Source organism: Salarias fasciatus, chromosome 10 (genome assembly GCF_902148845.1).
Source record: "Salarias fasciatus chromosome 10, fSalaFa1.1, whole genome shotgun sequence".
NCBI lineage: Eukaryota > Metazoa > Chordata > Actinopteri > Blenniiformes > Blenniidae > Salarias > Salarias fasciatus.
The window spans coordinates 27,246,994-27,316,714 of NC_043754.1; the positions used below are offsets into that span (position 1 = coordinate 27,246,994).

Sequence of the window (69,721 nt, forward strand, 5' to 3'; positions counted from 1 at the left end):
GATACGCTGTCCTTCGGTTCCCAGGCTATGAATTAGCAGCGCCTGTAGCCGCGCTTCGCTGGCGTCGACTAGCCCGGCTGCGGCAATAAAAGTCTGAAAGGACTCGTACCATCGGGCCCAGGGGATCGGCGGCTCGCCCGGCAGAGCGAGAAACTGAGGAAGAGGTGTAAGTGGAAGCTCCATCCTCGTCGCCAATATTATATCCCAACAGATGGATCAGACAACGGCGTGACTTCAGTGAATGAGGCTTTATTCTCGCATACATTTCCCATAATTCCAGGGCGCGAACAGCGCCTACAAATACCCGACGCGTGCTGACGTCACCACCATGTGACCAAGACCACATGGAGCACGCCTCCGATCTGCCCACCTGGCATTTTCCTCCGAAGGGCGGCCCTGGTGAGGTGCCAGACCCGTTGGCATCGGCGGATGTGCCGTCCCACCGAGGAGACAGCAACCTCCCTCTCCAGCAGGGGCAGCAGCTGGGGGTTGTACCCCAGAGCCACCTCGAACGGGGACCGACCTGTGGCCGCTGACACTGACGTATTGAGGGAGTACTCCACCCAAGGCAGCAGGCCACTCCACAGCGCAGGATTGGAAACCGTCACACAGCGCAGGACGGTCTCCATGGCCTGATTGGCACGCTCAGTCTGGCCATTAGACTGCGGGTGATACCCAGAGGAAAGACTGACGGAAGCCCCCACCCCCTCACAGAAAGCCCGCCACACCTGCGAGGTGAACTGAGGTCCTCGATCCGAGACGATGTCAACGGGGATACCATGGAGCCTGATGACATGGAGTGTGAGGAGGTCAGCCGTCCTGCGCGCCAAAGGCAGTTTCGGCAATGGGACCAGATGGACCGACTTGGAGAACCGGTCCACGATAGTCAGGATGCAGGTATGACCCCTGGAGGGGGGAAGCCCCGTGACGATGTCCAGAGCGATGTGAGACCAGGGGCGTCCGGGAACAGGCAGAGGCTGTAACAGACCAGAGGGAGGGGCAGACGAAGACTTCCCCACAGAACACTCAGGACAGGCACGGACGTAATCCTTGACGTCCCTCCACATACCAGGCCACCAAAATCCGCGGTGCAGGTGGAACAACATTCTCCTGACCCCGGGATGACAGGTGAGTTTGGATGAGTGAAGCCAGTGTAACACCTCACCGCGGACCTTGGATGGAACGTACGTCCTGTTGGCTGGACCTCCCCCAGGATCCAGCTCACCCACCAATGCCTCCTGCACCCGTTCCATAACGGGCCAGGTGAATGCCCCCACCACACAATCCACCGGGATAATGGTAGTCTCCTTACTCCTCTCTCCCTCACCAGCGAATTGACGAGAGAGGGCATCGGGCTTGACGTTCCGGGAGCCTGGGCGATAAGTGATGGAGAACGAGAAGCGGTCAAAAAACAACGCCCACCTGGCCTGCCGAGAGTTCAACCGCCTAGCAGATCGAAGGTATTCCAGGTTCTTGTGGTCAGTCCAAACCACAAACGGCTGCCTCGCCCCTTCCAGCCAGTGCTGCCATTCCTCCAGGGCCAACTTGACTGCCAGCAGCTCCCGGTCCCCCACGCTGTAGTTCCTCTCCGCGGGAGACAGGCGCTTCGAAAAAAAAAGCACAGGGGTGGACCTTACCATCGTCCAATGACCTTTGCGAAAGGACAGCGCCAACTCCCGCGTCAGAAGCATCCACCTCCTCAATGAGTTGCTGGGCTGGGTCCACCTGTCTCAGGATGGGGGCACTGCCGAAGCACTCCTCGAGTCTGGCGAAGGCCTTCCCAGCCTCCTCAGACCAGGCGAAGTGGGACTTAGTGGATGTGAGCTGGGTGAGGGGACGTGCTACCTGGCTGTAGCCTCTGATGAAGCGCCTATAAAAGTTCGCAAAGCCCAGGAAGCGTTGCAGTTGCTTGCGGTTCAGGGGGACAGGCCAGTCCACCACCGCCTTGACCTTAGCTGGATCCGCCTGGATCCAGCCCTCCGCAATGGTGAACCCCAGGAATGAAGTGGAGACAGAGAAGAATTCACATTTCTCTGCCTTGACATACAGCTGGTTCTCCAGGAGCCTCTGCAGCACCTGCCGGACGTGGTTGACATGCTCCTCCTTAGATCTGGAGAACACCAGGATGTCGTCAATGTACACAAAAACAAAAGTGTTCAGGAAGTCTCTCAACACATCATTAATCAGACGTTGGAACACTGCTGGGGCATTGGTGAGGCCAAAGGGCATGACCAGGTATTCGAAGTGCCCCACCGGAGTCTTGAACCCCGTCAGCCACTCGTCCACCTCACGAATGCGGACCAGGTGGTACGCATTGCGCAAGTCCAGCTTGGTAAAGATGGTGGCTCCCTGTAACAGCTCGAAAGCTGAGTCCATGAGGGGCAGCGAGTATTTGTCCTTGACTGTGATGTTGTTGAGCTGCCTGAAATCGATGCACGGGCGAAGAGAGCCATCCTTCTTACTGACGAAGAAGAAGCCTGCCCCGAGAGGTGACGAGGAGGGTCGGATGATCCAGGCCTTCAGGGCATCCTTGATGTAGGCCTCCATGGCCTCCCTCTCGGGATCCGACAGGCTGTAAAGTCTCCCCGACGGCAAGGTCGCCCCCTTCACCAGTTCGATGGCACAGTCGTAGGGCCTGTGAGGGGGTAAAGACAAGGCCTTGGTTTTACTGAACACAGGAGTCAGGTCATGGAAAACCGGAGGCACCAAGGAGAGATCAGCAGCCTCCATGGTGGGCTGACGGGTGGGCAGAGATGAAGAACAGGCCGCCGACCGGAGGCAGTTGGCCAGGCAGTGAGTACTCCACGAGATCACCCTTCCCCCGGTCCAGGAGATGAGAGGGTCGTGGAGCTGCAGCCAGGGGTACCCGAGGATCACCTCATCCATTGACTGGGGTAGAATAAAGAAACTGATCTCCTCCCTGTGGTTACCGGAGGAAAGCAGAGTAACAGGAACTGTGCAGGACTCAACGATGGCAACCTGGGTTCCAGAAGCACTGAGGACCCGTTTGGTTGGAGCATACCCGTCGACGTCGACCCCCCAGCCTCCGCGCCAGCCCCTCCGAGATAAAATTCCCTTTAGCTCCTGAGTCCACCAGAGCCTTGGATTGCACCTCCACTGACCCCCATGACAAAGTGACAGGCAACAGAAGCTTCTTAAGGGGACTTTGATCCTCCTGACCCACCAGGCCCCCTACTTTCACTGGCGAGCCATGTCTTTTGGCCGATTGGGACACCTGTTCTGGACATGGCCGGACTCCCCACAGTAGAAACACAGTCCCAGACTCACCCTCTGCTGGCGTTCCGGCCCGGTTAGCTGGATACGACCGACCTCCATGGCATCTGGATCCTGCTCAACCGTGAGCGCCGGAGCTCTGGGGCGGGCTGAGACCGTCTTACCAGGGCAGACCTCCCGGGTGCAGTTGTCCAGCCGAACCGCTTGGGATATCAGGTCATCCAGCGTCCTTATATCCTCTCGGCGCGCCAGTTCAGCCTGGAGCTCCGGACGTAGCCCAAACAGGAACACCCCACGCAGGGCTATGTCATTCCAACCGCTTGCGGCTGCCACCACCGAGTAATCCACCGAGTAATCCGCGATGGAACGACCTCCTGGTCTCATCGTCAGCAGCTGCCGGGAGAAATCCCCCTCCTCCTCAGTGTGGTCAAAGACCTTCTTAAACTCAGATGAAAAACGAGAGAAGGAGTAGTTAGCAAATGCAGCACTCTCGATGATGGCTCGGGCCCAAGCTAGCGCCCGCGAGTCAAGAAGGTTTGTCAAGTAATAGATCTTGGAAGCATCAGTGGGGAACTCCTCCGGAGCCCGTTCAAAAACTAATTTACATTGAAGCAGAAAACCACTGGCTCCTCCAACCTCTCCCCCATACCTTGATGGAGAGGAAATAGAGATGATGCGACGCTGGCCGTAGGCCGCTCCACTGGTCACCGAGGGTGGGGGGCCCAATGGCGGAGCAGATGCACCCGGGGCTGATTTCGCTTTCGCCAACTGATTCACCATGGACATACACTCACTCATCTGTTGTCCCAGATGATGCAGGTAGCCCTCGACAGCATCCAAGCGTTCCTTGGGTGTGGCGGGGCGACTCTCTGCTGGGTCGGGGGTCTGGCCGGATCGTTCTGTCATGGTGGGAGTGCCGTTCGACCCAAGCGCAGAGACAGAGACAAGATGAGGTGTGCAAAGGTTTATTCGGAGTAGAGAGTCACTAGGACTACAGCCTGGCTGCAGTGCTGCAGGTTGGCTTAAGGTGAGGTTGTGGCAAGGTCGTGGGGTGGCGTGGCGTGGCGAGGCCGAGACGTGGCGTGGCGAGGTCGAGGCGTGGCGTGGCGAGGTCGAGGCGTGGCGTGGCGAGGTCGAGGCGTGGCGTGGCGAGGTCGAGGCGTGGCGTGGCGAGGTCGAGGCGTGGTGTGGCGAGGTCGAGGCATGGCGAGGCAAGGTGACGTCGAGGCAAAATCCCTCACTGAGATGTGCTGGGCAGGAGAGCGCTTCTGCAGCAGCACGGCAGACCAGAGAAGATAACGATCCGGCACGGACCAGGTGGCTGGGAGAGGCTTAAATAGGCAGGCAGGGTGGCAGTCCCCAGCTGACTGTAATGAGTAATCAGCAGGACCCAGGGAGACTGGGACTGCCCCCTAGCCTGCCAGAGCAGAATCCTGACAGAGTCAGGTGGCATTGGTTAGGATGGCCCCTGCATTAACCAGCCGGGTCTGGACCACCATAGCCCCAAGCATCTTAGTGACCAAGGCGTTTTTGCACCACAGCCCCTGCAGGGAGGTCCTTCCTGGCTTGCCATCCTGTCAGCAGGCACACCTGGCCTGCTGGCTATACGCACAACCTATGTACAAAGTCACAATACCAAACAGTGTTGTCGACGCACCACACGCAACCAAGAACAATCCCAAATCCCCAATCTAGACAACACCAAAACAGAGCCGACAACCAACACAGAAAATTACAGAACCATACATACTTTTTTTTTTTTTTTGAACCACATTAGTGAACAGACCAGGCCACAAAAATAAAAGGAGGTGTAGGGGAGGAAGGAAATGCAAGGACACCACAAACCCTTTTTTTTTTTTTTTTTTTTTTTGAATATAGCTAGTAGTAACTAGTAGTAAACTCGGGGCGTGCATCAAGAGAGGTCTGCTACAGATCACCATTAGTCTAACCACCACAAGAAGACAAGGTAACCCAGTATGTGAAGAGTGATTAAAGATCAACGTGATCATGTGAATATGATGGTGACAGTGATGGTGATAGTGATCATGCATATATGACCTCTGACCTCTGAGAAGGCCAGAAGCAGGCCAGAGAGGCCCTCGGAGCCCAGACAGCTGGCGGTCATCACAGAGCCCGGATCCAAGCCGCCCCCCCAGGCAGACGCCCCCGCTCCGGTCCAGAAATGGGTAGAGAGACTCCTGCCACACCTGCCAAGCGAGCCACTTCAGTACCGGATATACCTGGACGAGAAAGCAGAGCGGATCATCAATATGCCATACGGTACCCCCTCTCACACCACCTTCTCTTCACTCACAGAAAAAGGAATGTGCAATGGGTAGAAAGGCAGACTGGCCATCCAGAGAGGGGCCCAGCCTGTGAGACTGGGGTTTTTATCCACCTGGCAGTGTGTCTTGAAGAATATCCAGGTCAACTGCCCCGGTGGCCCAGTACCTGTACATGTGGAATATGTCACTGTTTGGAGAGATTGTCTCAATATGATACGATAGAAACTCCACATTCTCGTTTTTCAATCTTCATTTGTAAAATATCTCCACATTCCAGCTTTTTGATGCTCATTCAAATCTTTTAATGTTAATTAAAAAACATTATACATTAGAAATTAACATATATTAGGCCATCTTTTAGGTTTTAAATAAAAGAAGAGCAAATTCTGTTATTATTAGTAGCTACAAACTATCCCTTTTCCTTGTTTGGCTCCTGTCACCCGATGGTGTCCTCCTGCTCCTCCGTCGCTAGCATCACCTTGCTGCTCTCTGCTGAATCACCATGACGACCCCCACCAAGTGTTCAGCCCTCCTCCTCATCCAAAATGACATGTGACCCAAACAAATCCCCCACCCCCACCCTCTCCTATCCAAAAATAAATAACATCAAAAGCCATCATAAAGCTTCAAAACACCATTAATTCCAGTTTTAAAACATCAAAAAGACCAGTGACGGGGGGTTATACATTCATAACACGAAGGTGTCTTATTGGACCAGAAAACCATAAAAATTCCACTGTGAAAGAGGTCATATATTCCTCACGGGTCATACGTCTTAAAAAGTGACATATGATCTAATATCAGGTTGCTTTGATGATGATGAGGATGAGGATGATGATGATGATATAATGATGATGAAGATGAGGATGAATCTGATGAGGATGATGATGAGGATGAATCTGATGATGGTGATGATGACAGTGAAGATAAAGATCAGGATGAATCTGATGATGATGATGGTGATCTTAGTGAAGATGAAGATGATCATAGTGAAGATGAAAATGAGGATGAGGATGCTGGTGATGATGATAGTGAAGATGAAGATGAGGATGAATCTGATGACGATGATGATGATAGTGAAGATGAAGATGAGGATGAATCTGATGATGATGATGTTGATGATGATGATGATGATAGTGAAGATGGAAATGAGGATGATCATGGTGAAGATGAAGATGAGGATGAGGATGATCATAGTGAAGATGAAGATGAGAATGAGGATGATCATAGTGAAGATGAGGATGAGGATTAGGATGAGGGTGATGATAGTGAGGATGAGGATGAGGATGCTAATGGTGATGATAGTGAAGATGAGGATGAGGATGCCAGCGGACCCGGCTGGCCCGGCTGGAGGTGAAGGGTGTGCAGCGGAGCTGAAGCGGTGAGGCTGAGACGTGAGAATCTTCCCGGTGGGCTGAGATCCACCGGGACCGGGTGCCACGGCCCTGAGTGCTGCGCAGCTTTGAGAGCCACACTAAGAACTGTGAATGTGACCAAATGAAAGGCCAAGTCTTGTTCTATTGTCGGCTGAAATGTCATCACTTGGCAGCCAAGTCTTTGCATCAATTCCTGGGTCCCTTTGAGAGTATAAGCTGTCCGTCGGTAGAAGAGCCTCCTCCCTGCTCACATCGCCATTAGATACATGAAAAATACATCCTCCAGAGGACCCGCTGTTCTAGCAGGAACAACACGGCTTCTGGAGACCGAAGTCATGTGAGGCATTTCATCCTGCCGTGAACAGCGACCTGACCTGGCTGAGGATTGAGCTCCATATCCTCACTTCAGGTGGAACACTGTAGTTTGAGCTTCATTGATAAACACTGGGGGGCGCCGTCTCGGAGGACGTGAAGCCCAGAAGGAGAGTTATGGCCCTTCTGGGCCTTACTCCGCTTGGTCGACCGGACCCGATTGTTTTCCTCCATCCAGAGCTACAGCTGAAGGCCAGGCAGCTCTGGAGGAGGCGGAGCCGGACGCCGCTGGGGAGAGACAAGAGGACCAGCAGCCATGATGCTAAGCTAACGGAAGCTAATGCTAGTTCACCACAGTGTTAGTGATACTGGAATGTTTCAAGTCATGACTGTTTCATATTAAAATATGAATGGTGTGTGTGTGTGTGTGTGTGTGTGTGTGTGTGTGTGTGTGTGTGTGTGTGTGTGTGTGTGTGTGTGTGTGTGTGTGTGTGTGTGTGAGAGAGAGAGAGAGCCTAAGTTATTTTCTGTTCTGTGAACGGCCTTCCTCAGTGTCTGCCACGGTTTACTGTACATCACCACCGGTTTGTGGCGCTACAGGACCATCTCCATCTCCAACATGGATTTCTAGAACTCAGTTTCTCGTTACAACTAAAGCTGCCATGACAATACTTTTTTCTCAATGTTGAGATCAGATGAAATTAGATCCTGCTGTGGTGTGTCAGTGGATCGTACGGCAGCGTCAGAAGATCCTGCTCTGTGTTTCAGTAGATCCTGCTGCAGTGTCAGTACATCCTGCTGTGGTGTGTCAGTCGATCCAGGTGGAGTGTGTTAGTAGATCCTGCTGCAATGTGTCAGTAGATCCTACTGATGTGTGTCAGTAGATCCTGTTTCAGTGTTAGTAGATCCTTGTGGAGTTTCCAAATATATTTAAAGTGTGGTTTTCAAATCAATGATAACATTGTAAGCTGTTTAAAAACATTGGTTTCAAAGCAGTGTGACTTTGAAAAGCCAAACTACAACCAGAAAAATACAAACTCTGTGATAAAGTGAGCCTGACTTTCCTTCTGAAGAGGTTGAAGAACAGGACTGTTTGGAGGGACATGTTGAGCACGTCAGCGTGCACAGTGTGTTCTGGTGAGACAGAAAGAGACGCTGAGCTCGGATCTGTCTCGGTAGTGCACTGATAAAGACTTGGGTTATAGTCGGAACTTTTCGGACTTTTCTCGGCTCTTTTCGGGCTGCTTTCGGGCATTTTCGGTCTTCACTCGGGTATTTTCGGTCTTCTCTTGGCTTTTTCGGATTGCTTTCGGGTATTTTCGGTCTTCACTCGGCTATTTTCGGTCTTCTCTCGGCTGTTTTCGGATTGCTTTCGGGTATTTTCGGGCTTCTCTCGGTTGTTTTCGGTCTTCTCTCGACTATTTTCGGGTTGCTTTCGGGTTTTTTCGGTCCCTCTCGGCTATTTTCGGGTTGTTCTCGGTTATTTTCGGGTTGCTCTCGGTTACTTTCGGTCTTCTCGGCTATTTTCGGGTTTCTGTCGGTACCGTACTCGTCAGACTTCTCTCGGTTATTTCCGGGTTGCTCTCGGGTGTTTCCGTGCTGCTCTCGGCTCGTTTGCTCCGCCTCTCGGAAGCCAGCAGGTTAGCCTGTTAGCATGCTATCCTAGCCGGAGCGCAGCCCAGCGGAGCCTTGTCTCAGTCTCCCCTCCGTCGGCGTCCTGTCTGCGGTGCTGTCAGGCGGCGCAGAGCCTCTTCGGGACCCGCACTCGTCTCCACCCGGGCTGGTCTGCGGATCCAGACTCCTTTCAGTCAGTGTGGCCGTCACTTGGAGCCGATTCGAGATGTCTGGACAGAGCATTACGGACCGGATCACCGCGGCTCAGCACAGTGTCACCGGCTCGGCCATCTCCAAGACGGTGTGCAAGGCGACCACGCACGAGATCATGGGGCCCAAGAAGAAGCACCTGGACTGTAAGTCTCAGTTTGGACCCGGGGGGGCTCGGTGTGGCTGCAGCGACCCGGCTGCTGGGGAGCGGCGGTGTGTGGACGCTGTCTGTGGCCGAAGGGCCTGCTGGGACTGAGGGGACCCGGACCTGTCTGTGGTGGTCTGGACCAGTCTGAGGGGAACTGGACGAGTTTAGGGGACCTGGACCAGTGTGTGGTGGTCTGTGGTGGTCTGGAGCAGTCTGTGGTGGTCTGGACTTCAGCCGGACCTGGGTCTCTTTACCTCTAGCTGGAGACTTGTTTCCTCCTCAGGATTATTCAAACCTCTTCCAGGACTCCTGGACTCCTGCTCCTATCCGTCATGGTTCCTCATCCAGCTGGACCGGAGCTTCGGGTGGTGGTCCCTTCAGTCCTGATGGTGGTCCCTTCAGTCCTGTTGGTGGTCCTCAGTCCTGATGATGTCCCTTCAGTCCTGTTGGTGGTCCTCAGTCCTGATGATGTCCCTTCAGTCCTGATGGTGGTCCTCAGTCCTGATGGGGTCCCCTCAGTCCTCGTTGTGGTGGAGCAGACCAGCTGACCGTGGGATGTTCTGTCCTCCTGGACAGCAGAGCGGCCCATCTGCTGACACTGACCACAGCTTGGACCACGTTCTGCCTCGCTGTCCTCGGGGTCAGAGGTTTGAAAGGTGGAGTAGGACTGGGACTCGTCTCGGCCTCTAATGTGTGATGATGTCCAACGCCTCGCAGCAAACGGGGAGTCTTCCAGAGCACAGCCACTCTGGACCGGGACGTCTTTACAAGGACCAGGTCTCTGTCTCCGTCCACTGAACAGGCTCAAGCTGGGGGCTCTGGAGGCTAGCATTTAGCATTTAGCTCTGTCCCTGCAGGAGTCTGGAGGTGGGCCCAGCACCACATTCTCCATCTGTGTGTGGGACCTGGTCCTGTGGGGGTCTGGGTGGTGTGTGTGGGTCCTGTGGGGGTCTGGGTGGTGTGTGTGGGACCCGGTCCTCTGGGGGTTTTGGTGGTGTGTGTGGGACCCGGTCCTGTGGGGGTCTGGGTGGTGTGTGTGGGACCCGGTCCTCTGGGGGTCTGGGTGGTGTGTGTGAGACCCAGTCCTCTGGGGGTCTGGGTGGTGTGGTATTTCCTCCTGTGGGACTGGAGCGGGCCTGGAGGTGATTGCTGTTATGTAATGGTGACGGCTCCATTGAGGCTCAAAGGTCAGCGGCGAGGGAGCGTCAGCAGGACCTTTGAGACGGACTCAAATAGCTGCAGTCCAGATAAAGTCCGGCAGCACCATGATGTGGCGTTTCCAGAGCTGCAGACGAGGGTCCTGACCCGGTCTCTGGTCTCTGGACCAGCTGGAGACAGCAGCCTCCAGGGCGGCCATCCGCTGTGTGATGGTTCTAGAAGCAGTGGGCCGGTGGTCTGGCTCCTGCTGAGTGAAGGATGATGGGAGATCTCAGGAATTCATCCGTGGTGATCCGGTTCCCACACCTCCACTCCGTACCCTGTGGGTTCTGGAGGACCACACACACACTGATCGCCGACTGTTTGCCATCAGGCACTCCAGTCCGCCACCACGGCCAGCCGCTGAGCTCGGTCGACCCAGTAGGGGCGGGCCGGGTCCCGGGCCGGGTCTCGGGACAGAAGACCCGACCAGTCTCAGTAAAACGGATCCTCTCTGCACCCCCTGGTGGAGGACGGTCCCTGTTCCTGCAGCTCCCTGCAGGTGTCTTCATGTTGTGAGGCTGCAGTAGGCTTCAGACCGGAGTGCGTCCCAGGTGTGAAGTGGTTGGTCGTGCTGGACCGGCTCAGCACTCTGTTGGACCTCCGGCCCAGAAGCCTCAGCAGGGGCCTCGGTGCTGTGGGGGGGCCGAGGCAAGAAGTGCTCTGCCTCCTAAAGGAAAAAAGCTGTGGAAACGGCAGTGAGCAGGAAGTGCTTCATCAGTCAGACGGCAGATCGGCCTGCAGACGGCAGATCGGCCTGCAGACGGCAGATCGGCCTGCAGATCAGCACTTCCTTAGTTATGGTGCTGATTACAAGCTTTGATAGAGCTCCGCCCCCCAGTGGCCCCACGGTGCTCGCTGGATCACATGGACTCATTTTGATCTGGTCTCAGGTACACAGCCAGCGGTCTTTCAGTGGGGGTCTTACCTCACCGCTCAGTCCGGCTGCTCCACCCTGGAACCCTGGTTCCTGCTGTCTCACACATCTGAGCCCGGTCCTTCTCCATCCAACCCTCACAGGCTCTCAGTTCCTCCTGCAAGGCCAGGCCTGGACCTGCAAGACCGGGTCTATAACTGGTCCCTCCTGGAAGACCAGGTGTTTACCTGGAGGACCAGGCTGGTCCCTGAGGAGAGCAGCAGAATCGGTCCAGTGATGGGGAACTGGGGCCACCGCGGGTTCCTGGTGTTCTGCTGGTCTGTGTGGTCTTCAGTCGACCCGGGGGGGTCCAGCGGGCCTCTTTGGGTCCCGCTGGCTGAGGAGCGGCTTCGGGCTCCGGTTGCTGGTGATGGGGTGTGTTCCGTGGCGGCTCGGTGGAACCAGCAGAGGGATCCTTCAGGATGGTCTCTCCAGATTCAGGCCTCATCAAGTATTGATGCTCGCTGCTCGCCAGGTCTCTGAATACTGACTCAGCGGCTGCTTCGTCCAACACCACAGAAGAAGACGCCCTCGGTGTGTTTGATTCCTCATGAAGACGTGTTCAGAGGCGGCGCTGTGGCCTGCTGTTCAGCCTCCCTCCACTAGTGGGAGCAGCAGAGCTTCAGGACACACTCCCCATTGGTCACATCGTTTCATTTCACGGCTCTTTGAGAGTTTTTTGTTGTCCCAGTGAAGGTGTGTGTAGGATGAACATGTCTGGTAACGTCCATCTAACGACTGGACCGGCGAGCCGGGTCCGTCCTGATGGTCCAGTAGGACCCTGCTCACCGCCGCACTGACTTCACAGCCCGCCCTCTCTCTCTCTCTCTCTCTCGTCCGCAGACCTGATCCAGTGCACCAACGAGATGAATGTCAACATCCCCCAGCTGGCCGACACGCTGTTCGAGCGCACCGCCAACACCAGCTGGGTGGTGGTCTTCAAGTCGCTGGCCGCCACACACCACCTCATGGTCTACGGCAACGAGGTCAGTGCTGCAGCCCCCCCCACCCCCCCCACCCCGGCTCTCTTCCTCCCGGACTTACGGTCCGCTGAGTCAGCAGCTTCACTTCCTGCTTCTTCTTCTTCTTCTGCTCCTGCAGAGGTTCATCCAGTATCTGGCCTCCAGGAACACTCTCTTCAACCTCAGCAGCTTCCTGGACAAGAGCGGCCTTCAGGGTGGGTGATCGGTGAAGGGGGGGTGATGGGGTGACGGAGTGATGGGCATGTGTCGGGGTGATGGGAGTGTGACCGTGTGCCCCCCCCCCAGGCTACGACATGTCGACGTTCATCCGGAGGTACAGCCGCTACCTGAATGAGAAGGCGGTGTCCTACAGACAGGTGGCCTTCGACTTCACCAAAGTGAAGAGAGGGTGAGGACGGCTCTCTCTCTCTGTCTGTCTCTGTCTCTCTGTCTCTCTGTCGTCCTCCTCCCTCTAATGTATCGATACAGCAGTGAAGGTTTGATTTCCTGCAGGACTCATGGTGACAGAGGTTAGGGTTGCATAAGAAGCTGGACTTCCTGTTTCTGTCATTGCTTCATGTTCTCTCTCTCTCTCTCTCTCTCTCTCTCTCTCTCATTCTCCCTCCCCCTCAATCGCTCTCTCCCTCTCCCTCTCTCTCTCCCTCTCCTTCCCTCCCTCCCTCTCTCCCTCTCCCTCCCTCTCTCTCCCTCCCTCCCTCCCTCTCCCTCTCTCTCTCCCTCTCCCTCTCTCTCTCTCTCCTTCTCTCTCCCTCTCTCTCCCTCTCCCTCTCTCTCTCTCCCTCTCCCTCTCTTTCCCTATCTCTCTCTCCCTCCCTCTCTTTCCCTCCCCCTCTCTCTCTCTCCCTCCCTCTCTCTCCCTCTCTCTCTCCCTCCCTCTTTCTCTCTCTCTCCCTCTCCCTCCCTTTCTCTCTCTCTCTCCCCCTCCCTCTCTCTCTCTCCCTCCCTCTCTCTCGCTCCCTCTCTCTCCCTCTCTCTCTCTCCCTCCCTCTCTCTCTCTCTCCCTCTCTCTCTCTCCCTCCCTCCCTCCCTCTCTCTCCCTCCCTCTTTCTCTCTCTCTCCCTCCCTCCCTCCCTTTCTCCCTCTCTCTCTCTCTCTCTCTCTCCCCCTCCCTCTCTCTCCCTCCCTCCCTCTCTCAGGTCTGATGGAGTGATGAGGACGATGAACACAGAGAAGCTGCTGAAGACCGTCCCGATCATCCAGAACCAGATGGACGTCCTGCTGGATTTCAACGTCAGTGTTCCTTCATGTGATCTTTCCTCCATGTTTGATGTGGATCCAGGTGGATCCACTGATCCGCGTCTCTTCAGGACCCTCAGATGCTACTTTCAGGCTGGAGCACGCCTCTTCTGCCTGTTGTTCTGACCCGCGGGTTCCCCTGTTCCACCCAGAACCACCTGGTTCCTCCAGTTCGGTGCTGGTTCCTCCCTGGTTCTGCCCTGTTAGGTGCTGGTTCCTCTGGTTCGGTGCTGGTTCCTCCCTGGTTCTGCCCTGTTAGGTGCTGGTTCCTCTGGTTCGGTGCTGGTTCCGCCCGGTTCGGTGCTCGTTCCTCCCTGGTTCTGCCCTGTTAGGTGCTGGTTCCTCCGGTTCGGTTCTGGTTCTAGTCCTCTTCCAGTTGGTTCCAGTCTTGCCGGTCCTTAGAACCGCTTGTGTTTCCGCTGGCTGACAGCCTCGTCAGTTCGGTACACATGAGACCTGCCGGAGTCCCTCTGCAGCAGCGGCCCGCTGGACCAGTGCCCCCCTCTCGAGGGACCCGGGTTGGACTCCGGGTCAGAACCGCAGGTTCTCAGAACAGTGGAGCTCCAAGTGTAGTTTTCTTCAGTCTTGCACCGAGCCGCTCAGTGAGGAACCCTCTCTGGTCTGTAGCTAGTCACTGTAGCTGAGCAGCTGGTCTCCTGCTGCCCCCCCAGACGACGGCCCGGTCCAGAGCCTGGTCCTGGCTCCGGACCCAGGAGTCCCGGGGGGAAGGGGGCAGTGTGATGGTGTGTTCTCCAGGAGTCCGGCGGTGTTTCAGTTCCTTGTTGCTCGGGGTCGCCGTGGTGATGGAGCCAGTGGTCCTTCTTCAGGACGGTCTGGGGTCCGGACCGTAACGACCCGTGTCCCATCTGTCCTCCAGGTCAACGCCAACGAGCTCACCAACGGCGTGATCAACGCCGCCTTCATGCTGCTGTTCAAAGACGCCATCCGGCTGTTTGCGGCCTACAATGAAGGGATCATCAACCTGCTGGGTGAGAGCCGCCCTGACGCCTGAGGCAGCAGAGCAGCCGCTGGACGGCGGACAGTGTCTCCACCTGTCCACTCGCCTGCTCTGATGAGTCTGGCTCTGGGTGGACACTCAGGTTCTGGACTGATCCTTGAAACAGTCAATGAAGGAGGCTGTTGTTGTTGTTCTTTTTCAAATACCAGAGAAATACTTTGACATGAAGAAGACGCAGTGCAAGGAAGGCCTGGACATCTACAAGAAGTTTCTGACGCGCATGACCCGGATCTCGGAGTTCCTGAAAGTTGCAGAGGTACGTCTGGGTTCCAGTCCGTCCCTCTTCTGTCCCTCTTCTGTCCCTCGGCCGACTCATTCACTCTGTGCTCTGCTTCTGCAGCAAGTGGGAATCGACCGCGGGGACATTCCAGACCTGTCCCAGGTGAGCCTCCCAGTCGTCCCCAGCCTGCCGCTCTGACCCGGGGACAGGAAGTCCCTGTCATTAGAGCTCTGTGGTGGAACGGTTCTGGATCCGGACTCCAACCCATTTCACTTGCTAATTTAAATTTTCATGAGTACAACCCACCAGCCGTCCGCTGCTCCGGTCCGGCTGTCCGGCTGTGAGGCGGCTGTCCGGCTGTGCGCCGGCTGTCCAGCTGTCCGGCTGTGCAGCTGTCCAGCTGTCCGGCTGTGCGCCGGCTGTGCGCCGGCTGTGCGGCTGTCCAGCTGTCCGGCTGTGCAGCTGTCCAGCTGTCCGGCTGTGCACCGGCTGTGCGCCGGCTGTGCGCCGGCTGTGCGGCTGTCCGGCTGTGCGCCGGCTGTCCAGCTGTCCGGCTGTCCAGCTGTCCAGCTGTCCGGCTGTGCAGCTGTCCAGCTGTCCAGCTGTGCGCCGGCTGTGCGGCTGTCTGGCTGTGAGGCGGCTGTCCGGCTGTGAGGCGGCTGTCCGGCTGTGCGCCGGCTGTCCAGCTGTCCGGCTGTGCACCGGCTGTGCGCCGGCTGTGCGGCTGTCCGGCTGTGCGCCGGCTGTGAGGCGGCTGTCCAGCTGTCCGGCTGTGCGCCGGCTGTCCAGCTGTTCGGCTGTGCGCCGGCTGTGCGGCGGCTGTCCAGCTGTCCGGTTGTGCGCCGGCTGTCCAGCTGTCCGGCTGTGCGCCGGCTGTGAGGCGGCTGTCCGGCTGTGCGCAGCTGTCCGGCTGTGCGCCGGCTGTCCAGCTGTCCGGCTGTGTGCCGGCTGTCCGGCTGTGCGCCGGCTGTCCGGCTGTGCGCCGGCTGTCCGGCTGTGCGCCGGCTGTGCGCCGGCTGCCGGGGCTGTCGGGCTGGCTGTGGGATGTCCGTCCCTCCTGCCAGTGCTGTGGTTCTCCTGCCTCCTGCAGCAGTAGATCCACCCATGCTGACCGGTGTTTGACCCCCCCACCCCCGGCGGCCCTCCACAGCCGGGCCGGTGTCCAGCCACGTGCGGTTCAGACAGCAGGTTGAAGGTTTGAGCGCCGTGCAGGTCCTGCAGCAGGAGGGTTGGCCTCGGGGTCTGCTGCTGGACCTGCTGCTCCTCGCTCTCCCTCAGAATCAGTCCTCACATCCTGACTCCTCCCTCCTGTACTCTCTCTATTTCCCTTCCTCTGCCTCCATTCTCAGTTCACAGTCTGCGTAAGTAACTGAACCTTTTCTGGCTCTTGCTGTGTGGCGGTCGCTCTGTCTGTGAACTCTGGCAGTGTGGTGGCATGCGTCGGCGCGGCCCGGTTCTGCCCGGTCCTCACGGTTCTGCTGTGGTTCCCTGCAGGCCCCCAGCAGCCTGCTGGACGCCCTGGAGCAGCACCTGGCCTCTCTGGAGGGGAAGAAGGTCAAAGATTCCACGGCGGCCAGCCGGTACGTCTGCCTCCCCCTTCACCTCCTGAATACCGGTCCCGGACAGAGGAATCGAACCAGAGTCCGGCTGTGAAGGGCCTGTTCCTCTGTTTTCCTGCAGGGCCAGCACCCTCTCCAACGCCGTCTCGTCTCTGGCCAACACCGGCATGTCTTTTTCTAAAGTGGACGAGAGAGAGAAGCAGGCGGCTCTGGAAGAAGAACAGGCCCGTCTAAGAGCCCTGAAGGTACCGCTCTCCTTCATCATCAGGCCCGCAGACCAGGCCACTGGGGTTAAAGGTCAGCTCGTACTCCAGGAGATGGACCGGAACACTTCTGACTCCCAGTGTGACAGAGCTCTCTGCTCCGTCAGTCAGAACAAGCTTCTCCACCGGTGGCCTCGTCCGGGCTGGACTTTCTTCTGCTGCGTCTCCATGAGCTCTGCAGAACGGTCAGATTGTCCTTGTTCCGGATTCAGCTGGGTGGCAGACCGAGCTGGATCGAACCGTACTCCTCAGTTTGAAACGTCCCCAATGAAACGCGGCTTTTCTGCTGTCGGCCAAAGTCTGGAAGAGAACTTTGTTTTTCCACCTGTTGTAGTATAAGCGGGCCTTCAGGAGGTCTGCAGTGTCCGGTCGGCCATGTCCAGTACTCGGTGTCCGGTCAGCGGTATCTAGTAATTGGTGTCCGGTCGGTGGAGTCCAGTAATCAGTGTCCAGTCAGCGGTATTTAGTAATCGGTGTCCGGTCGGCGGAGTCCAGTAATCAGTGTCCAGTCAGCGGTATTTAGTAATCGGTGTCCGGTCGGCGGTATCTACTAATCGGTGTCCGGTCGGCGGTGTCTACTAATCGGTGTCCGGTCGGCGGTGTCTACTAATCGGTGTCCGGTCGGCGGTGTCTAGTAATCAATGTCCGGTCGGCGGTATTTAGTAATCTGTGTCCGGTCGGCAGTATCTACTAATCGGTGTCCGGTCGGCGGTATCTGGTAATCGGTGTCCGGTCGGTGGTGTCCAGTGATCGGTGTGAGGTGGCAGTGCAGAATGGCGTTTCCACAGACGGGCTGTGATGTTTAGTCTATAGGAGTCGACGAACCCTGTGGTGTTCTGTCCTGTGGAGAGTTTGGCTGGTTCCACTCTGACCTCTGACCTCCGACCTGTTGTAGGAACAGCGTCTGAAGGAGCTGCAGAGGAACACTGCTGCCACCACCGACTCCTCCCCGGTGTCCACGACGGGGGGAACCGTCACCTCTGCGCCAGTCATCGACCTCTTCTCCACCCCGGGCTCCACCAACAGGTGAGACCACCAGCAGGACCCGAGGAGCCGGCTGAGGCGGGACGTCTCGGTTCTCCTGTAGATCAGAACTGTTGGGTACATACTTCAAATTATCACTACTGCCATAATGAAGTAAAGGGAGCAGCTGTATTGACGGCACATCAGGCCGCTGTGACACTTGTTCCTGACAACAACTGCACCAAGGTTATAAGATGCTCTGCTAAAGTGTAAACACACCCACCTGTTCCGGAGACACCAACACACACACACTAGTGTTCCAAACATCCCCGATAAGGATGTCAGCTCTTGGTTGGCAGCTGACATCAACACCAAACTGTACAACTGCAAACAAAGTCCAGCCTCTCTGTCGGGCCCCGCCCAGAAGAAGATGGAATCAAGCTCTGTCTCTGTCTCTTTCGGGGGAAAATCCTGCGTATCTTTCCCAGTAAGATCCAGCTGAGCATTACATCTGGCTGTACTTAAATAAATGGTAATAATCTGAAGTCAGTCGTTTTGACATTCTTTATGCCAAGCATAGGATCACAGAACCAGGTGGAGTCGGCTGGATGGAAGTCCTGGGCTCCAACAGAATAAATCCCTGTCTGGTGTTCAGTTGGGCTTGTTTTGTCTGATGTGCCACGCATGGTTTTTAATGTGCTGCTGTGGTTTACTCTGATTTACAGAATGGTAGCAGTCGCTGCATTTTTGTTCAAACATTTTCGTTTTTCCTTTGAAACATTTGGTCAGAAAAAACAGTCTAAACACCTGAAATCTTTATTGGGTATTACATTTAATTCTGGATAAACCATCCAATGTCTTCTCCTTCGACAGCAGAATTGTATGTAAATTATGTAAATTAGCCCCTAGCTTCTAGCTCGTGATGACGCAATATTCCAAGATGGCGGCCTGCAGCCCGCTGGGTTTGTTCGGAGACGGTGTCTTTAACGGCAGCGTTGGAAGAAGTGGACATGATGCAGGGAAGCATTTTCAAAGCTGCAGCATCAAAGTTAAAGGAGAAAGACGGAGAGGAAAACCCCGGCGCCCCCGTCCAATCAGAACGCCTCACAGCCCCCAGTGTTAGAGCATTTAACTCTTCCTGTTCCCTTGGAAACACCAAGCTGATCAATTCCCCCCCCTCCCTCCAGCTCCTCGAAGGCAGCCGCTGACCTGCTGGACCTGCAACCGTCCTTCCAGCCTCTGTCCAGCTCCACCACCTGGGGAGGTGAGCCTGCTCCACCCACAGGCAGCCGCTCTGCTGTCCTCCATGTCCTCTCACTGTCTCCATCCTCCATGTCCTCTCGCTGTCTCCACCCTCCATGTCCTCTGGTTCTCCTGTCCTCCATGTCCTCTGGTTCTCCTGTCCTCCATGTCCTCTGGTTCTTCTGTCCTCCATGTCCTCTGGTTGTCTCCATCCTCCTCCCTGGACCTGGTCCCGAGGTCACCTGGCCTGCTGTCATATTCCCTTCATCCTCTGCTCCTCCTTCCTGTCTGCACTTTGTCCTTCTGTGGGACAAACTCTGTGTCCAGCCCGGCCCTGCGCTGGTCTCTGTGTCCAGCCCGGCCCTGCGCTGGTCTCTGTGTGTGTGGACGTGACAGCAGTGTCTCTTGTGTCCTCCTCAGGGTTCTCGGCCTCCCCGACGCTGCAGCAGCAGAACGCTTCAGGCCTCAATGTGGACTTTGACTCTGTATTTGGGAACAACAGCAACGCCAACAGCCTGGACGCCGCCGGTAAGTGTTGACATTTCCCAGAGAACTGTGCTGCAGGCCCTGATCCCTGGCCCCTAGCCCCTAGCCCCTAGCCCCTAGCCCCTAGCCCCTAGCCCCTAGCCCCTAGCTCCTAGCTCCTAGCCCCTAGCTCCTAGCCCCTAGCCCCTAGCTCCTAGCCCCTAGCCCCTAGCCCCTAGCCCCTAGCTCCTAGCTCCTAGCCCCTAGCTCCTAGCCCCTAGCTCCTAGCTCCTAGCCCCTAGCTCCTAGCCCATAGCCCCTAGCTCCTAGCCCCTAGCCCCTAGCCCCTAGCTCCTAGCTCCTAGCTCCTAGCCCCTAGCCCCTAGCTCCTAGCCCCTAGCCCCTAGCCCCTAGCTCCTAGCCCATAGCCCCTAGCTCCTAGCCCCTAGCCCCTAGCTCCTAGCCCCTAGCCCCTAGCTCCTAGCCCATAGCCCCTAGCCCCTAGCCCCTAGCTCCTAGCCCCTAGCCCCTAGCCCCTAGCCCCTAGCTCCTAGCTCCTAGCCCCTAGCTCCTAGCTCCTAGCTCCTAGCTCCTAGCCCCTAGCCCCTAGCCCCTAGCCCCTAGCTCCTAGCCCCTAGCCCCTAGCTCCTAGCTCCTAGCCCCTAGCTCCTAGCCCCTAGCTCCTAGCTCCTAGCTCCTAGCCCCTAGCTCATAGCCCCTAGCTCCTAGCCCATAGCCCCTAGCTCCTAGCTCCTAGCCCCTAGCCCCTAGCTCCTAGCTCTGTTACCTTCTCTTCAGAGACATGTCCACCACAGCTGTCTGGAAGCAGAGTCTGCTGTTGTTAGATACTTGGACTGCTTGAAGACGTCTCAGAAGAACTCTTCACGACAGTGACGTTTATTCACATTTTAAATTCTTTTAGCTGCTTTTATTCCCGACACTTTGAGCTGCCATTAGCAGCTGTGACTTGTCTATTGAGTGTTGGAGTCCAGAGCCCAGTCAAATAGTTGGTGAAATGACTTGAAGAGGTTCATTCACAGCAGAGATTCTGAGAAAGTGTTAAGCTGAAACAGTTCTGAGGAGCTGGACCGTGGAGGACCGTGGAGGACTGTTATAGCTACTCTGTGTATTTAAACTTTAGAAAGAGAATTGTGAAGTGTAGTGAGGAGTTGGAGGTCAGATGGAGATCAGTGTTTCCTTGCTGGTTGCTGATGGTCTGCCGGTTTTAGCTTCTGTCCTGCTGCTCTGGTGTCTCCACTGTGAGACGTCCAGACACGAGTCGGCCACAGAGCAGGATCCCAGGTCCAGACGGTGTGGCGGGCCTGCAGGGGTCCTACAGTCACTCGGACTCCTCACTGAAGCACTCACTGCTGTGTCTCATTCGCTCATCCATCTGCTGCTCTGTGCATTTGGAGCATGCGGACGGTCGTGGTGCTGTGGTGTGTCTGTGGTGTCAGGAGCAGCTGTCATTACATCACTTTCATGTATTCATTGTGTGTTGATGTGTTGCTGCTTCAAAACACTGGAGTCTCCTGGTGAACCTGCCTGGTGGTTCCTGACCCCACCTCTGCTCATTTGAGCCTGAGGTCCAGATTGACCTGTGACCTGTTGAAGCATGTGGAGCCTTGTAGAGCCACTATAGAGGAGCTGTAGAGTCGCTATAGAGGAGCTGTAGAGCCACTATAGAGGAGCTGTAAAGTCACTATAGAGGAGCTGTGGCTGTAGAGCCACTATAGAGGAGCTGTAGAGCCGCTATAGAGCAGCTGTAGAGTCACTATAGAGGAGCTGTAGAGCCGCTTTAGAGCAGCTGTAGAGCCACTATAGAGGAGCTGTGGCTGTAGAGCCACTATAGAGGAGCTGTAGAGCCGCTTTAGAGCAGCTGTAGAGCCACGATAGAGGAGCTGTAGAGCCACTATAGAGGAGCTGTAGAGCCACTATAGAGGAGCTGTGGCTGTAGAGCCACTATAGAGGAGCTGTAGAGCCGCTATAGAGCAGCTGTAGAGTCACTATAGAGGAGCTGTAGAGCCGCTTTAGAGCAGCTGTAGAGCCACTATAGAGGAGCTGTGGCTGTAGAGCCACTATAGAGGAGCTGTAGAGCCGCTTTAGAGCAGCTGTAGAGCCACGATAGAGGAGCTGTAGAGCCACTATAGAGGAGCTGTAGAGCCACTATAGAGGAGCTGTAGAGCCGCTATAGAGCAGCTGTAGAGTCACTATAGAGGAGCTGTAGAGCCGCTTTAGAGCAGCTGTAGAGCCACTATAGAGGAGCTGTGGCTGTAGAGCCACTATAGAGGAGCTGTAGAGCCGCTATAGAGCAGCTGTAGAGTCACTATAGAGGAGCTGTAGAGCCGCTTTAGAGCAGCTGTAGAGCCACTATAGAGGAGCTGTGGCTGTAGAGCCACTATAGAGGAGCTGTAGAGCCGCTTTAGAGCAGCTGTAGAGCCACTATAGAGCAGCTGTAGAGTCGCTATAGAGGAGCTGTAGAGCCGCTATAGAGGAGCTGTAGAGCCACTATAGAGCAGCTGTAGAGTCTCTATAGAGGAGCTGTAGAGTCACTATAGAGGAGCTGTAGAGCCACTATAGAGGAGCTGTAGAGTCTCTATAGAGGAGCTGTAGAGTCTCTATAGAGGAGCTGTAGAGCCACTATAGAGCAGCTGTAGAGCCACTATAGAGGAGCTGTAGAGCCACTATAGAGGAGATGTAGAGCCGCTATAGAGCAGCTGTAGAGCCACTATAGAGCAGCTGTAGAGCCACTATAGAGCAGCTGTAGAGCCACTATAGAGGAGCTGTAGAGCCACTATAGAGGAGATGTAGAGCCGCTATAGAGCAGCTGTAGAGCCGCTATAGAGCAGCTGTAGAGCCACTATAGAGCAGCTGTAGAGCCACTATAGAGCAGCTGTAGAGTCACTATAGAGGAGCTGTAGAGTCACTATAGAGGAGCTGTAGAGTCACAGTAAAGTGGGGTGTTTGAGTCCTCTCTGTCCCACTGTCTGTCCTTCACTGTCTGTCCACCCTGGTTTTCTGTTCACTGCTCTTGATCTCACGGCTTTGTTGTTTTTTTTTTTTTTTTTTTTTTTCTCCTCTCTCTGGCTCTGGGTCACACTCTTGGCTTTTTGCATGGCATTTGCATGACTGGGTGAGTTGACAACACACACACACACACACACACACACACACACACACACACACACACACAGACTGTGTCAGTTTGGAGTGCTGCTTCATCCACGCTCACCTCGTCTCTGTATGCCTGCCCTCCTCTCTGTCTTTGTGGTGCTTCACTCCTGTCTCGTCCTCTGTGTCCCTCTGTCCCGTGTCCTTCTGGTCCCCTGTCTCCCTGTCCCATGTCCTTGTGGTTAAGACGTTCTAGGTGGGGTCCTCACACCGAAAGTGGCGTCTTCTCCCAGCCTGGGCCTGACCCCCAGCAGCCAGCAGCCCAGCAAGCTGGTGTCCCACGACCTGGACTCGTCCCTGGCCAACCTCGTGGGCAGTAAGTCTCCCTTCAGCTGCTGGGCTGATGTCCCCCTGTCCCCCTGTCCCCCTGTCTCCCTGTCTCCCTGTCCCCCTGTCCCCCTGTCCCCCTGTCCCCCTGTCCCCCTGTCCCCCTGTCCCCCTGTCTCCCTGTCTCCCTGTCCCCCTGTCCCCCTGTCCCCCTGTCTCCCTGTCCCTCTGTCCCCCTGTCTCTCTGTCCCCTGTCCCCCTGTCCCCCTGTCCCCCTGTCCCCCTGTCTCCCTGTCTCCCTGTCCCCCTGTCCCCCTGTCCCTCTCTCATGTTGTCTTGTCCTCTGCAGACCTGGGGATCGGGAACGGAGTGCCAAAGAAGTAGGTAGTCCCTGGTGCGGTGGTGACGGTGAGCGGAGCGCCCGGTGGTATTGACCTGTGCCTGACCCCTGACCCCTGACCCCTGCAGTGACCTCCACTGGAGCCAGCCCGGCGAGAGGAAGCTGACCGGAGGAAACAACTGGCAGCCTCGGACCGCCCCGTCCACCTGGAGCCCCGCCGCCATGGTGAGAGCCCGGGGACCCTGCTGGGGACGGGGGGACGGGGCGTCCCGGCACTGCTGGGTCATGTCCACATGTCTGTCCTGTCCTGCTGCATTTAACTTAGGACAGAGGTCAGAGGTCAGGAGGTCAAGGTTTCCTCAGGGTTCGGTTGTTTGTTAGCAGTCCTCAGAGTTACGGAGGTTATTTGGGGGTTTTGAAGACTGATCCAGAACCTTCAGAGCTGCGCGTCCCGGGACCAGTCCAGAGACACCGGGTCTGGGATGGAAGCCCAGCATCACAGGACAGGCCTGTGTCCCCGCCAGACGCCTTGACTCGTTAATGTCCTCCCCGGGGGCGGGGGGACAGATCTGGGCTTGTTGTCTCTGCAGGGCTTCAGAGGAGGAGAAAGACTGTCTGTCATGTGGTCACTGCTGCCAGCTTCCACTGTCCTCTGTCCTCTGTCCTCTGTCCTCTGTCCTCTGTCCTCTGTCGTCTGCTGCCTCCTGTTCTTCAGCCTGGCAGCGTTAGGGGACTGGGGGGAAACAGAGACAGAGGACTCGGGAGGGGGGGGGGCAGAGATCCAGGAGGACGTTGCTCAGAGCTCACTCTGGACCCGTCCTCACTGGAGACGGCAGGACGGAGGCTGCTCACTCTCAGGGACAGGAGTGTCTCTTGGTGCTGGACGTGTCCTGATTCTGTCTCTCCTCAGGCTCCGTCTGCCGTGGCCTTCCCCGCAACCACCCCCACAGGCATGGTGGCATATGGCATGGTGAGACACACACACACACACACACACACACACACGCTCAGTCTTGTATTTCTATCCTTGTGGGGACCGTCCATTGACTCCCATTCATGTCTAGCCCCTAACCCTGACCCTTACCCTAACCCTAACCCACACCACAACAAAGCCTAACCCTAAAGAAATGTTTTTGCACTTTTACTTTTTTCAGTAACAACAACATGGTCAAGAAAACACTGTTTCTCCTACTTAGGACCGGAAAAAGGTCCCACAAGGCACGTCGTTCCACGTTTTGCTATCCTTGTGGGGACATTTGGCCCCAACAAGGATAGAAATACAAGAACACACACACACACACACACACACACACACACACACACTCCTGAGGGAGTCCTGTTCAGGCTGTATGGAGTGTGTGCTACAGCGACTGGCCTCCATTGGAGCGCTGTGATTGGTTCAGAGCTGTGATTGGCTCAGAGCTGATTGGCTCAGAGCTGTGATTGGTTCAGAGCTGTGATTGGCTCAGAGCTGATTGGCTCAGAGCTGTGATTGGCTCAGAGCTGATTGGCTCAGAGCTGATTGGCTCAGAGCTGTGATTGGTTCAGAGCTGTGATTGGTTCAGAGCTGTGATTGGTTCAGAGCTATGATTGGCTCAGAGCTGTGATTGGCTCAGAGCTGTGATTGGTTCAGAGCTGTGATTGGCTCAGAGCTGATTGGCTCAGAGCTGTGATTGGCTCAGAGCTGTGATTGGCTCAGAGCTGTGATTGGTCCTCTGTTGCAGCCTCCTCACATGGTGCTGACCCAGCCCTCCATGATGCTCGGCCAGCCCGGGATCCAGCCGCCCAACCCCTTCGGACCCGGTCCAGGAGCCCCGGTGAGGACCAGCAGCCCAGCTCCTGGAGCTGTCTGTCCTGTCTGTCCTCTCTGTCCTCTCTCCATCCTCTCTGTCCTCTGTCTGTCCGTCCTGTCTGTCCTCTGTCCGTCCTTCATGACGGAGGTCCCCGTCCTGAGGGGGACAGTGTCCTCGTATGCAGACGACTACACAGTGTGACTCTGTGGTTCAGAGGACTGAAGAAGAGACAGACTGTTCTGGCAGAACCTTCTCCACCGTCCCGGTCCTCCCTGTGAGCCTGAAGGAGACAGCAGAGCTCAGGATGTCCCCAAGGAGGACCTGAGAGGAACCTGCAGGCCAGTCCTCAGGAGGACTGTTCCAGAAGGTTCTGATCCACTGAGCCCCGTTCTCCTGACAGGAAGCAGAACCACCAAGGATGAGGACCAGACCTGCCGTCCTGAAGGAGTCCGGTCCTCACAAGAGAACTAAACCTGTCCATCATCCGTGTGTCCATCATCCAATCATCCTCCCCCGTCCCCTGCAGGGTCCTGGTCTTCCGTGGTCCTCCCAGAAGACGGGAACTGACCCTGGTCCTCTTGTTTTGCAGATGCAGTTCATGTGAGGTGGAGGAGGAGGGGGGGTTCCCGTCTCCCAGCTGGACCGATGGAGCTCCTCTGGACTCTGTCTGGACCCTCTGGGGGTCTCAGGAGACCAGCTGGAGCGGCTCTGGACCCTCTGCAGGTCTCAGGAGACCGGCTCAGACGGACACTCTGCGTCGTCCAGGGAGGAGAAGAAGCTTCCTGTCCTCCGAGGAACACAAATCTGTGTGTGTGTGTGTGTGTGTGTGTGTGTGTGTGTGTGTGTGTGTGTGTGTGTGTGTGTGTGTGTGTGTGTGTGTGTGTGTGTGTGTGGGCACCATCACACACCGTCTCTTCTATCAGTGATCAAACATCTTCACATTATCAGAACATGCAGACTGCTTTTGTACCTCTCTCTCTCTCTCTCTCTCTCTCCCTCTCTCTCTCTGTCTCTCTCTCTCTCTCTCTCTCTCTCTCTCTCGTCTGCAGTAGACATTCCGGTCATGTTGTTGGTATTTATTAAGGTTTGTCCTCCAGAGGAAGCCGGGCTCCGGGGTTCTGGGGTTCTGGGCTCCGGGGTTCTGGGTTCTGGGCTCCGGGGTTCTGGGGTTCTGGGCTCCGGGGTTCTGGGTTCTGATGGAGGGCGGACTGTGGGTGGAGTGATTGACATGCTTTGTAAAGAGGTTAATATAAAGGGTGGGGTTGGGTGGAGGTGTGCTGTGGTTCCAGGGCTCCGGCTTGCCGTTCCGCCGCCGCCTTTCATGCTGCGATCATGTTTCGGCCGGCGGCCCCAGGCCCCCCGGTGTCCGTTACCACAGGGGGGGCGGGACAATAGAGCGCTGTGGATCGGCGCTCTGTGTATACAGGGGTCCTGCGGCGGCGGCGGCGAGCCGCCCTGAAAGATGAGCTGAACATGAAAGAGGCCTTCAGTCCAGAACGCTGCTCATTTACTGCAGATTCTATTTTTGTTTGATTGTTTTTTCTTTTTTTTTCAATAAAGTGCAAGCTTCCCCAACCCTGTGTCTGCCGTTGATTCAGAGAGCAGCCGGTTCAGAGCTCAGCAGGACATGGGAGACCGGGGGGGGAGACCAGGGCGATGGGAGGACCTCCCTGGAGAACATCACCGTTAGCATTAGGCGGCGCTCCCGGAGCGGCGTGTGGTTGGTGGAGGAGCAGACCGTAGTGCCAGGGCAGACAGGGTTTTCTAATAACAGGTATCCTCTTGGTCCACCGCTGGACTCGGAGCTCTCAGGAGAGTCCTGCTGGAGGCAGAGCAGCAGGGAGGCCGCCCTCCTCCTCTTGCATGTTAATGTGCTCAGACTGAGCCGCTGTGCTCGGAGGAAGTCGCTCCACACAGACGCTCCTTGTTGCCGCAGGAAGCAGTTTTCAGATGAAGCTTCCTGAGCCGATGGGCTGCATTCAGCAGCTGCTGCACCTGCTGAGCTGCTCTCCACCTCCACAACCCATCCTCTGTTCATCCTCTCTCCACCTCCACAACCCATCCCCTGTTCATCCTCTCTCCACCTCCACAACCCATCCCCTGTTCATCCTCTCTCCACCTCCACAACCCATCCCCTGTTCATCCTCTCTCCACCTCCACAACCCATCCCCTGTTCATCCTCTCTCCACCTCTACAACCCATCCTCTGTTCACTGGACGGCTCATCCTCTGCTCCGTCAGCTGCTCCAGCAGCCCAGACAGCACTGCAGGGCAAACACCAAGAAACACAGCTAGCCTTAACCCTCAACTAACCTTAACTAGCCTTAACCCTCAACTAACCTTAACTAGCCTTAACCCTCAACTAACCTTAACTAGCCTTAACCTTTAGCTAACCTTAACCCTCAGCTAACCTTAACTAGCCTTAACCTTTAGCTAACCTTAACCCTCAACTAACCTTAACTAGCCTTAACCTTTAGCTAACCTTAACCCTCAGCTAACCTTAACTAGCCTTAACCTTTAGCTAACCTTAACCCTCAACTAGCCTTAACCTTTAGCTAACCTTAACCATTAACTTACTTTAACCCTCAGCTAACCTTAACCCTCAACTAGCCTTAACCCTTAACTAGCCTTAAAGCTCCCATATTGTGCTACTGTAAATCCTCTTATAGTAGCCGGGGCTTTTATTCATCTCAACTGGAGCTGCACCAGGCTTTTAATGGAAGGAGGCATGTATCAGAGAGACGCTTTTTATTTTAAAATTTTCAGTAAAAGCAGAAAGATCTTTGGTGTCAGTTTCATGCTTGTTTTCAGTAATGAGCTCAGTACATTTTACTGGGTTCAAACAGTACTAAAACAGTAATAAACAGTAGTGCAGTTTAGAGCTGGGGGATATATCGAATTAAATCGAATAATTCGATTTTATTTTTTCAATCGACGTGATAAAAGTGAAATCTCAACATGGAGTTTAATGTTTTCTGTCCCTCCGCCATTTTTACCGGACGCGTGTAATGCACACAGTCGCCACACCAGGAGGACTGGCGCTGTAGCACAGACTACTGTCAGTACAGCGCTGCAGCGCTTCACAGAGAAAAAGAAAAGAAAAAAACAAGCTTATATTGGGAGGCAGCTTTTATGAGCTTTCTTCAAAGATGCACCGATCGTTAAAGGAGACGGTTTTTAATGGAATACAGGTCATTATTAGAAGATTTACAGTATTTTTCAGTCACGTCATATAGGTCACAGAAGCCCAAAAACATAGTATATAAGTTTGTTCGCCCGAAATTGATCTTCTGTTCAGAGTTTGAGGGTCTAAAAAGTGGCTCTGAGGAGCCCTCCTCAGAACAGCCTGTTTTTCACAGCCGACTTTCCGGGATGCACTTGAACGCATCTGGCCACGTCCACTCTCTTACACTGGGGGGGGGCACAATCAGAGGCACGTGCCCTCGACTGTTTCGGTCCGTGTACCTTACGGCCATTCGTTTTCCGGATTGATATGGGTAAACGAAAAACGGAAAACCATTCGATTTCCGATTTCCGTTTGGATTAAGGTAAACAAAAAACGGAAAACGAGCCGTCTCCCGTTTTTCGTTTGGAAATCGAAAATCAAAAAACTGACTGCACAGGTGTGCAGAGATTTCACCTGCAGTCATGCCGCTGACATTAATGTCCACTATTAAGTGGGTATAATCGTAGACATTTCCAAAGAAAATGCGCGTTTTTTTAATAGTTCGGTGTCGAGAGTGGAGGACCAAAAGCAAAGAGGATGCAGCAGCAGCAGCAGCAGCAGAAGAAGAAGAAGAAGAGAAAGCTCGACTTCCGGTTTTCCAGCAGCGCAAACTTGAGAAATGGTTGAATTAAATAACGGCCGTATTTTATTTCCCGACTTTCGTTTGATAAACACATAATAAGCAATCAGATAAATGCTCGTTTTCCGTTTTTTGATTTTCGATTTCCAAACGAAAAACGGGAGACGGCTCGTTTTCCGTTTTTTGTTTACCTTATTCCAAACGGAAATCGGAAATCGAATGGTTTTCCGTTTTTCGTTTACCCATATCAATCCGGAAAACGAATGGCCGTAAGGTACACGGACCCTGTTTCAGCTTAAGTTTCTGTTTCATTTTCAAAAATGTTGTGTAGCGAGACAAGGAGGAAACAGACAGTTTTCAAATTTGAACGTCTTAATGAGGCGACGGCAACACATACAGCTATAACCACCTGTCCGGGGCCCCCAAAGGCTGGATCCTCTTCCGGGGGGGAGTGGTGTTCCTCTTGATGACGTAGACCAGTGTTCGTCAAAGTGTGTGGCGTGCCCCCCTGGGGAGGCGTGTACGCATCCCAGGGGTGGCGCGAGTCACCGGGGGAAAGGAGGGGGGAAGTTATGGGGGGACGCACTGGACGCGGAAGCGCGGCGCACGGAGTTTCTGATGGCCTCCCATGTTAACCTATCTGACTGCCCGCACACAACGCGCAGGGGCGCGCCGTATGGAATGAAATCCCTACCAAAATTCAAGAGCATTTTAAATTGATTTGAGAGCAGCATTTATTGATTTCATTTTCGGATTTCATGATAGTGTCTCTCAGAACTCTGCTCTCGCGCTCAAATTTGCTCTGCGCGCTCAAACTGTGTCCTCGCGCTCGGTTACGACGCTGCTCGCGCAGATTTCCTGCTCTCACACTCAAACTCCTCCTCTTGCTCTCACGGAACTTGTGCTCACGGATCTCTGCTCTGCTCTCGGATTTTTCGTGTATCAACGCTGTCAGCCAATAGAAAGCCGGCTCGCTCTGACCAATCAGATGATCCCTGTTTGTATACGGGTGCGTTCGCTGTTTCTGAGGAGCGTCGCATACGGGCGGACACTCTTTCAACGGGTTTTATTCACTTCCTCCCTCCGGGGCTGTAATAAATGTGATTTCTTTAAATTTTTTTACCACTGTTGGAATAAATATCATGCAATACATACAACAGCGTCCAAGCTTCTCATTACAATGGCTGTATTGTATAATAATAGCCGCATCGAACACTGCTCTGTGAGGTGTGCTGGTGGAGAAAACAATGTCACCATCCTGAAGGGATGAGGTACCTTTTGTCAGTTTGAGTTTCTGTTAAATTGACATAATCACATTCCAATAAACGGGCCAAATTCAACTCGTTTTCCCGTCCTGACTGACAAAATGGATTTTCCACTCATTTCCCGTTTGACAGGTGGGCGGGGCTTACGCTCACTCTGTGCTTTGCTGCTCTTTGGTTCTCATTGTTAGACGCTAAACTGCTGTATCGCTCTCCTCATCACTCCGAATTTACACAGTGTACAATGAGATTGTAGAGAAGGAGTTTAAGGCGACCCCTGCTGGTCTAACCTATGTACAAAGTCACAATACAAAACAGTGTTGTCGACGCACCACACGCAACCTAGAATAATCCCAAACCCCCAATCTAGACAAAAACAAAGCCGACAACCAACACAGAAAATTACAATGACCAGCAGGGGTCGCCTTAAACTCCTTCTCTACAATCTCATTGTACACTGTGTAAATTCGGAGTGATGAGGAGAGCAACACAGGGCGACCCCTGCTGGTCATTTTTTTAACTACTTTCATTTAGTCGGGAGTCGAAAAAATGCAGTTTAGCGTCTAACAATGAGAACCAAAGAGCAGCAAAGCACAGAGTGAGCTTCTTCATGTAACACTAATACAACTTTTATGAGTTATTTACAGTCCTGACAGGAGGCTGAGCAGCAGTCAGACATTTGCCGCTGTGTTAAGAACAGCTTTACTTTGAGAGCGGCGTAAGCCCCGCCCACTTGTCAAACGGGAAATGAGTGGAAAATCCATTTTGTCAGTCAGGACGGGAAAACGAGTTGAATTTGGCCCGTTTATTGGAATGTGATTATGTCAATTTAACAGAAAATCTAACTGACAAAAGGTACCTCGTCCCTTCAGGATGGTGACATTGTTTTCTCCACCAGCACACCTCACAGAGCAGTGTTCGATGCGGCTATTATTATACAATACAGCCATTGTAATGAGAAGCTTGGACGCTGTTGTATGTATTGCATGATATTTATTCCAACAGTGGTAAAAAAATTTAAAAGAAATCACATTTATTACAGCCCCGGAGGGAGGAAGTGAATAAAACCTGTTGAAAGAGTGTCCGCCCGTATGCGACGCTCCTCAGAAACAGCGAACGCACCCGTATACAAACAGGGATAATCTGATTGGTCAGAGCGAGCCGGCTTTCTATTGGCTGACAGCGTTGATACACGAAAAATCCGAGAGCAGAGCAGAGATCCGTGAGCACAAGTTCCGTGAGAGCAAGAGGAGGAGTTTGAGTGCGAGCGCAGGAAATCTGCGCAAGCAGCGTCGTAACCGAGCGCGAGGACACAGTTTGAGCGCGAGAGCAGAGTTCTGAGAGACACTATCATGAAATCCGAAAATGAAATCAATAAATGCTGCTCTCAAATCAATTTAAAATGCTCTTGAATTTTGGTAGGGATTTCATTCCATAGCGCCGCGGCTCGCGCCCTGCAGCGCGCCCTCTCGCTCCGCTTCGTTCTATTTTTCACGCGAGCCGCGAGCGCCGAGAGCGCCATTTGTCAAGCTGGATCAAGCAGATCGGACGAGACAGGAAGTCAGAAACAGAAAATGCAAGAGAATCCGGTCAATTTTCAAAATAAAATAAATTAAACGACGATTAGTTACAGTCCGTCTATAATTTGTCACTTGGGTCTAATCACAAGAGAGACGGAACGGATATGTCAATAAAGTTAAATGTGACCTATTTTGTCACAATTTTGTTGGGGTGGGGGGAATTAAATTTTTTTCTTCCTCCAAAGGGGGGAATGACAGAAAAGTTTGAGAACCACTGATGTAGACAAAAGTAAGATTTCAGAATTGCGTGTTTGAGTGTATATTTCCTTGAAAGTGGAGTGCACAATTGAGGGAGGTGATTGAATTTTTCACTTCTGGGGGATCATACAGAGGCTCTGGGAGGCAATATGACTGTAAAGACACCTTTTTAAAGTGAATTTTGCATAATATGACTCCTTTAACCTTCACCTCATCTCCTCTACAGTGACTCTACAGCTCCTCTATAGTGACTCTACAGCTCCTCTATAGTGACTCTACAGCTGCTCTATAGTGACTCTACAGCTGCTCTATAGTGACTCTACAGCTGCTCTATAGTGACTCTACAGCTCCTCTATAGTGACTCTACAGCTCCTCTATAGTGACTCTACAGCTGCTCTATAGTGACTCTACAGCTCCTCTATAGCGACTCTACAGCTCCTCTATAGCGACTCTACAGCTCCTCTATAGTGACTCTACAGCTCCTCTATAGTGACTCTACAGCTCCTCTACAGTGACTCTACAGCTGCTCTATAGTGACTCTACAGCTGCTCTATAGTGACTCTACAGCTGCTCTATAGTGACTCTACAGCTGCTCTATAGTGACTCTACAGCTCCTCTATAGCGACTCTACAGCTCCTCTATAGCGACTCTACAGCTCCTCTATAGCGACTCTACAGCTCCTCTATAGCGGCTCTACAGCTCCTCTATAGTGACTCTACAGCTCCTCTATAGCGACTCTACAGCTCCTCTATAGCGACTCTACAGCTCCTCTATAGCGACTCTACAGCTCCTCTATAGCGACTCTACAGCTCCTCTACAGTGACTCTACAGCTGCTCTATAGTGACTCTACAGCTGCTCTATAGTGACTCTACAGCTGCTCTATAGTGACTCTACAGCTTCTCTATAGTGACTCTACAGCTCCTCTATAGTGACTCTACAGCTCCTCTATAGTGACTCTACAGCTCCTCTATAGTGACTCTACAGCTCCTCTACAGTGACTCTACAGCTGCTCTATAGTGACTCTACAGCTGCTCTATAGTGACTCTACAGCTGCTCTATAGTGACTCTACAGCTCCTCTATAGTGACTCTACAGCTCCTCTATAGTGACTCTACAGCTCCTCTATAGCGACTCTACAGCTCCTCTATAGTGACTCTACAGCTCCTCTATAGTGGCTCTACAGCTCCTCTATAGCGGCTCTACAGCTCCTCTATAGTGACTCTACAGCTCCACTATAGCGACTCTACAGCTCCTCTATAGTGACTCTACAGCTCCTCTATAGTGACTCTACAGCTCCTCTATACTGACTCTACAGCTCCTCTATAGTGACTCTACAGCTCCTCTATACTGACTCTACAGCTCCTCTATAGTGACTCTACAGCTCCTCTATAGCGACTCTACAGCTCCTCTATAGTGACTCTACAGCTGCTCTATAGTGACTCTACAGCTGCTCTATAGTGACTCTACAGCTGCTCTATAGTGACTCTACAGCTGCTCTATAGTGACTCTACAGCTGCTCTATAGTGACTCTACAGCTCCTCTATAGTGACTCTACAGCTCCTCTATAGCGACTCTACAGCTCCTCTATAGTGACTCTACAGCTCCTCTATAGTGGCTCTACAGCTCCTCTATAGCGGCTCTACAGCTCCTCTATAGTGACTCTACAGCTCCTCTATAGCGACTCTACAGCTCCTCTATAGTGACTCTACAGCTCCTCTATAGTGACTCTACAGCTCCTCTATACTGACTCTACAGCTCCTCTATAGTGACTCTACAGCTCCTCTATAGCGACTCTACAGCTCCTCTATAGTGACTCTACAGCTCCTCTATAGTGACTCTACAGCTGCTCTATAGTGACTCTACAGCTCCTCTATAGCGACTCTACAGCTCCTCTATAGCGACTCTACAGCTCCTCTATAGTGACTCTACAGCTCCTCTATAGTGACTCTACAGCTCCTCTATAGCGACTCTACAGCTCCTCTATAGCGACTCTACAGCTCCTCTTTAGCGACTCTACAGCTCCTCTACAGTGACTCTACAGCTGCTCTATAGTGACTCTACAGCTGCTCTATAGTGACTCTACAGCTGCTCTATAGTGACTCTACAGCTCCTCTATAGTGACTCTACAGCTCCTCTATAGTGACTCTACAGCTCCTCTATAGTGACTCTACAGCTCCTCTATAGTGACTCTACAGCTGCTCTATAGTGACTCTACAGCTGCTCTATAGCGACTCTACAGCTCCTCTATAGTGACTCTACAGCTCCTCTATACTGACTCTACAGCTCCTCTATAGTGACTCTACAGCTCCTCTATAGCGACTCTACAGCTCCTCTATAGTGACTCTACAGCTCCTCTATAGTGACTCTACAGCTCCTCTATAGTGACTCTACAGCTGCTCTATAGTGACTCTACAGCTGCTCTATAGTGACTCTACAGCTGCTCTATAGTGACTCTACAGCTGCTCTATAGTGACTCTACAGCTGCTCTATAGTGACTCTACAGTTCCTCTATAGTGACTCTACAGCTCCTCTATAGCGACTCTACAGCTCCTCTATAGTGACTCTACAGCTCCTCTATAGTGGCTCTACAGCTCCTCTATAGCGGCTCTACAGCTCCTCTATAGTGACTCTACAGCTCCTCTATAGCGACTCTACAGCTCCTCTATAGTGACTCTACAGCTCCTCTATAGTGACTCTACAGCTCCTCTATACTGACTCTACAGCTCCTCTATAGTGACTCTACAGCTCCTCTATAGCGACTCTACAGCTCCTCTATAGTGACTCTACAGCTCCTCTATAGTGACTCTACAGCTCCTCTATAGTGACTCTACAGCTCCTCTACAGTGACTCTACAGCTCCTCTATAGTGACTCTACAGCTGCTCTATAGTGACTCTACAGCTCCTCTATAGCGACTCTACAGCTCCTCTATAGCGACTCTACAGCTCCTCTATAGCGACTCTACAGCTCCTCTATAGCGGCTCTACAGCTCCTCTATAGTGACTCTACAGCTCCTCTATAGCGACTCTACAGCTCCTCTATAGTGACTCTACAGCTCCTCTATAGCGACTCTACAGCTCCTCTATAGCGACTCTACAGCTCCTCTATAGCGACTCTACAGCTCCTCTATAGCGACTCTACAGCTCCTCTATAGTGACTCTACAGCTCCTCTACAGTGACTCTACAGCTGCTCTATAGTGACTCTACAGCTGCTCTATAGTGACTCTACAGCTGCTCTATAGTGACTCTACAGCTCCTCTATAGTGACTCTACAGCTCCTCTATAGTGACTCTACAGCTCCTCTACAGTGACTCTACAGCTGCTCTATAGTGACTCTACAGCTGCTCTATAGTGACTCTACAGCTGCTCTATAGTGACTCTACAGCTCCTCTATAGTGACTCTACAGCTCCTCTATAGTGACTCTACAGCTCCTCTATAGCGACTCTACAGCTCCTCTATAGTGACTCTACAGCTCCTCTATAGTGGCTCTACAGCTCCTCTATAGCGGCTCTACAGCTCCTCTATAGTGACTCTACAGCTCCTCTATAGCGACTCTACAGCTCCTCTATAGTGACTCTACAGCTCCTCTATAGTGACTCTACAGCTCCTCTATACTGACTCTACAGCTCCTCTATAGTGACTCTACAGCTCCTCTATACTGACTCTACAGCTCCTCTATAGTGACTCTACAGCTCCTCTATAGCGACTCTACAGCTCCTCTATAGTGACTCTACAGCTGCTCTATAGTGACTCTACAGCTGCTCTATAGTGACTCTACAGCTGCTCTATAGTGACTCTACAGCTGCTCTATAGTGACTCTACAGCTGCTCTATAGTGACTCTACAGCTCCTCTATAGTGACTCTACAGCTCCTCTATAGCGACTCTACAGCTCCTCTATAGTGACTCTACAGCTCCTCTATAGTGGCTCTACAGCTCCTCTATAGCGGCTCTACAGCTCCTCTATAGTGACTCTACAGCTCCTCTATAGTGACTCTACAGCTCCTCTATACTGACTCTACAGCTCCTCTATAGTGACTCTACAGCTCCTCTATAGCGACTCTACAGCTCCTCTATAGTGACTCTACAGCTCCTCTATAGTGACTCTACAGCTCCTCTATAGTGACTCTACAGCTCCTCTATAGTGACTCTACAGCTGCTCTATAGTGACTCTACAGCTGCTCTATAGTGACTCTACAGCTCCTCTATAGCGACTCTACAGCTCCTCTATAGCGACTCTATAGTGACTCTACAGCTCCTCTATAGTGACTCTACAGCTCCTCTACAGTGACTCTACAGCTGCTCTATAGTGACTCTACAGCTGCTCTATAGTGACTCTACAGCTGCTCTATAGTGACTCTACAGCTCCTCTATAGTGACTCTACAGCTCCTCTATAGCGACTCTACAGCTCCTCTATAGCGGCTCTACAGCTCCTCTATAGCGGCTCTACAGCTCCTCTATAGCGACTCTACAGCTCCTCTATAGCGACTCTACAGCTCCTCTATAGTGACTCTACAGCTCCTCTATAGTGACTCTACAGCTCCTCTATAGCGACTCTACAGCTCCTCTATAGTGACTCTACAGCTCCTCTATAGTGACTCTACAGCTGCTCTATAGTGACTCTACAGCTGCTCTATAGTGACTCTACAGCTGCTCTATAGTGACTCTACAGCTCCTCTATAGTGACTCTACAGCTCCTCTATAGTGACTCTACAGCTCCTCTATAGTGACTCTACAGCTCCTCTATAGCGACTCTACAGCTCCTCTATAGTGACTCTACAGCTCCTCTATACTGACTCTACAGCTCCTCTATAGTGACTCTACAGCTCCTCTATAGTGACTCTACAGCTCCTCTATAGTGGCTCTACAGCTCCTCTATAGCGGCTGTACAGCTCCTCTATAGTGACTCTACAGCTCCTCTATAGTGACTCTACAGCTCCTCTATACTGACTCTACAGCTCCTCTATAGTGACTCTACAGCTCCTCTATAGTGACTCTACAGCTCCTCTATAGTGACTCTACAGCTCCTCTATAGTGACTCTACAGCTGCTCTATAGTGACTCTACAGCTGCTCTATAGTGACTCTACAGCTCCTCTATAGCGACTCTACAGCTCCTCTATAGCGACTCTATAGTGACTCTACAGCTCCTCTATAGTGACTCTACAGCTCCTCTACAGTGACTCTACAGCTGCTCTATAGTGACTCTACAGCTGCTCTATAGTGACTCTACAGCTGCTCTATAGTGACTCTACAGCTCCTCTATAGTGACTCTACAGCTCCTCTATAGCGACTCTACAGCTCCTCTATAGCGGCTCTACAGCTCCTCTATAGCGGCTCTACAGCTCCTCTATAGCGACTCTACAGCTCCTCTATAGCGACTCTACAGCTCCTCTATAGTGACTCTACAGCTCCTCTATAGTGACTCTACAGCTCCTCTATAGCGACTCTACAGCTCCTCTATAGTGACTCTACAGCTCCTCTATAGTGACTCTACAGCTGCTCTATAGTGACTCTACAGCTGCTCTATAGTGACTCTACAGCTGCTCTATAGTGACTCTACAGCTCCTCTATAGTGACTCTACAGCTCCTCTATAGTGACTCTACAGCTCCTCTATAGTGACTCTACAGCTCCTCTATAGCGACTCTACAGCTCCTCTATAGTGACTCTACAGCTCCTCTATAGTGGCTCTACAGCTCCTCTATAGCGGCTCTACAGCTCCTCTATAGTGACTCTACAGCTCCTCTATAGCGACTCTACAGCTCCTCTATAGTGACTCTACAGCTCCTCTATAGTGACTCTACAGCTCCTCTATACTGACTCTACAGCTCCTCTATAGTGACTCTACAGCTCCTCTATAGTGACTCTACAGCTCCTCTATAGTGGCTCTACAGCTCCTCTATAGCGGCTGTACAGCTCCTCTATAGTGACTCTACAGCTCCTCTATAGTGACTCTACAGCTCCTCTATACTGACTCTACAGCTCCTGTATAGTGACTCTACAGCTCCTCTATAGTGACTCTACAGCTCCTCTATAGTGGCTCTACAGCTCCTCTATAGTGACTCTACAGCTCCTCTATAGTGACTCTACAGCTCCTCTATAGTGACTCTACAGCTCCTCTATAGTGACTCTACAGCTGCTCTATAGTGACTCTACAGCTGCTCTATAGTGACTCTACAGCTCCTCTATAGCGACTCTACAGCTCCTCTATAGCGACTCTATAGTGACTCTACAGCTCCTCTATAGTGACTCTACAGCTCCTCTACAGTGACTCTACAGCTGCTCTATAGTGACTCTACAGCTGCTCTATAGTGACTCTACAGCTGCTCTATAGTGACTCTACAGCTCCTCTATAGTGACTCTACAGCTCCTCTATAGCGACTCTACAGCTCCTCTATAGCGGCTCTACAGCTCCTCTATAGCGGCTCTACAGCTCCTCTATAGCGACTCTACAGCTCCTCTATAGCGACTCTACAGCTCCTCTATAGTGACTCTACAGCTCCTCTATAGTGACTCTACAGCTCCTCTATAGCGACTCTACAGCTCCTCTATAGTGACTCTACAGCTCCTCTATAGTGACTCTACAGCTGCTCTATAGTGACTCTACAGCTGCTCTATAGTGACTCTACAGCTGCTCTATAGTGACTCTACAGCTCCTCTATAGTGACTCTACAGCTCCTCTATAGTGACTCTACAGCTCCTCTATAGTGACTCTACAGCTCCTCTATAGCGACTCTACAGCTCCTCTATAGTGACTCTACAGCTCCTCTATACTGACTCTACAGCTCCTCTATAGTGACTCTACAGCTCCTCTATAGTGACTCTACAGCTCCTCTATAGTGGCTCTACAGCTCCTCTATAGCGGCTGTACAGCTCCTCTATAGTGACTCTACAGCTCCTCTATAGTGACTCTACAGCTCCTCTATACTGACTCTACAGCTCCTCTATAGTGACTCTACAGCTCCTCTATAGTGACTCTACAGCTCCTCTATAGTGACTCTACAGCTCCTCTATAGTGACTCTACAGCTGCTCTATAGTGACTCTACAGCTGCTCTATAGTGACTCTACAGCTCCTCTATAGCGACTCTACAGCTCCTCTATAGCGACTCTATAGTGACTCTACAGCTCCTCTATAGTGACTCTACAGCTCCTCTACAGTGACTCTACAGCTGCTCTATAGTGACTCTACAGCTGCTCTATAGTGACTCTACAGCTGCTCTATAGTGACTCTACAGCTCCTCTATAGTGACTCTACAGCTCCTCTATAGCGACTCTACAGCTCCTCTATAGCGGCTCTACAGCTCCTCTATAGCGGCTCTACAGCTCCTCTATAGCGACTCTACAGCTCCTCTATAGCGACTCTACAGCTCCTCTATAGTGACTCTACAGCTCCTCTATAGTGACTCTACAGCTCCTCTATAGCGACTCTACAGCTCCTCTATAGTGACTCTACAGCTCCTCTATAGTGACTCTACAGCTGCTCTATAGTGACTCTACAGCTGCTCTATAGTGACTCTACAGCTGCTCTATAGTGACTCTACAGCTCCTCTATAGTGACTCTACAGCTCCTCTATAGTGACTCTACAGCTCCTCTATAGTGACTCTACAGCTCCTCTATAGCGACTCTACAGCTCCTCTATAGTGACTCTACAGCTCCTCTATAGTGGCTCTACAGCTCCTCTATAGCGGCTCTACAGCTCCTCTATAGTGACTCTACAGCTCCTCTATAGCGACTCTACAGCTCCTCTATAGTGACTCTACAGCTCCTCTATAGTGACTCTACAGCTCCTCTATACTGACTCTACAGCTCCTCTATAGTGACTCTACAGCTCCTCTATAGTGACTCTACAGCTCCTCTATAGTGGCTCTACAGCTCCTCTATAGCGGCTGTACAGCTCCTCTATAGTGACTCTACAGCTCCTCTATAGTGACTCTACAGCTCCTCTATACTGACTCTACAGCTCCTGTATAGTGACTCTACAGCTCCTCTATAGTGACTCTACAGCTCCTCTATAGTGGCTCTACAGCTCCTCTATAGTGACTCTACAGCTCCTCTATAGTGACTCTACAGCTCCTCTATACTGACTCTACAGCTCCTGTATAGTGACTCTACAGCTCCTCTATAGTGACTCTACAGCTCCTCTATAGTGGCTCTACAGCTCCTCTATAGTGGCTCTACAGCTCCTCTATAGCGGCTCTACAGCTCCTCTATAGTGACTCTACAGCTCCTGTATAGTGACTCTACAGCTCCTCTATACTGACTCTACAGCTCCTCTATAGTGACTCTACAGCTCCTCTATAGTGACTCTACAGCTTCAGTAAACAGCTGAGAGGGTTGTTCATGCAGTGGTTGATCATCAGGTGGTCAGCCTCGGTCAGGCCGGTCTCTGATGCTCCTGACTCTAACAGGCTGCAGGTCAGCGAACCGTGGAGCTTCTGAGGGACAGGGACTTGTGGTGGGGACATGTCCTTTCAGGTGTGGAGACCAGAGCTCGGCGCAGCTGGATGCCCCAGTGAGGCTTTCCTCCGCGTCTCAGCATCACCATGATGACGTGCTGAGAGGACGAGCTGGAGGCCCTGTCCACATCCTCATCCTCATCGCACCCTGAGCGTGCACACTCCTGTTCAGCCACATGCACGAGGGAACATGCACCCAGCGTGGACCAGGAGACCCCAGCCTGAAGCTTCGGGATAGAGCCTGAAACCAGGAAGGGACTTCCTGACTGGAGGAGGAAGAAACAGTTTCTGAAGGACAAGTAGAGCTCTGCTGCCCTCTGCTGGGCTGTGTGTGTGTGTGTGTGTGTGTGTGTGTGTGTGTGTGTGTGTGTGTGTGTGTGTTCTCGTATTTCTATCCTTGTTGGGGCCAAATGTCCCCACAAGGATAGCAAAACGTGGAACGACGTGCCTTGTGGGGACCTTTTTCCGGTCCTAAGTAGGAGAAACAGTGTTTTCTTGACCATGTTGTTGTTACTGAAAAAAGTAAAAGTGCAAAAACATTTCTTTAGGGTTAGGCTTTGTTGTGGTGTGGGTTAGGGTTAGGGTAAGGGTCAGGGTTAGGGGCTAGACATGAATGGGAGTCAATGGAAGGTCCCCACAAGGATAGAAATACGAGACTGTACTCCTGTACTCCTGTATTTTTCTTGCACATACATATATTCTCATGTTACACACACACATATCACATGTCACTCTTACACACACATACACACACCGACCCCTTTATTAGGCACTCCTTGCTAGTACCGGGTTGGACCCCTTTTGCCTTCAGAACTGTCTTAATCCTTGGTGGTCTAGACTCAAGGTGCTGGAACGTTCCTCAGAGGGTTTGGTCCACATGGACAGGACAGCATCATGCAGCCGCTGCAGATCCACGATGCCGATCTCCCGCTCCACCACGCCCCAGAGGTCCACTGGATGGAGATCTGGTGACTGGAGGCCGTTAGAGTCCAGTGGACTCATGGTCCTGTTCCAGAACCCAGTCTGACATGATTCATGGCGCGTTCTCCTGCTGGAAGCAGCCGTCAGAAGACGGTCCACTGTGGTCATAAAGGGACGGACATGGTCCGCAACAAGACTCAGAACAATGATGACAATCTGTAAATTCTGAGGAGGCTCAGGAGGCTCAGCATCTGTTTAGGATGGATCCTCCTGGACGCCTCCCTGGGGAGGAGTTCTAGACATGTCCCACTGTGTGTAGGACCCGGGCAGACCCAGGACACTCTGGAGAGACTATGTCTCTGAGCTGGACTGGTAACGCCTCAGCATCCTCCAGGAAGAGCTGGAGGAAGACTCTGGAGACAGGAAGTCTGGGGACCAGGAGTTTGGATATCTCTGCTGAGACTTGTGCCTCTGTGACCCGGTCCTGGATAAGCAGAAGAAGATGGATGGATGATGGGTGGATGATGAATGAATGATGATGGATGATGGGTGGATGATGGATGGATGATGGATGGATGATGCAGTAGCAGCAGTAGCAGCAGAGACACAATCAATGAGAGGAGTGGCCGGTGAGCACTGAAACTAAAGAATGATAAAGCTCCACCTAAAAAATCTACCACCAGCTGCAACTTACAAATCCCTTCGAGACCGTTCAGACAGTCCAAGACATTCCGAGACCAAGAGACCTGAGACCGAGACCAAGACCGAGACCATAGACTGTCGAGACTGAGAAAAGGTGGTCTCGTCAGTAACAGCCCTGTGTTCCCCTGCATGGTGTCGTTCTGTCAGAAGATGGAAGTTCCAGACCTGACAGAGTCTCTGGATCCTGATGTTCAGCAGGGGGTTCTACTGCAGGGGGTTCTACTGCAGAGGGTTCTACTGCAGGGGGTTCTACTGCAGAGGGTTCTACTGCAGGGGGTTCTACTGCAGGGGGTTCTACTGCAGAGGGTTCCACTGCAGAGGGTTCTACTGCAGAGGGTTCCACTGCAGAGGGTTCTACTGCAGAGGGTTCTACTGCAGGGGGTTCTACTGCAGAGGGTTCTACTGCAGAGGGTTCCACTGCAGAGGGTTCTACTGCAGGGGGTTCTACTGCAGAGGGTTCTACTGCAGAGGGTTCTACTGCAGAGGGTTCTACTGCAGGGGGTTCTACTGCAGAGGGTTCTACTGCAGAGGGTTCTACTGCAGGGGGTTCTACTGCAGAGGGTTCTACTGCAGGGGGTTCTACTGCAGGGGGTTCTACTGCAGAGGGTTCTACTGCAGAGGGTTCTACTGCAGGGGGTTCTACTGCAGGGGGTTCTACTGCAGGGGGTTCTACTGCAGAGGGTTCTACTGCAGGGGGTTCTACTGCAGAGGGTTCTACTGCAGAGGGTTCTACTGCAGGGGGTTCTACTGCAGAGGGTTCTACTGCAGAGGGTTCTACTGCAGGGGGTTCTACTGCAGGGGGTTCTACTGCAGAGGGTTCTACTGCAGGGGGTTCTACTGCAGGGGGTTCTACTGCAGAGGGTTCTACTGCAGGGGGTTCTACTGCAGGGGGTTCTACTGCAGGGGGTTCTACTGGAGGGGGTTCTACTGCAGAGGGTTCTACTGCAGAGGGTTCTACTGCAGGGGGTTCTACTGCAGGGGGTTCTACTGCAGAGGGTTCTACTGCAGGGGGTTCTACTGCAGAGGGTTCTACTGCAGGGGGTTCTACTGCAGAGGGTTCTACTGCAGAGGGTTCTACTGCAGGGGGTTCTACTGCAGGGGGTTCTACTGCAGGGGGTTCTACTGGAGGGGGTTCTACTGCAGAGGGTTCTACTGCAGAGGGTTCTACTGCAGGGGGTTCTACTGCAGGGGGTTCTACTGCAGAGGGTTCTACTGCAGGGGGTTCTACTGCAGAGGGTTCTACTGCAGAGGGTTCTACTGCAGGGGGTTCTACTGCAGGGGGTTCTACTGCAGAGGGTTCTACTGCAGAGGGTTCTACTGCAGGGGGTTCTACTGCAGGGGTTCTACTGCAGGGGGTTCTACTGCAGGGGGTTCTACTGAGACTTTTTTTTTTTTTTTTTGGGAATTTAAGTTTTTATTAGTTTCCACTTTTTTTTTTTAACAAAAGACAAACAACAAACAAAAGACAAAGTCCAAAGAAGAGTGACTGGTGCAGATCTCCCCTACCCCCCTTCCCCCCACCCCCACCCACCCCCACCCCAGGTGCAAATCTACAAAGCAATAAAAACCAGGTTCATATCACTCCCAATAATTTGCTGGGAAAAAAAAACAAAACAAAAACAAAAACAAATCCAGAGCAGTAAATCTCAGTCTAAATAGGTCTCTGATTTGCCTTGATGTAGGACCAAAAATCGTCCCAGTCAGTACCAGAGTCCTCTGCTCCAGGTCTCAGTCTGTGTAGCATCGATTCATAAGAGGCTGTGTCCGCCATTGCTTTGAGCCAGTCTTTCAATTCTGGACGCGCTGTGGTTTTCCAGTGTCTCAGGAATATCCTGGATGCTGTTACCAGTCCGGTAATAAAAATGCTGAAGATCTGCTCAGAAGCTGTGGGCATTTGAGATCTCTCCCCCAATAAACACAGTTCAGGTGTCAATGGCACCTGTAGTCCAGACCAGTTGCTCAGTACCTGAGTAACTTTAGTCCAATATGGGGTTACTAAAGAGCAATTCCACAAAGAGTGCAAAAATGTCCCCACTTCTATTTTACATTTCCAACACAAATTGTCCGACGTAAGCTTCATACTGTATAACCTGACCGGGCTACGATAATATCTATGTAGAAGTTTATATTGTATACATTTACTTTTAGCTTCCTTGACATATTTCCCATTATCTGACAAAATATCCGCCCATCGTTCATTTCTAAACTCTACTTTCAGATCTTTCTGCCATAGAAGTTTGATATTTGTTGACTATCATTGAAAAGTCGATAAATCTGTGAAGCTGTGTGGCGATCCCGTGGCATGCGCAAGTACTCCAAAACAATATTTTCACTATTTTCTTTAAATTTTGAAGTAATACAGTGTCTAATTTGTAAGTATTTCCAAAAAATATCTTTCCCTTCCAAATTAAATTTCCAAACAAGGTCTGCATTAGACATAAACTGGCCGTTATCATCATATACATTTTCAATACTGTTTATCCCACGGGAGTGCCACTTCCTCCAGAAAAAAGGTGCTTTACCAATACAGAGGACGGGGTTATTCCAAAGGGATGCATACTTTTACACCTGATGATGGAGTTTAAGCATTTTATGTACACTTAACCATACCTTGCCAGAGTGAGCCAACACTGGGTTTGTTGTATCACTTTTCTGAGACAATTTCAATCAATCAATCAATCAATCAATTTATTTTTGTATAGCCCAGTATCACAACAACAGTTGCCTCAGAGTGTTGAGTGTTGTTTACATGGACGATGATGGGATTAAAACCCAGATTAAACCACCCTCTCTGATCCGATCGGATGGCCTAAATATGATCAGATTAAAGTGTTTACATAGTGAAAGTTTAATCTGGGTGGCATTTAATAATGGCCCATGTAGACACACCGACTGTCATTGTCATTAAAAAAGGCCACAGTTACTGAAGTTTTGCTTTAAAGTGCAGCTGATCGATCATATAAGAGAATATTTCCCTCCCTCTTCTCGCCTCTTGCTCGTTGTTTTGGCTTTTCTGTTGGCATTCTGTAATTTTCGGTAGTGTTCGGGTTTAATCATGATTAGCATGTAGCATGTAGCCCAGCTCAGAATAAGCTCCTCCCCGTCATTCATCATTTGGCCATCGCCCTGCTCTCTCGTGCGCCTGCTACGATCAGTGACCTTTGACCTGCAGCCGCCGGGTTAGTTGAAGGTTTCCAGCTGCCGTGACTCTGCAGAGAGAAGAAGAAGTCGGAGAGGTCTGACGAGTGTCTGCTGCTGATGGGCTGGGCGTGGCGGCGCCCCGTGAGCCCCGCGTCGATTTCAAGATGTTACATTTGTCGGTAAAAGTAAAAACAGTGAATAAGCATAATGGTAATATGTCAATATTTACAGTAACGAGACAGAACGAAGCAACCACCGCCTTCGACCCTCACATCCGGCAAGAAAAAACTCCAAAAACCCAGTGGGAAAAGAAGAAATCTTGGGGAGAACCACAGTATGGAGGGATCCCTCTCCCAGGGACGGACAGCTTTGGCAACAGCTAGCATGAGACAATAAGAAGTAAAGCCTAGGACAATGTTGAGGACAGTTCGTTGGACGGTCCAGCACAAGAACCACGGATCCCAGCAGTAGAACCGAAGCCAGTCCACGGGCAGGACCGACAGGGGTGTCCTCCCGGTCCGGACGGAGCTTGTTCATAGGCCTTCGTAATAGTGGAGTCAGCAACTGAAACTGGAGAAGACTCCCCCTCGAAGGGGGGGACAGCAGGTGAAAAGCAATGAACGGACTAAAGGGAATAACATTCAGACATTAGAGGACAGGGCTCAGTGCACCGTACTTCCCACAGCATTCTAGCTCCTAGGGCAGCTTTGTGGATACTTAACTGTTTAAACTAGTATTTAGTTAGTATAGTTTAGTTTAGTTTAATTTAGTTTGGTTTAGTTTAATTTTGTTTAGTGTAATTTGGTTTGGTTTAGTTTAATTTAATTTAGTTTAGTTTAGTTTAGTTTAGTTTAGTTTAGTTTAGTTTGGTTTAGTTTGGTTTAGTTTGGTTTACTGTAGTTTGGTTTACTGTAGTTTGGTTTGGTTTACTTTAGTTTGGTTTGTTTTAGTTTAGTTTAGTTTAGTTTAGTTTAGTTTAGTTTAGTTTGGTTTACTGTAGTTTGGTTTGGTTTGTTTTAGTTTAGTTTAGTTTAGTTTAGTTTAGTTTAGTTTAGTTTAGTTTAGTTTAGTTTAGTTTAGAATCCCTAGCTGACCTGATCATAGGCTGCATCGAAGAGAAACGTCTTGAGCCTAACCTTAAATGTGCACTGCAAAAACTGCAAAAATTCAAAATCTTACCCAGTTCAAAAGTCTTGTTTTCATTGAAAATGTCTCATCTCACTTGATTTAAGATATATTTAAGATACAGAGACTTATTTCTTGGTTAAATATTCTTATATCAAGATCTCGTTTTAAGTAAAATTCACTTGCTGCATGGACAGATAATTTCACTAGTTTTAAGGGTAATGTTCTTTAATTGAGTGTGGATATCTTGTATTTAGGTTATCCTTTTTTGCAGTGTGGAGACTGTGTCTGCCTCTTTGACACCACTTGGAAGCTGGTTCCATAAAAATGGTGCCTGATAGCTAAAGGCTCTTCCACCTAGTGTCCATTTAGAGACTCTAGGAGTCACCAGTAACCCTGCATTTTGAGAGCGAAGTGCTCTGATTGGTTGATAAGGCGTTAAAGCATCTTGGAGATAGGTTGGAGCCATCCCATTTAGGATTTTGTAAGTGAGGAGAAGGATTTTAAATCTAACTCTAAACTCGACTGGAAGCCAGTGAAGAGATTTTAGAACGGGAGTAATGTGTTCACGTCTTCTAGTTCCAGTTAATAATCTGGCGGCTGCATTTTGAACCAACTGAAAGTTTTTTAATACACTTTTTGGGCAGGCTGCGAGAAGGGAGTTGCAGTAGTCCAATCTCGCAGAAACAAATGCATGGATGAGTTTTTCTGCATCGCTTCTAGGTAGAATGTTTCTTATTTTAGCTATATTATTATTATTACTATGTTGCGCAAGTGGAAATATGCTGTTTTACAAGCCAGGTTGATGTGTGCTTTAAATGAGATATCCTGATCAAATAAGACCCCGAGGTTCCTCACAGTAGAGGAGGAGGATACACTGACGTTATCTAAGGTAATAATCTGTTTGGATAGACACTCTCTCAGTTTATGGGGGCCTAGTATAATGACCTCTGTTTTGCCAGGATTCAGACGGAGATAGTTCGTAGTCATCCAGGTTTTAATTTCTCTGATACAGTCACTGAGTCTGTCTATTTGATTAGTTTGATCAGGTTTCATAGATAAATACAGTTGTGTGTCATCTGCATAGCAATGAAAATTGATATCGTGACTTCTAATTATGTTCCCTAAAGGAAGCATATATAACAGAAATAAAATTGGCCCGAGCACGGACCCTTGAGGAACCCCATAACTGACCTGGGAGCACGGTGAGGACTGTTGGTTAACGTGAACAAATTGGTACCTATTAGATAAATAGGATTTGAACCAGCAGAGGGCTTTTCCTCTGATGCCGACCTCACATTCTAACCTCTGCAGGAGAATATTGTGGTCGATTGTATCAAAAGCTGCACTGAGGTCTAGGAGAACCAGGATTGAGACTAGACCTGCGTCAGCCGCCAATAGCAAGTCATTAGTGACTTTAACTAACGCAGTCTCAGTGCTGTGATAAGCTCTATATCCTGACTGAAATTTCTCAAATAAACTATTGTCCTGTAGGTGGCGGTAAAGCTGTTTAACCACAACTTTTCCAGGACTTTTGAAATAAAAGGCAGATTTGATATCGGTCTGTAGTTAGCTAGAATATCAGGATCGAGATTAGGTTTTTTCAGCAGTGGTTTGATTACTGCGAATTTAAATGACTGTGGCACATAGCCATTTTCTAGAGAGGTATTTATTATAGTTATGATCGTATTTAAGATAACTGGAAGGATATCTTTGAAAAGCTTAGTTGGAATTGGATCTAGGAGACAGGTTGAGGTTTTAGAAGACATTACAATTGAAGTAATCTCAGCCCCATTTACTAATGAGAAACTATCTAGTATTTCAGGTATTTCAGGTGGAGGCAGTGGCTGGATTCCCTGAGCTTGATCTGAGGAAAGCGCTTCACTGATTTTACCTCTAATGGTTATGATTTTATCATTAAAGAATTTAAGAAAGTCATGGCAGTTTAAAGATTCTGGGATTACTGGTTCCACTACAGTATGACTGGTTGTCAGTCTGGCTACAGTGTTGAATAGAAACCGAGGGTTATTTTTGTTTATTTCTATTAAACGAGAGTAATATAATGTCTTGGCTTTAAAAAGAATTTGTTTATAGCTTAGCAAGCTACATTTCCAGGCCTTCAGAGATTGTTCTGATTTAGATTTACGCCACAGTCTTTCTAATTGCCGAGTTTTTTGTTTGAGAACACGGGTTTCAGAATTAAACCATGGAGCAACGCGCCTGGGTCGATTGGTTTTCAGCTGCAACGGGGCCACTACGTCAAGGGCAGATTTTAGTGAGTGCATAGCACTGTCAACAAACTGATCACTATTATCACCACTGGTCAATAAGCTCATTTCTGTGAGTTCACAAGATAATGCAGCAAATGCAGGCTGGATCAATTCTTTGTACCGAGCCACAGATTTTTCAGATAATGTCCGTATCAGCTGAATTTTATCTTTTTGAGCACAGTAGTCTTCAATCAAAACCTGAAAAGTAATTAAAAAATGGTCTGAGAGTATGGGGTTCTGAGGGAGAACATTTAGGTCACTGACCTCTATCCCATATGTTAAGACCAGATCCAGGGTGTGCTTGTGACTATGAGTGGATTCATCAACATTTTGAGTGAAACCGATACTATCTAATACTGCAATAAACGCATTACTCAAACTATCACCAGAATCATCCACATGGATGTTAAAGTCACCTATTATAAAGATCTTGTTATGAGTCAATACTATATTGCTTAAAAACTCTGAGAACTCAGTTAAAAAGTCAGAGTAAGGACCAGGAGGTCGATACACAATAATTAATAGCACAGCTTTTTGATTCTTCCAATTTGGACAAGTAAGCGTTAGTATTAAGCTTTCAAAAGAGTTGAATTTAACATTAGTTTTGGGTTTAAGAAGAAGACTGGAGTGGGAAATCACTGCCACACCTCCACCTCGACCTGTTGATCTAGCTGTTTGGAAATTAACATAGGTTGGAGGGGTACATTCATTGAGCCTCACATAATCATCTTGCTGGAGCCAAGTTTCTGTTAGAGCAAGGAGATCAATGTTATTGTCACCGATAAGGTCATTAACTAACAGAGATTTAGTGGAGATTGCTCTAATGTTTAGTAGACCACATTTTATGTATTTCCTACTGGAAAAGTTATTTTGTCTTGTACAGATGTTAAGCTTTTTACCCATTGACTTTTTTCTAATGCTTTGAGCACTTTGGACAGACTCAGTCTCTGTTAGCCTAGGTAAACCTCCATGCTTGACTTGTAAAAATCCGGGAGCAGGATTAGTGACGGGATCAACAAGATCAACAGAGGAGTGTTCTACACGACTGCTCTGCGCCCGGGGCTCATAGCTGGATTGTCAATTTAGAGTTCGAAGCCGATCAGCCATATTGTGAGCTAAAAGGGCTGCACCATCCAAAGTTGGGTGGATGCCGTCCCTGCGGATGAGCCCAGGCTTTCCCCAGAAGGTGCGCCAGTTGTTTAGAAAAATAACTCCGTTTTCCTCACTCCATCTAGACAACCAGCGATTGAATGATGAGAGTCGGCTATACATTTCATCATTGACCAAATTGGGCAGGGGACCAGAGAATATTACGGCATCAGACATCGACTTAGCCAATTCACACACCGAGGCTACTTGTAATTTGAGCACCTCTGATTGTCTCCGCCGGGCATCATTACCGCCTGCGTGAATCACGACTCGACGGAATCTCCTACCTTCCTGTTTTAAAAGCCTAAGGTTCCCCTCGATGTCCCCCACTCTGGCCCCCGGGTAACACCTAACCTTCACCGCTGGCAGCTTCACGTCTCTAACTATAGAGCTGCCAATCACCAGCGTGTCCAGTTCAGCCGGCGTGTCGTCGCTGAGGGGAGAGAACCTATTGCAGACGTGAAGCGGTTCTTGGAGTGCTACGTGGCGGTGCTTAGCACTAGCCTTCCTCCGGACTGTCACAAACCGGTCCTGGTCTTGTCCCGGCTGCTCGGGACACGCTGCGGGGCTAGGCTTGCTAACACTCCTCTCACTGCGGGAGCGGGCTGCGAGCCCTGCCGCTACCTCGCTATAGCTAGCGCTGCCCTGCCCCTCACATCTGCGCAGCCGCTCCTCTAACTCGGTTACCCTGGCCTCCAGCGCTGTCAATACACTGCACTTTACGCAAATACCCCTATCGTCAAGGGAGGCAGGGTTCTGACTCAACATACGGCACACTGAGCAGGAAAGAAAAGAAGACAGAGGGGAGGACGCCATAGCGGTCCCGGCGGACCAAGCTAGTTAGCACGCTAAGCTAGTTAGCACGCCGGTGGCGCTAACGGCGGAGAAGAAATGTAATTCACGAGAGATCGCTTGGTCAATCGGGGGCGAAGTAACCCCGGGGGCGTAAATAACCCCGATTTTTGATTGCTTCGTGAATTAACAGTAATAGCAAGAGAGAGACAGCAAGCACTTCAGTCGCTCGCAGGCTTCAGCAAGCTTCACCAACACGGAAAACACTCACCGGAGTGACGTCAGAACCTGGAATAATTATAATAATATATATATATATATATATATATATATATATATATATATATATATATATAATAATTATAATAATTTATATTTGGGATCAAATGGTAAGCAGATTTCTTGTTCAATATTCAACCATTCTGGTCCATGCTTGGTTTTTCCCAGTATTTACTCAATTTGGTCATTTCAAAGGACAAAGAGTATAAGATTGCATCTGGTTGCATCTGGTAAGCCTAAGCCACCCTTCTCTTTAGGTGCATGCAATTTACTCAATTTAATTCTTGCTCTCTTACCTTCCCATAAAAATTGCTTTATCAGATTCTCATTCTGTTTAAAAATAGTAGGCGGTATCGTAATTTGCAACATCCTAAGTACATAATGAAACTGTGGAGCTACCATCATTTTGATATTAATTTTTCCCCAGTGTCATATTAAGCTTTGCCCATTTTTCTAAGTTTGTCTTTATTACTTCCGCCAGGAGGTTATGTAATCATGTCAGTTTGTTGGTTTGTTGGTTTGTTGGTTGGTTTGTTAGCAAGATTACAGAAAAAGTAATGGACGGATTGCAATGAAACTTTGTGGAAAGGTGGGTCTTGGGCTAACTTAGAATCCATTACATTTTGGTGATGATCCGGATCACTGTCTGGATCCAGGAGTTTTTTAAAGGATTCTTTATCATTGAGAGTCTTTCACATGGTCGGGCAGGCCCGCCGACAGGGGGGACAAACGCCTGGTTCACAGGACGCGCCGCTTCCGACGCGGAAGTGAGAAACGCTGCGCACCGACTGTCAGATCGGCGCCCCTGTTACCCTCTCTGACGGCTCATACAGGAGGCGTAGCGGCTCGCGCCGTGGACCGCGGCGCTCCGCTCCTCTCTATTTTCTCTGCGAGCTGCGAGCGCCGTGGACCGCCAGTTGTAAAGCTGGACAGAGCAGATCGCACCACACAGGAAGTCGGAACGGAAAATACGAGAGAATCCGGTCCATTTTCAAATTAAAATGAAGTAAAATAACATAAATGATGTTAAACACACACACACACACACAGAGAGAGAGGGCGACAGGGTGACAGAGAGAGGCACCGCAGGCTGCAGCGCTCCGCCCCGATCACAATGTGGTTTGATTGTATCTGGTGTTCTTCTGGTTGTTGGTGACTGATTTGAGCTGTGGCGGAGGTCTGCCTCTCTGAGGGCCACATTCTAGTTTTTGATAAAACTGGATTAAAATTCAAATTAATGAGCTCATCCTGATCCAGACTAAGTTTGATCCCCAAATACTTCATGCCTTCTGGGACCCATTTTAAATTAAATTTTTCTGTCATATAGGAGTAACATTGAGAGGATGAGGGCATGACCTCAGATTTTCCCCAGTTAACAGTATAACCTGACAACTTTGAAAATGATTGTATTGTGTCCATCAAATGTGGCAGAGAAGCTTGTGGATCAACAATGATGGCTAAAATATCACCTGCATAAAGCAGTAGCTTGTTTTGTTGTTGACCACTTAATATTCCTTTTATTTCTTTATTCGATGGAATACTCACAGCTAAGGTTTCAATGAATATAAGGAACAAAAGGGGGCTCAATGAACATCCTTGTCGGGCGCCACATGACAGACCAAAAAAGGATGAAATTGCGCCATTGGAAATCACAGCGGCCTTTGGCTCCTCATACAGTATTTTCACCCATTTAGTAAAGTGTGGACCAAAGCCAAAATTTTCTAAGGCACAAAAAAGAAATTGCCATTCCACTTTATCAAACGCCTTCTCCGCGTCCAAGGAGAAGGCTGCAGCTGGCGCTGCATTGGACTGACCCAACCACATTAAATATAGTAATTTTCGAATATTATCAGAGGAGGACCGTGTTTTCATAAAACCTGTCTGATCGGGATGTATAATACTGTTCAAAACTCTCTGTAAACGTAAGGCAAGTGTTTTAGTCAGTATTTTACAGTCCACGTTTAGTAGGCTCACAGGTCTATAATTTGATGGATCCGTAATGTCCTTGTCTTTCTTTGGTATTAAGGATATCAGTGCTTCATTAAAAGTGGGAGGGATCTGTTCCCTTTCGAAAATTTCATAGTACACTTTCTGCAAAATAGGTGCAAGAATGTCTATATAGGTTTTATAGTACTCTACTGGAAAACCGTCATAGCCTGGGGATTTACCGGTTTTCATTTTTGAAACTGCTTTTCTGATTTCCACTTCCGATATTGGAGATTCAGCAGATCCACCTGTTCCTGAAGCAATTTAGGTAGTTTAAGTTTGGAGAAGAATGTTTCCATTTCTTTTTGACATTCCTCTTCAAGTACCGAAGAAGTATATAAAGTTTCATAATATTGTTTGAAAACCCCATTAATATCTTTAATATCAGTTACCAAGTCATTTCCTCGCTTAATAGCAGGAATAGTTTTCAAAAAATCTTGTTTGTTCACTTGTCTTGCTAGCACTTTCTCAGTTTTTCCCCTCCCTCATAAAAAGTAGTTTTTAGGCGAAACAATGAGTATGCAACTTTATGGTTAAAAATTTCGTTAAGTTGGAATTTCAACCCACAAACCTCCCGATACAGCGATTCAACATATTTTTCTGACAGCATTTTCTCTTTCAATTTAATTTCTGTTTCTAAATCTTGTATTTTCTTCAAGTTTTCTTTTTTGTTTTTGGTTCCATATGCAATACGTTTCCCTCTTACATAGGCCTTAGAGGCTTCCCAAACACTTTCAATATGTTTTGTGCTGCCCATATTTAATTCAAAAAACATTTTAAGGTCCTCTCCAAAAGATTCTTTAAAAGACTTGTCCTGTAGTAAAGAGACATTCATCCTCCACCTAAATCCCTTCCTATTGTCTTCACCTAGCAGCGTGATCGGTAAGTGCAATAGTTCTTATCTGGCAGCTTGTCACATTATTAATCATAGCATTCGAAACTAGAAACATATCAATCCTGGAATAAGATTTATGACAGTGGGAGTAAAATGTATATTCCCTCTTTGTTGGATTAATTAACCTCCACACGTCGCACAGCTCCACATCATCCTTAAGCATATGTGCCGCTGCTCTACCTTTTGAACTAAGAGGACTTTTAAAAATACTTCTGTCAAGGCAAGGGTCCAGAACTTCATTAAAGTCTCCCGCTAATACAATTTGTCCCTCCATATCTCCCAATATTCTATTCACCTCGTGGAAAAAATGTGGCTCTTCCTTGTTTGGGGCATATATATTACATAAAGTCATCAGATTACCTTCAGTCATGGCTTGAACACATATTATCCTTCCTTCCGTATCTTTACATTCTTTTTTCAGCACGAAATTAATATTTTTCTTAATCAAAATCAATACACCATTACGAGCACTTGAAAAGGAGCTATAAACAAAAGGAGCTATAAAATATATGACCTGCCCATCCTGTTCTAAATCTGGACTCCTCTAACGAGTTCAGATGAGTCTCCTGGAGAAAGACGATATCGGCTTGGTTTGCTTTTAAATAGGACCATATTTTGCGTCTTTTTGCTGCATTCCCGCTTCTGTTAATATTCCAAGAAATTAACCTAATGTATTTCCCAGACATAATAGAAAAGGAACACCACATACATTGAACCTGGAAACTCCCATTTTAAACAAAAGTATCCACCTGTTTTTCCCTCTAAAATAATCCCCCAAAACCTATGCCACCAGTCAAAAATGATCTTAACCTGGAAAAAGAACATTTTCAACGAACAGTACAAGAGCATAAAACCCCGTTATAGTGCCTCTAAGCTAAACAATTACAACAGAAAAAAGAGGGAACAAGAAAAAAGAACAAAGAAAACCTTATCAGTCCGTGAATGGCGCCCCTCTGTCCCTCTCCATAGATGACAGATGCCGCCTCTCCTCCCTCACGAAAAGCACAGCATCCTGTGTGTGGCTCCAAAAACCCTCACTCACTCGGTAGCGACGATCTCCTCCTCGCGCCCCTCATTGATGTTTAAGAAGTTTTCTGCAGCTTTTGCTGAATTAAAAGTCATATTTTTTCCATTCCACTTCACCCTGAGCGTCGCTGGGTGAATCGCACATCATGTTGGTGCCGCCGTCTTCTCACGTCTTTAAAAGCCTCCCTCCTTTCAGCCAGCTCCCTCGTCATGTCAGGGAACACGGACAGCCGACGATCTTCCCAAACAAAGCCGCGTTTCTCCTTAGCTGCAGTGATGACCTTCTCTCGCGCAGATTGTCGTAGGAATCTAACCAGCACCGGCCTCGGGGGTTTGTCCGGGTCCGGCCGCGGTGCAGGAGCCCTGTGGGCTCGCTCAATCTCCAGCTGTGGATCGTCTGCTTTTACGCCGAGCCCCTCCGAAAACATCCTTCTTACACAGCTCGCAAGTGTCCCGTCCACGCAGATCGTTTCCTTTAATCCGACAATCCTCACATTGTTGCGCTTGCTGTGGTTTTCAAGCATTTCAATGCGCTCCAACATGGTTTGGACAAGCTCGTCTGTTTTGCTAGCAGCCGCTTGCAGCTTGTTTGTGGTATCCTCCAGGGTTGAAACACGTGTCTCTGCCTCCTTCACCCAGCTCTGTAATTCCTCCACGCTTGCTTTCAACTCGGATGTCGTTTGTTTGATGGTAGTAACATCCGCAGCGACAGACTGTAGAGTGCTACTTATTTTGAGTACTTCAGCCATCAAGTTAGCATCATTAGCTGTAGCTGTAGCCACTGAGCCTTGTTCCTCAGTGCGTTGTCTGGAGTTACTACGCGTCGTCATGGTCTTGGATTGTTTCGCTGGCATCAAGTCAAATCTCTTCAAAGTAGTTTTCTTGATTAAAAGGAAAGGAGAATGTATTGAAATTGAGCCGCTCACAGTGGTTTATCTCAGAATTTCCAGTTGGGAATCGGAGAGGTCCGAGCCTGCTGCCATCTTGTTTGCAGCGCCACGTGACTCTACTGAGACTTTATCACAGAACAGTTTTTCCTCTCTCCTGCTTCTCTGCTCCTCATCAGTCTTCAGTCTGCATGGGTGGATCTACCAGGGTGGCAAAATAAACCCCTGCCACCCCTACTGCCACCCCAGCTGCCACCCCTACTGCCACCCCAGCTGCCACCCCTACTGCCACTCCAGCTGCCACCCCAGCTGCCACCCCTACTGCCACCCCAGCTGCCACCCCTACCGCCACCCCAGTAGGGGGTTCAGGCACGTTCTACTGAATAAACGCTGTACTTGTTTCTTCGTATAATAACAAGGTGTGACCTTTACTCACTCGGCTGTAAACACACTTCACGGGAAAAATGAAAAATACGTGCTTCCTGTACTTTCGTTTTTCTTTCTTAAAGCTTCGTATCATCCTCCCGTCCTGCCAGTGGAGGTGAGCGGTCTATAGTGGGTCCTGTGGGTTCAGGTCTGCAGACAGGTTGGTTTGCTTTGAACGGGTAGAGCTCCACTGTGTAGAGCAGGTGGAAGCACAAATTCCACAGATCTAAGAGGAAGCAGAAGAAACCTTTACAGCCTTTACAGATCGAAGTGGAACATCTTTCACCTACAAGAGAAGGAGAGAGAGTTGCACAGTCGGATAAGGCTCCAGAGAGACGATGTCTTCAAGCACCGGAAGCCATTCCCTCTCAGGTCCTCTTCTCTTATGGTTCTTTAAAGCGCTGTTTTGAAGGCCGTGCTGATTTCATCACAGTGACACTGCTACACATAATGGCGTCGGTGTTTTATGAATTATAACAGCGTATTATTACATTTCAGAGCAGTTACTGTGCGTTCACTCTGCCTCATGCAAATTTGCAGTCGTAGCCACGCCCCCAACTCGCTTTAAAGAAGTAGTGGACACAAAGTACATTGATACCTGAAGGTGTGCTCTGAGAGAGACTGGGACTGTCGTTTAGTCTTACGTGTTGGTCCAGTTTGGAGAATAAAAAACGTGAGATCGTTCTGTGAAAGGATGAAGTCACTCTCTCACCTGACGGGACACGACGCATGCGCACTGTGCATGTGAATGAGGACACGAGTGGACGGAAAGTCCTGCTTTTCCACCGCGAGACATACATCGAGTGTGTGGGAAAACTGGTTTATTACAGCGCTGATGATGAGCCCGGGCTCCAGCCGGCAGCCAGGCAGCGAGAGGAGCGCACCCCGGGCAGGAGGCTGCTCACCAAACTGAATCCAACTTCTCCAAACTCGGCATCACGATGTCGGACTGTCGCAGCGGGGCAGGATCCTTCCAGGGCAAAATGCTGCCTGTTTTCCCTGTAAGCTCCAGAACGGAACGCTACATCTGGACGATAATCTGAAGTCTGTCGTCCAACAAAAGCAATGTCCTGAGTCTGTTCCAGTGAAGGACCCCTGATCTCCACTGTGTCTTCATGCCGCTGACCTTCTTCCCGTCCACCAGGAGAGCGTCCTCTGCAAACGCTGCTTCATGTGGAAAATACAGGAAGATCTGAGTTCTGGACTCAGTCTCAAGCAGGAACACTGCAGTGGAAATGATCTGTTTCTCATCAGACGACGGTTACTGCTTCATATGCATCTGAGGTAGGCTGCCCCCCTCCTGCCCCCCCAGTGAGGACCAGGCCCCCGTCCCCATCCCTGTCCCTGTCCCCTCCTGCCCCCCCAGTGAGGACCAGGCCCCTGTCCCTGTCCCTGTCCCCTCCTGCCCCCCAGTGAGGACCAGGCCCCCGTCCCCGTCCCTGTCCCCTCCTGCCCCCCCAGTGAGGACCAGGGCCCCGGCCCCGTCCCTGTCCCTGCCCCCTCCTGCCCCCCCAGTGAGGACCAGGCCCCCGTCCCTGTCCCTGTCCCCTCATGCCCCCCCAGTGAGGACCAGGCCCCCGTCCCCGTCCCTGTCCCTGTCCCCTCCTGCCCCCCCAGTGAGGACCAGGCCCCCGTCCCTGTCCCTGTCCCCTCCTGCCCCCCCAGTGAGGACCAGGCCCCCGTCCCCGTCCCTGTCCCTGTCCCCTCCTGCCCCCCCAGTGAGGACCAGGCCCCTGTCCCTGTCCCTGTCCCCTCCTGCCCCCCCAGTGAGGACCAGGCCCCCGTCCCCGTCCCTGTCCCCTCCTGTCCAGCAGCTCAGCCGGGGGTCAGAAGGTCTCAGCTCACAGTTTATAGAGAAAACAGCAGAGAGACGATTCAGACGCCATGTGTGAGAAGACCAGCAGGGGGTCCTGCTCCCAGACTGGGAGGGGGCCACACAGGGGGCTGGGGGGCTAGGGGGGTACAGGAGGGTCCAGGAGGTTCCAGGGGGGTCCAGGGGGATCAGTGGGGTCAGGAGGATCCAGGGGGGTCCAGGGGGATCAGTGGGGTCAGGAGGATCCAGGGGGGTCCAGGGGGGTCCAGGCTCTACACCAGGCTGAGCCCACTGTAACATGAGGAGAGTAAAACACAAACATGTCAGAAAAACAGCAAATCTAAACCACGTGACCGAGATATAAACACCAGACAGCATGAGAACGTGTGTGTGTGTGTGTGTGTGTGTGTGTGTGTGTGTGTGTGTGTGTGTGTGTGTGTGTGTGTGTGTGTGTGTGTGTGTGTTTTCTCCAGAGTAAGACGGTGTTTGGCTCTAGTCTGTGTTTTACACGTTTGTCAGCAAATAGCTGCCATCTGTTACCACACGCGCACATCTGGTCCCTCCCCTAGAGGGACGTAAAGCCTCACCTCCGTCCGTCTGAGGCTGTCACCCCGGTGCACGGACCTGTCCTCCCCCCGGTGCACGGACCTGTCCTCCCCCCGGTGCACGGCCTGTCCTCCCCCCAGTGCACGGAGCTGTCCTCCCCCCGGTGCACGGCCTGTCCTCCTCCCAGTGCACGGACCGACTTCCGGACCTCCGGACCTCCGGAGCCATGCGCTCGGTCCTGCTCCTCCGTCCCTCCTCCGGCTCAGCTCCCTGCGAGCAGCCGCTGTCTGCAGGCGGCCAGCCGGACACCGGCAGCAGGTAAGACCCGGTCCGGTGAGAGGGAGGCTGAGACCAGAGACAGAGGACAGGGACATCTGCACATCTGTCTGCATCTGCACACATCTACAAACACCGTCTGGACAGACCTCTGGACATGTTTGGAAAAGGAAGTCTCCTCTGGGCCTGGTTCTGCTGGAAGTCTCCTCTGGGCCTGGTTCTGCTGGAAGTCTCCTCTGGGTCTGGTTCTGCTGGAAGTCTCCTCTGGGTCTGGTTCTGCTGGAAGTCTCCTCTGAGTCTGGTTCTGCAGGAAGTCTCCTCTGGGTCTGGTTCTGCTGGAAGTCTCCTCTGGGCCTGGTTCTGCAGGAAGTCTCCTCTGAGTCTGGTTCTGCAGGAAGTCTCCTCTGAGTCTGGTTCTGCTGGAAGTCTCCTCTGGGTCTGGTTCTGCAGGAAGTCTCCTCTGGGTCTGGTTCTGCAGGAAGTCTCCTCTGGGCCTGGTTCTGCTGGAAGTCTCCTCTGGGTCTGGTTCTGCTGGAAGTCTCCTCTGGGCCTGGTTCTGCAGGAAGTCTCCTCTGGGCCTGGTTCTGCAGGAAGTCTCCTCTGGGTCTGGTTCTGCTGGAAGTCTCCTCTGGGCCTGGTTCTGCAGGAAGTCTCCTCTGGGCCTGGTTCTGCTGGAAGTCTCCTCTGGGTCTGGTTCTGCTGGAAGTCTCCTCTGGGCCTGGTTCTGCAGGAAGTCTCCTCTGGGCCTGGTTCTGCAAGAAGTCTCCTCTGGGTCTGGTTCTGCAGGAAGTCTCCTCTGGGCCTGGTTCTGCAGGAAGTCTCCTCTGGGCCTGGTTCTGCAGGAAGTCTCCTCTGGGTCTGGTTCTGCTGGAAGTCTCCTCTGGGCCTGGTTCTGCAGGAAGTCTCCTCTGGGCCTGGTTCTGCAAGAAGTCTTCTCTGAGTCTGGTTCTGCAGGAAGTCTCCTCTGGGTCTGGTTCTGCTGGAAGTCTCCTCTGGGCCTGGTTCTGCAGGAAGTCTCCTCTGAGTCTGGTTCTGCAGGAAGTCTCCTCTGGGCCTGGTTCTGCAGGAAGTCTCCTCTGAGTCTGGTTCTGCAGGAAGTCTCCTCTGGGTCTGGTTCTGCAGGAAGTCTCCTCTGGGTCTGGTTCTGCTGGAAGTCTCCTCTGGGCCTGGTTCTGCAGGAAGTCTCCTCTGAGTCTGGTTCTGCAGGAAGTCTCCTCTGGGTCTGGTTCTGCTGGAAGTCTCCTCTGGGCCTGGTTCTGCAGGAAGTCTCCTCTGAGTCTGGTTCTGCAGGAAGTCTCCTCTGGGTCTGGTTCTGCTGGAAGTCTCCTCTGGGCCTGGTTCTGCAGGAAGTCTCCTCTGAGTCTGGTTCTGCAGGAAGTCTCCTCTGGGTCTGGTTCTGCTGGAAGTCTCCTCTGGGCCTGGTTCTGCAGGAAGTCTCCTCTGAGTCTGGTTCTGCAGGAAGTCTCCTCTGGGCCTGGTTCTGCAGGAAGTCTCCTCTGGGTCTGGTTCTGCTGGAAGTCTCCTCTGGGCCTGGTTCTGCAGGAAGTCTCCTCTGGGCCTGGTTCTGCTGGAAGTCTCCTCTGGGCCTGGTTCTGCAGGAAGTCTCCTCTGGGTCTGGTTCTGCTGGAAGTCTCCTCTGGGCCTGGTTCTGCAGGAAGTCTCCTCTGGGCCTGGTTCTGCAAGAAGTCTTCTCTGAGTCTGGTTCTGCAGGAAGTCTCCTCTGAGTCTGGTTCTGCAGGAAGTCTCCTCTGGGTCTGGTTCTGCAGGAAGTCTCCTCTGGGTCTGGTTCTGCTGGAAGTCTCCTCTGGGCCTGGTTCTGCAGGAAGTCTCCTCTGGGTCTGGTTCTGCAGGAAGTCTCCTCTGGGTCTGGTTCTGCTGGAAGTCTCCTCTGGGCCTGGTTCTGCAGGAAGTCTCCTCTGAGTCTGGTTCTGCAGGAAGTCTCCTCTGGGTCTGGTTCTGCTGGAAGTCTCCTCTGGGCCTGGTTCTGCAGGAAGTCTCCTCTGGGCCTGGTTCTGCAGGAAGTCTCCTCTGAGTCTGGTTCTGCAGGAAGTCTCCTCTGAGTCTGGTTCTGCAGGAAGTCTCCTCTGGGTCTGGTTCTGCAGGAAGTCTCCTCTGAGTCTGGTTCTGTAGGAAGTCTCCTCTGGGTCTGGTTCTGCAGGAAGTCTCCTCTGAGTCTGGTTCTGCAGGAAGTCTCCTCTGGGTCTGGTTCTGCAGGAAGTCTCCTCTGGGCCTGGTTCTGCAGGAAGTCTCCTCTGGGTCTGGTTCTGCAGGAAGTCTCCTCTGGGTCTGGTTCTGCAGGGTCTTCTTGTCTCCTTGCTCTGGTAGCATTTTGGGTTTTTCTTTATAAAACTGTCCTGAAATGATTGTGTTCCACCAAACACTATGAAGTAAGCTGGACTGAACCGACCTGGAGATGTCCAGATGTGTGGAGATGTGTCCAGATGTGTCCAGATGTGTCCTGATGTGTCCAGATGTGTGGTGCTCTGCGTCTCCTGCCTCCTCTTCCTGTCCTCTCAGCTGGGAGTGGCTGCAGTGACACTGTCAGGGGTCTTGTCCTCTTGTCCTCTTGTCTGATGTGTCTGCGGTCCCTCCTTTCTGCAGCCAGACGTCCCCGTGGAGACCCTGGCTGTCCAGCAGACCCGGCGGACGTGGGACGGCGTCCTGTGTAAGTTTCCAACCTTCCCTGCCGCTCAGTCTGCCGTCAGCTTTCAGGAGAGATGTGGGGCTGCGGTCCAGGACGGCCCTGGACCGACCCGCCTGGACCGGCCGGGACTCCCAGCGGGACCCCGGCCAGCAGAGAGCACTGTGAAACATTTCAGAAACAAACAGCTGGTCCCTCAGACCCGTCCCACGTCAGGACGTCCAGGCTGTCTCTCTAGTCAACATGCAGTGAGACCCTCATGAAGGCTGAGGTCTGCTCTGTCCTGAGAGCCCCACCTCTCTCTCTCTCTCCCCCCCCCCCCCCCCCCCCCCCCCCCCCCCCAGGCGTCCTCCAGGCCGTGTGTGTGTGTGTGTGTGTGTGTGTGTGTGTGTGTGTTTGCGTTCTTGTATTTCTATCCTTGTCGGGGCCAAATGTCCCCACAAGGATAGCAAAACGTGGAATGACGTGCCTTGTGGGACCTTTTTCCGGTCCTAAGTAGGAGAAACAGTGTTTTCTTGACCATGTTGTTGTTACTGAAAAAAGTAAAAGTGCAAAAACATTTCTTTAGGGTTAGGCTTTGTTGTGGTGTGGGTTAGGGTTAGGGTAAGGGTCAGGGTTAGGAGGGGCTAGACATGAATGGGAGTCAATGGAAGGTCCCCACAAGGATAGAAATACGAGACTGTGTGTGTGTGTGTGTGTGTGTGTGTGTGTGTGTGTGTGTGTGTGTGTGTGTGTGTGTGTGTGCTTTCTGCTGGGTAACTCCGTCTCACTGGTTCTCTGTCCAGCAGACTCTTCTGGCCCTGATCTCAGTCTTTCGACTTCCTGTACAGCGACGGAGAAGCTTTACTCCGGAACTTTCCTGTTCAGGAGACGATCAGCTTCTATGAGGAGTCTGACAGTGAGGACGAGGACAGGGACGGGGACGAGGACAAGGACGAGGACGGGGACAGGGACGAGGATGAGGGGGGCTGGGAGGACGAGGACGACCAGAGCCTGAAGAGACAGAATCATCTGAGCTGTAAAAGCTGAGAGACGCTGCAGTGGAAGGTCGTGGAGGACGACTCTGGAGACTGAAGGACAGCCTCAAACAGAGTCCCATCAGAGACCAGACCCAGTCCAGACCCAGTCCCATCAGAGACCAGACCCAGTCCAGACCCAGTCCCATCAGAGACCAGACCCAGTCCAGACCCAGTCCCATCAGAGTCCAGACCCAGTCCAGACCCAGCCCCATCAGAGTCCAGACCCAGTCCGGGCTGGGTCCTAACAGAGTCCAGACTGAGTCCAGCCTGGACCGGAGCCAGGTCCTGCACGGTGGGTCTCAGTGTTCAGAATGTAGAAAGGCTCAGGCTGCTCTCTGCTGCCCCCTGCAGGTTATTCATTTGTTCTGCTGCAGCTCCTGTTTGTATTTCAAGAAAGAGAGCTGGTTGTTTCTGGAGTGGACGCTCCTCCACTGCTGTCTCCTCCACTTCACCACCGTCCACACCGTCCACACTGTCCACACCGTCCACACCGTCCACACCGTCCACACCGTCCACCAGGCAGACAGCCTCAGGGCTGCTCCACTGTTCTAGGGGGAACTTTATCTCTGCAAGAACTTTAGCTGAGACCACAATGAGCTGATGTCTCACCTGGAGCCTCACCTGGACCCTCACCTGGAGCCTCACCTGAAGCCTCACCTGGACCCTCACCTGGACCCTCACCTGGAGCCTCACCTGGACCCTCACCTGGAGCCTCACCTGAAGCCTCACCTGGACCCTCACCTGGACCCTCACCTGGAGCCTCACCTGGACCCTCACCTGGACCCTCACCTGGAGCCTCACCTGTAGCCTCACCTGGAGCCTCACCTGGACCCTCACCTGGAGCCTCACCTGGACCCTCACCTGGAGCCTCACCTGGAGCCTCACCTGGAGCCCCCCTGCTGTGAGCTGGGTGAGGCTCCAGCTGATGAAGCCTCCCCTGAGCTCTCATGGAACCAGTGAAGACAGGCCTTCAGCTGAGGCGTGTCCTCCTGGGTGAGCCACATCAGCTCCAGCAGCAGGCTCAGTGTCCATGAGCTGCTCCCGCCTCAGGACCGCGGCGGGAATCCGTCCTGCAACAGCAAGGCACGGACAGTAGGAGCCTTCCGGAGTGCGTGTGTGTGTGTGTGTGTGTGTGTGTGTGTGTGTGTGTGTGTGTGTGTGTGTGTGTGTGCGTGTGTCCACTTCGTCAGTCTCAGTAGACCGGTTGGCCCCGCCCCCTTCTTCCTTCGTCACCAGACCCTGCAGCGCGCTGATTGGCTGGCTGGATGCAGTCCTGCCCTGTGATTGGCTGGCTGGAGGGAGTCCTGCCCTGTGATTGGCTGCGGGGCCGCCAGGCTCTCGTGCAGCCGGCAGTGAGGTGGGAGTTTCCCCCAGACTCCGATGGAAGACGAGATGTGTCTGCCACGGCGCGAGAAGGTAGGAGTCCCTGTCCCCCTCCGTCCTGTCAGCCGAGGCGGGGGCGTGTGTATGCGTGCGTGCGTGCGTGCGTGTGTGTGTGTGTGTGTGTGTCCGTCCAGAGATGATCATGACTCCAACATGAGTGTGTTTGATGAATTTTTCATGTGGTGTCAGAACGACGAAGCAGCGAGCTCAACTTCAGCACCGGGGTGTGTGTGTATGTGTGTGCGTGCGTGCATGTGTGCGTGTGTCTTTGTTTGGAGCATCCTGAGGCTCAGCCTGCTTCCAGAGGCTGGGCTCTGTCTGTGTTGCCATGGAAACGCCCTCCTCCCTCCATCTGTATTTATAGTGGGCTGGTTAGAGAGGCGGGGCCTCCAGCAGGACCCCTTCATGGGAGACCAGCAGACCCGGCTCTGGATCAGCCGCCCTCACTGCGACGACTGAACACCGGAGCGCCGCGGCTCGGTGGGGGGGGCTCTCTGTGAGAGGGGTGCAGGTTTGATTCCCAGTGCAGAGTCCAGCCGGGAGCGGTCAGGCCTCGGAGCAGCGTTCTGCTGGACCCGCTGCAGACCCGGTACGTCCGACGCCACGGACGGGACCAATCAGGGAAGTCCTGCCGCTCCAGAGCCCCGCCCTCCGGGCCAGGGCAGTGGGTGTGTGGAGGTTTGATCCAGGACAGGAGACCCTGGTTGGATCCTGGACTACCTGGTGCTCTGCAGAGTCCCTCAGGAACAGGGAACGGAACCAGGACTCTGTGGACGGGCTCCAGCAGAACCGCCTCCAGATCAACTCAGGAAAGACCAAAGAGCAGACAGACACCCCAGCATCAGGGGACATCCAGGAGGACCGGCTCTGTCCTGGGGAGGACCCTGGACCCGGTGGGGGTAAATGGTAAATGGACTACACTTGTATAGCGCTTTTTACCCTGCTGGACAGAGCCCACAGCGCTTCACACTGCAGTATCACATCAACCCATTCCCTCCATACTGGGTGGTGGTGAGCTGCTGCTGTAGCCACAGCTGCCCTGGGGGGGGCAGACTGACGGGAGCGAGGCTGCCAATCTGCGCCATCGGCCCCTCCCACCACCAACCATTCACTCTCACAACTTTCATACTAGGCAAGGTGGGTGAAGTGTCTTGCCCAAGGACACAACGACAGTTTTACGCCTGCGGGAGCGGGGATCGAACTGCCAACCTTCCGGTTATAAGACGACCTGCTCTACCAACTGTAGTACTGTGGACCCGGTGGGGGTGGGGGGGTCTGGACCCGGTGCAGGGTGGGGGCCCTGGACCCGGGGGGGGGGTGGGGGCCCTGGACCCGGTGGGGGGTGGGGGCCCTGGACCCGGTGGGGGTGGGGGGGTGTGGACCCGGTGCAGGGTGGGGGGCCCTGGACCCGGTGGGGGTGGGGGCCCTGGACCCGGTGGGGGTGGGGGGCCCTGGACCCGGTGGGGGTGGGGGGGTGTGGACCCGGTGCAGGGTGGGGGGCCCTGGACCCGGTGGGGGTGGGGGGCCCTGGACCCGGGGGGGGGTGGGGGCCCTGGACCCAGGGGGGGGGGGGGGCCCTGGACCCGGTGGGGGTGGGGGGGTGTGGACCCGGTGCAGGGTGGGGGCCCTGGACCCAGTGGGGGTGGGGGGCCCTGGCCCCGGGGGGGGGTGGGGGCCCTGGACCCAGTGGGGGTGGGGGGCCCTGGACCCGGTGGGGGTGGGGGGGTGTGGACCCGGTGCAGGGTGGGGGCCCTGGACCCAGTGGGGGTGGGGGCCCTGGACCCGGTGGGGGGCCCTGGACCCGGGGGGGCTCTGTGGAGTCAGGCCTCGGTGCTGAGCTGCTGCTGTGTCTCCAGGTCTGGGTGGGGCTCCGGGCGGAGTAGAGTCCAGCATGGCTGCAGGTGAGCACCCTGTCCTCTGATTGGCCGACTCGGGCCCGCCGACCTCTGACCCGGAACCCGCCTCTGTCCCCCAGCCTTCCTGGACGAGGAGGACGCCCACTCCGTCCTGCGGCGCGTCCCCCGGGCCAACGGCGCCCTGGAGGAGCTGCGTCCCGGCAGCCTGGAGAGGGAGTGTGTGGAGGAGAGCTGCAGCTTCGAGGAGGCCCGGGAGGTGCTGGAGAGCAAGGAGCGCACCGTGAGGCTCACACGCGCACACACACACACACACACACACACACGCACACACACACAGGTCTTCAGCTCAGGTGTCTTCTTCCTCCCAGATGGAGTTCTGGAAATCCCGCAGTGTGTACACGGTGAGCGGCGGCGGCGGCGGGTCGGAGCGGGCCGACAGCCTGCACCTGGCGGCGCCGCTGGTGGGCGTGGCCCTGCTGCTCGCCGTCGGCCTCTTCCTGCTGTGGAGGTGTCAGCTGCACAAAGCCACGCGGCGCCGGCCCGCCTACGCCCACAACCGCTACCTGGCCGGCGGCCGCGGCGCCCGCGCCCTGCCGCGCGTCCCGGCCGCCCCCGGCCACGGCGAGGCCCCGCCCCCCGGGGCGGCGCCGGGCTCCCGGCGGCAGAACGCCGGCGCCCTGTACGTCCGGGACGCCGCCTCGGAGGCGTCCCGCCTGTCCGGGGCCACGCCCCCTCCGTCCTACGAGGAGGCGACGGCCCACCTGGACAGCAGCGGGGACGAGAGCGAGCCCCCGCCCCTGTACCACCACATCGTGAGGCCGGGACCGGGACCGGGACCAGGACCGGGACCAGGACCAGGACCAGGACCAGGACTGGGACCGGGACCAGGACCAGGACCAGGACTGGGACCGGGACCGGGAATAGACTCTCTGATTTGAGCTCCACTCAGGATTCATCCGGTCACATATTTCACAACATTCCTGAGCTGAGCTCACACTGCACACACACGCACACACACACACACACACACCACCTCCACCTGCACACACACACACACACACACACACACACCACCTCCACCTGCACACACACACACACACACATACACACCACCTCCACCTGCACACACACACACACACACACACACACACCACCTCCACCTGCACACACACACACACACACACACACACACACACACACACACACACACACACCACCTCCACCTGCACACACACACACACACCACCTCCACCTGCACACACACACACACACACACACCACCTCCACCTGCACACACACACACACACACACACACACACACACACCACCTCCACCTGCACACACACACACACACACACACAAAAACACACACACACCACCTCCACCTGCACACACACACACACACACACACACACACACACACACCACCTCCACCTGCACACAGACTGCTGGACTGCTGGATGTTCTTGTTCATCAGTTTGTTCTTCAGAGACAGAAGAGGAAGAACTGAGGAGGAGGAGGAGGAGGGTGTGTAAGGTGTGTGTTTCAGGTGTGTGTGCTGTGCCTTACAGACCGGGTGTGTCGGACCGGTCTGCTGCAGGGGTCACTGCAGACGACCTGGGCTGGACCAGATCTGTCGCCCCTGAGGGAGTGTGACCTCTGACCCTGAGGTGGGAGGTTGGAGCCTGATGAAGTCATCTCCATGCCGTGTTTCTGCCCTCACCATGTACCACAGACCAGCTGAGGAGCAGGGCTGGTTAGATTCACCTGGTGTGAGACGTGGTCAGAGCAAAAACATGGCATGGAGATGACTTCATCAGGCTCCAATCTCCCACCTCTGGTCTGACCTCTGACCTCCGACCTCTGACCTGTCTGCTGGAATTCTTCAGATGTTTCACTGCCGCCTGGCTCTGTCATGAAGAGTCTACAAACACACACACACACACACACACACACACACACACACACACTCACACACACACACACACACACTCACACACACACACACTCACACTCACACTCACACACTCACACTCACACACTCACACACACTCACACACTCACACACTCTCACACACACACACACACACACTCACACTCACACTCACACTCACACACACACTCACACTCACACTCACACTCACACTCACACACTCACACACACTCTCATACACACACTCACACTCACACACACACACACACACACTCACACTCTCACACTCACACTCACACACTCACACACACTCTCATACACACACTCACACTCACACACTCACACACACACTCACACTCTCACACTCACACTCACACACTCACACACTCACACACACTCTCATACACACACTCACACTCTCACACTCACACGGTGTGGCTGGTGGTGGTCTGCTCTGGGTCTGCTCGGACTGATCTGGGTTTTGGTTCTTGGTTGGTCTTCAAACAGGACCGGGGGCCTTACCTTTGAAACTCTGCGTGACGGTGGCCGACCCCGCCCACAACCCCCCTAACTCCGCCCCCTGGCACCAATTTGGGTGTGCAGATGAACTCATGAATGAAATGTGGGGACATCAGGGCTCTATAGGTCAGGCCCTGGTCTTTGTCACAAGTATGGAGCTGGAGACACGGGGACATGTCCACACCTCATGTCCTCATTGGTAGACTCAGACAGGCGTCTCCTGGACAGAAGCTCCTCGTCCCGTGGCATCAGCCGAGGACGTCCTGTCCTGCTGCACCGTCCCTTCAGAGCTGGGGACAAGTGGACGGCCGGAGACCTGAAAGCAAGAGAAGACGTCAGAAAGAGGACGAGCCCTGTTCCTGCAGACCCAGACCCGGGGTCCACTCCGGGGTCCACTCCGTCCCCTCAGCTGTCCACTCAGCTGAAGTGCTGTCTGTCCTTGTGAGACTGTCCACCAGTGTCTTATCTCCTGCCAGGGCGGTCCTCTGCCTTGCTGCCGCCGGGTCTCGCGGTTCTTCGTTGGACCACATCCCCAGAGACGTCTTGTGTTTCTAAACCAAATAAAACAATGAATCTGTCTCAGCGCCGCCGTCTGTCTTTCCGTCCAGAGGTCCAGTCGTCTCAGTGGCAGCAGGAAGCGGGTTCTCACGGTCCAGTGGAATCATGGGAGGTTTGAGCCGAAGCAGAGCTGCTGCCCCCTGCAGGCGGCGGAAGGCCCGCGCCCGTCGCCTCCTGGAGGTTTCTGGGAGTTGGGACGCCGTCGGCCATCTTGAGACCTGGCGGCCTTCTGTAGGACGACCAGTCCTCTCACCTGTGGACACAAGAACCTCCAGAGCCGGAGAACTGTGAGAACCACGAGAACCACCCACACCACAACCCATCCTGAGACTCTGGGGTCAGGGAGCCAGGGAGGGATTTCAGGGTCCTGGTGGGTCTGTTCTGGATCCACTGCGGTCCCTCATCAGGGTCCTGGTGGGTCTGTTCTGGATCCACTGCGGTCCCTCGTCAGGGTCCTGGTGGGTCTGTTCTGGATCCACTGCGGTCCCTCATCAGGGTCCTGGTGGGTCTGTTCTGGTCTGTTCTGGTCTGGACTGACAGCGGTCTTCCTCCTTTTCATACTTAATTTCTCTTCTTCCTCTAAATTCAGAAGTTTGTTGTCCTCAGCAGGTTTAATTTATCCCTCTTGAGTCGTTAATGACTGACGGGTTCGTCCCGCCGCTCATTTACAGAGTCGTCCATTAGAGGGACTGCTCAGAGGGACTCACACCCGCTAAAGCCTTGGTTTTCGGTCTTTTAATACCAACCATAGATTGTATATACAAGGACAGACCTTTCATGACGTCACCCATAGAGTTCCCAACCCCCGCTCTGAAGACTTCAGCGAGTCCAGCAGGACGTCTCCACATTGAATTTTTGAAACCGGATTTAAATATGATTGGTCCCGCCTGTCACGTGACCGTATCACGTGGGCAGAGGAGGCGCTGTGATAGGGCGATTTATGCAAAACTTTAACTCGTAATATAAAATCAACAGATGATTTATGTGAAAATCAGAGTCTGGTGAAGCAGCAGGTTGTAGAAACTAGTGACAGAGACCAGGATATGTTCTGAAACCGGAGCTTTATATGTTTATTTTCACTCTGAAAATCGGCATTTTTGAATGGGTTCCAATGAGACCGGGGCTCTTTTTGAAACCAGCATCATCGCCCCCTGCTGGAATAACCCCGGAATTACAGCTTTTTTGCACTTCCGCATTATCTTCATGTTTTAAAGAGCGGAGGTTGGCGCTTGATTTATTTTGAAACTGGAAAACGGGGCGGCCACTTCCTGAAGGGCGACACAACTTCCGGTGAATGCCTGTGACGTCACAGAGCAGAAGAAGAAGAAAGATGGCCACCTGTTGATCCGCGGAGGGAGACTGCCGGTCACTGCGGCTCCGCAAGGTCTGTGACACACACACACACACACATACACACACTGAGGCACACACAGACACACACTGAGACACACACACAGACACTCTGA

General features: G+C 52.3%; 3 protein-coding genes across 5 annotated transcripts in view; all 3 read left to right on the forward strand.

Moving 5' to 3' along the window:
• Positions 1 to 8,821: 8,821 nt before the first annotated feature.
• On the forward strand, positions 8,822 to 26,387 carry LOC115395179 (phosphatidylinositol-binding clathrin assembly protein-like). 3 transcript variants are annotated; one of them, XM_030100597.1, is made up of 19 exons: positions 8,822 to 9,177; positions 12,136 to 12,278; positions 12,394 to 12,469; positions 12,561 to 12,663; positions 13,412 to 13,505; positions 14,389 to 14,500; positions 14,679 to 14,785; positions 14,870 to 14,911; positions 16,244 to 16,329; positions 16,430 to 16,553; positions 17,467 to 17,597; positions 18,722 to 18,798; positions 19,197 to 19,304; positions 22,600 to 22,728; positions 23,029 to 23,059; positions 23,148 to 23,244; positions 23,930 to 23,989; positions 24,744 to 24,836; positions 25,402 to 26,387. In XM_030100597.1, the coding sequence occupies exons 1-19, from the start codon at positions 9,048 to 9,050 to the stop codon at positions 25,414 to 25,416; spliced, it is 1,758 nt and encodes a 585-aa protein (XP_029956457.1). In that variant the 5' UTR covers positions 8,822 to 9,047; the 3' UTR covers positions 25,417 to 26,387. The 3 variants fall into 3 exon arrangements, with proteins under 3 accessions (XP_029956457.1, XP_029956458.1, XP_029956459.1); XM_030100598.1 differs by having other exon boundaries at positions 22,609 to 22,728; XM_030100599.1 differs by having other exon boundaries at positions 22,630 to 22,728.
• Positions 26,388 to 65,249: 38,862 nt separating this feature from the next.
• Positions 65,250 to 68,583, forward strand: LOC115395019 (transmembrane gamma-carboxyglutamic acid protein 3-like). The gene is made up of 4 exons (XM_030100354.1): positions 65,250 to 65,290; positions 65,365 to 65,525; positions 65,614 to 66,057; positions 68,491 to 68,583. The coding sequence occupies exons 1-4, from the start codon at positions 65,281 to 65,283 to the stop codon at positions 68,581 to 68,583; spliced, it is 708 nt and encodes a 235-aa protein (XP_029956214.1). The 5' UTR covers positions 65,250 to 65,280.
• A 982-nt stretch (positions 68,584 to 69,565) lies between these two features.
• The window catches only part of LOC115395181 (mitochondrial fission factor homolog B-like), a 6,169-nt gene continuing 6,013 nt past the window's right edge, over positions 69,566 to 69,721 (forward strand). The window contains exon 1 of the mRNA XM_030100601.1: positions 69,566 to 69,639. The gene's annotated coding sequence lies outside the window, so the exon portion shown is untranslated. The remainder of the gene's footprint in view (positions 69,640 to 69,721) is intronic.

What these genes read in the sequence shown, in the direction of transcription:
- LOC115395179 (XM_030100597.1), top strand. Translation starts at nt 9,048, where the DNA reads ATGTCTGGACAGAGCATTACGGACCGGATCACCGCGGCTCAGCACAGT. An exon ending in CAAGAAGAAGCACCTGGACT is followed by an intron (nt 9,178 to 12,135) that starts GTAAGTCTCAGT and finishes TCTCGTCCGCAG; the next exon opens with ACCTGATCCAGTGCACCAAC. An exon ending in TCATGGTCTACGGCAACGAG is followed by an intron (nt 12,279 to 12,393) that starts GTCAGTGCTGCA and finishes CTGCTCCTGCAG; the next exon opens with AGGTTCATCCAGTATCTGGC.
- LOC115395019 (XM_030100354.1), top strand. An exon ending in TGGAGAGCAAGGAGCGCACC is followed by an intron (nt 65,526 to 65,613) that starts GTGAGGCTCACA and finishes TCTTCCTCCCAG; the next exon opens with ATGGAGTTCTGGAAATCCCG. An exon ending in CGCCCCTGTACCACCACATC is followed by an intron (nt 66,058 to 68,490) that starts GTGAGGCCGGGA and finishes GGCCTTCTGTAG; the next exon opens with GACGACCAGTCCTCTCACCT.